The sequence below is a fragment of the Anopheles ziemanni genome (assembly GCF_943734765.1).
Source record: "Anopheles ziemanni chromosome X unlocalized genomic scaffold, idAnoZiCoDA_A2_x.2 X_unloc_1, whole genome shotgun sequence".
Lineage (NCBI taxonomy): Eukaryota > Metazoa > Arthropoda > Insecta > Diptera > Culicidae > Anopheles > Anopheles ziemanni.
In genome coordinates this window covers 886526-958614 of record NW_026689707.1, presented here as the reverse complement: position 1 = coordinate 958614, position 72089 = coordinate 886526, and the positions used below count along the sequence as shown (strand labels likewise).

At 42.6% G+C, this 72089-nt stretch overlaps 2 protein-coding genes across 2 annotated transcripts; both read right to left on the bottom strand.

Moving 5' to 3' along the window:
* Positions 1–14598: 14598 nt before the first annotated feature.
* LOC131291489 (nucleolar transcription factor 1-like) lies at positions 14599–15637 on the bottom strand. The gene is made up of 3 exons (XM_058320707.1): positions 15503–15637; positions 15338–15427; positions 14599–14724 (listed from the first exon to the last, which is right to left on the bottom strand). Exons 1-3 carry the CDS (start codon positions 15635–15637, stop codon positions 14599–14601), a joined length of 351 nt encoding a protein of 116 aa, XP_058176690.1.
* A 15177-nt stretch (positions 15638–30814) lies between these two features.
* Positions 30815–48250, bottom strand: LOC131291487 (uncharacterized). Its single transcript, XM_058320706.1, has 4 exons — positions 48187–48250; positions 47372–47753; positions 46768–47254; positions 30815–30985 (listed from the first exon to the last, which is right to left on the bottom strand). The coding sequence occupies exons 1-4, from the start codon at positions 48248–48250 to the stop codon at positions 30815–30817; spliced, it is 1104 nt and encodes a 367-aa protein (XP_058176689.1).
* Positions 48251–72089: the final 23839 nt, after the last annotated feature.

Below are 72089 nucleotides of genomic sequence, written 5' to 3'. Positions count from 1 at the left end.
CGTTTAAGCTGACAAAATAGCTGTCGTTTTACTGCAAAACAGGTGGTTGACGCATTTACATTTCTTCTTGCAGTGTTCCATTTAAGTACGCCGTTTTCACATCCAGAAGGCGAACCGCCAATTTTATGTCTACCAGCAACAGTGAGGAATGTTCTGGGCGTTGAGGTTACTGGAGCATACACATCAAAATAGTCAATCCCGAAACGTTGTGTATGCCCTTGTGCCACTACACGGGCCTTGCCTTTTACGATTTCATCTTGTTCGTTTCTTTTCATTCCGAACACCCATCTGGATCCAACAGATTCACGTCTCTTAGGAATTGGCCCCAGTTCCAATGTCCCAATCTTATGATGCTGTTAAAACCTAGTCTAACTTATAAAGCTTAGGATAATAAAGGCTAAGTCTAATTTATAATGCTAAGGTTTAACTATTTATTTTACAGACGAAAATCTTGAAAACTCGTATCTTAGCAGAGTATTAAAATTTATGTCGTCTTCCTCGGCGGTGGCACAATCCAAAGAGAAAGACTTTCTCCGTGGCACCGCCGAGGAAGGTTTCCTTACGCTTATTGTCGTCTCGCTCATTCTTGGGTCGGTCGGGTCAACGTTCCCCGATCGCTTATCAGCTTCGATCGAGAGCTATCAGCTGATCGATGAGTAATGGATAAACACATCGATCAGCTGACCGCTCTCGTTCTCCTTCCTCTCATGATGGGACGTTGACCCGACCGTACTCCTCGTGCCTCATCTCACTTCTCACACACTGCTGTTCGTTAATTTGGCAACAGATGCGATTGCATTTCGGAAGTCATGGCTTCACGCCATTCTTCCTTTTCCATAGTCTTTCCAATATCAGGTGGCTCCTCGCGTGCGCACGACGCTATACCTGCTGCGTACCCGAGAACAAAGTCTTCTAAGTTCGAAGGCGATCTTATTTCTCTTTTTCTTTCTGGACGTGGGTTTTCTTCCATTATTCTCGTTTCAGAGTCCAGAATTTCCTTCTCCTGTGATGCCTCTTCGGTTTCCTTATTACCAACGTTTGGCTTCTTTAGAAATTCTGCAGTCAATGGAACCTCTACACAACTTTTACGGGTAGATTTCCCCAGAAGGCAGCACTCACACACTAGTTTCATGCCACAATCGGCGATCTTTATCCCAGTGCTTAGCTGTTCTTTGTTGATCCTTTCAATTGCTGCCCAATCGCGGTGTCCCAAACGTCGATGCCACAGATGCTGACAATTAGTGTGATGTTGATCACTGGATGCTCTCGCTGATGCCTCAGCCAATCGTAGATAATACTGACCGTTGACTCGTAAACCGATTGCCACGATGGTTCCATTCGCATCGGTAATCTTGCACCCTTCGCGATCGAAAAGGACAATCATATTTTTCTTCGCCAAACGGTCCACTGAGATTAGGTTGACTTCTAAGCCGGGCACATATTTTAGGTCAGTGAAAGTAATGTGCCGGTCTTCTTTGTTACCATCAATTACGGTAATAAAAGCCTTTCCTTCACCTGGAACTCTTGTCTTTTCTCCATTTGCGAGTGTTATAAAACCTCCAGCAAATTCATTTAATTCTGTGAAAAGCTCTTTGTCATTGCACATGTGACCGCTGGCACCACTGTCGATGACCCAAACGTTGCTGTACCCGCCGTTGACAACAAACGCTGTTCCAGGAATATCGCTCAGTACAGTCTTTGCCTTGCCATTGCTTTTATTTTGTCTTTGTTTCGTTTTGCAATTTGCCATAAGGTGACCCTGCTTCTTGCAAAAATAACAGAGACGAGGAGGACGGTGTCGGTTATTTTCCACTGAAACATGTGCCTTTTCACCCCGATGGTTTGAAAAACATTGTCGTTCAATCCGGCGCTGGCTTTTATCCGCTATTTTTGACCGCACCAATTCCGCAGAAATGGCCTCGTCCGATAGACAATCGAGTGCTGTCACGAGCGTATCGTATGACGCGGTAAGACTTCTAAGAATCATACATATTTGTATGTCTGCGTCAAGAGTCATTCCGGCTGCGATCAAACGATCGAACAATTCGTCAATTTTGAACAAATGCTGTTCAACGTTTTCACGTTCTTCTAGGTTCAATGCGCAAAGTTTCTTTAGCAATGAAACTTTTACCGATCGCGTGTTCTTCTCATGATGTCTCTTGAGAGCATTGAAGACGTCATGGGCTGTTACTTGATCTCTTACTAAGGGGAGCTGGCTGTCTTCCAGGCATAGGATAATATTCGCCTTAGCGTGTCTGTTGCTGGACTTCCAAGCACCATTCTTTTCATCCGCAGCTGTCGGTTCCTTTTCCACAACCTCCCAAAGGTCTTCACGCTGCAACAAATTTTCTATCCGCACTTTCCAAGTGTTCCAGTTCGTCCCTTTGAGTTTCTGGAAAAAGATCTTGTTGTCCACCATTTTGTTATTTGTTCTCCAAGGCGTAACTGCTTTGCCTTTATTCGGAAGCGCAACCGAATTTTCTTCGTTTACTTGTTTTCTTTACACACGTACACGACTCTAACTGGTCACAAGACTGTATAGTAAAAAACACAAGTTAGCCTCTATCTGGGCCCATAGCCTGTTGGCTGAGCTTGAATAAATGAGTGTACTACACACGAGGGTTCCGTTCTACCTGACGGTCAAAGCTCAACTAAAGTTCGTTTTATTCAAATAATCATGCTGTCAATCGAAGTAGTCAAATATAGTTTATATACACATTGATTGTCAGCAGCGCTGACAATTGGACGTCGATGCAAGCTCTAACACCCTTGGGCATCGATGCAAACTCCAACAGAAACTCCCACAGAAGGTTTCCGACAGCCGCAGCTCATCCTCATCATCTACCTTCGACAAGCAGCAAGTAAATCCAAAATCTATCAACTTTACGGTATCGTTCGCATCCAACACGATGTTCTCAGGCTTTATATCACGATGAGCGATACCGCATTAATGCAAATACTCGATAGCACCAACGAGCTGACCGAAGTAGGCTTGTGCTTTCCTTTCCGGAACGCACTTCTCTTTCTTTATCTGTCATATTATTACTCTTTCGGATACCACTTGTTTAACACGTCTTGACCAGCCGGCTTTCTGTATGCGAGTGTGTCACTTCTGACCACGCCGTTTTTATTTCCTGTCTCCTATCACTATGACTGGTAGCATCTGTCACTATATGATAAGTAACGTCTGTTATGGCGCGACCCAGGTGTTTATCTGACTAGTATCTTGCTCGTTTAAAGGCAGGCGTGAAATAGTATCTGCATTGGCATTATCGGCGGCCTTTCTGAACCGAATTTTGTAGTCAAACCCTTGTAAGTACGTAGCGAAGTATTGCATTCGTAGGCCTGACATTACTGGTATGCCTTTATGCTCTATGTATTTTGGTAATTACCTGATTATCTGTCACGAGCGTAAACTGCCTTCCGTATAAGTATTGGAAAAATTTCTTTACCGTGAAGATGATCGCACATGCCTCCTTGTCAACATGCATGTACTTTTGTTGAACTTTGTTAAGCGTCTGAGACGCAAACTGGAGAGGCCTTTCTGTACCGTCCGGATATTCGTGGCTCAAAACGGCACCAACTCCATATGGAGAAGCATCTGTAGCTAACAAGAGAGGAAGTTCTGGTGAATAATGTACCAAGCATCCGTTAAATTGGATATTTTTTTTCTTTTTGGAACGTTCTATCTTGTTCCTTCTTCCATTTGAATGGTACGTCCTTCTTAAGCAGGTTGTTGAGAGGGTAGAGAATGGTACACTGCTCACTGTCCAGGTTATCTTATTTGAAGTACAGGCTTTCCAGGGAAAGACGGGTAATTGTACCTGAAATCGGATTCATCTGAAGTCCCTTGATTGTTATTGTATCTCCACAATGGAACAAATGCCCATTAAATGTCAACGAAGTATCATTCCCGTTCACCATTACCAACGGTTCACCAGTGTTGCGTTTCGGTGATGGTTCGCTTCTAGAAATCTCCATCAAGTCCTGCTCAATCTGTTCCAGCTCGAGAAGGTACACCAGTTGCGGAGTTGACTCTTTCTTCGATTCTGATTTGTTCTCCTCCTTTGTAGCATGTCGCACGATTGCGGAGCGTACGGTCTACAAATGACGAACTCCGGGCTGGCGAATGCGAAACTCCCACAGAAGGTTTCCGACAGCCGCAGCTCATCCTCATCATCTACCTTCGACAAGCAGCAAGTAAATCCAAAATCTATCAACTTTACGGTATCGTTCGCATCCAACACGATGTTCTCAGGCTTTATGTCACCTGAAAACCGGCTCAACGGGGACAATAGCGGTGATGTCTCCCCTAACACATGATTTTGCTGAAAAAGCATTTTATTTTCTCGCTCTCGATGGTATGTTGTTGGGCTCCGCATATCGTTCCCAAAACTGTTTTGTTTTGCGAGATTGGTTTGATGCAGCCTGAGCTACGCTTGATTTTGCGTTCCATATTATGCTTTGCTGGGTTTATGAGATGCAGTTTATCATGCACGAAGTGTGGGTGAAACGTGGATTCAAACTACAAAATAAGTAAGGAGTGCCAGCGAAATTGAAATTAAAGAGTGCGAGCAGCAAAAATGGGGAAAATGTAGCCAAAACTCAAATAACTTGAACATGAGTGTTATGGTTTTAATAGTTTTTTATTTGCATGCATTTATTATAATTGAATGAGCTATATCTACATTTGCATGCATTAATTTATTATATTGCATGCATTACTTAAAACTGAACAAGGTTTTCCATTTTTATAGTTAAAAGAATTATTCATGACGACGACGAATTATCCGGTTTTCTTCTTTTAGGACGGCTAGTGCGTTGATCAATATGGCCAAAAAGGGATGCATCGTCCAGCGCCGTCGACTCCGCAATCGGCAAGTCGTCGAAATCATCGGTGCTGCATCTGGCCTGGTCTTCGTCCGCTGCTTCCGTTTCCGGTAGCACAGCCAGCATGTACCGATCCAGCTCCTCCCTCTCCGCTTGCATCTGTAAAGATAAAAATTTGTCAATATAGGCCAATTGATCAATGATGTACTTCAGCTGAGCGTCCTTATGTTTCTGTTCTATTGCTGTCTTGCGGGCTGTAGGTAGTCGGTGGAATTGGTTTCGTGCAATCCGGCGACACTTTGCTGCGGTGAATGGTGGTTTATGTTGGCCGTACTTCATGACAAAGAAGTCGCTCGTGACGAGTTGCACGTTGTGAGGCTTTCCATTTGCTTTGTCAATGGTTTTCTCCTCCTTGCTAAGCCGGTGGTGTTCCGCCCGCGATGCTTCAATAATGTATGGAAGTTTTGCGGCAGGGTCAGCGTACTTCCACAGCTGTTTCCGGTCGGCGCAAGACATATTTGAATGAATATCTTGTTTGGAGTAAATGATGTAGGGAGTAATGGTGCGGTTTGCTTTCTTTTGTGATAAATGTTGGGTTTCTGCTGCTGGGTTATGGAAGCTAAAAGTAAACAAAACAAAACAAATTTTTTAATCAATTAAAAACAAGTAACCTTTCGGTCGATTCTTTAAACTTACGAATATTGTTTCATCTGTTCATTGTAGTCTACTTTCGCCCAGGTTGCGAGCTGTTTGTAGACTGCTTTGCTCTCTGCGGAAAGCAGCTTGTACTTTTTGCCCGCTTTCCGAAGCAGCTCGGCCTGAAAACGAGAAGAGAATTGAAAAAAATGTTGCAACCATAATCCTTTAGCGACCACATGCACCGCAGCACTTACCCAAGTTAGTTCCGGATGCTACGATTTTAGCATCCGGAGGTTTGCTTTTATGAAAAGGTTGTATTCATTTGGTGGATGTTTCGGCTTCTCTGCCAAACACGCCTGAATCTCTTTCTTCTGCACAATGCAGAGCATTTCGTCCAGGGTCCGATGCTTATCAATTTTGTGTAGCAACAATTTTGTCGCCACCTCCGCTTCTTCGGCCGTGTGGTAGCCGACAGCGACGCAAGACCAATTTATTTTCTTAAGCCGGACGTCGGCTTTTTTGTCGTCATATATTTTTTACGTAGCTCTTTTTGCAGGTGGCGTAAGGATGTCTGCCAAACAACATCATGTACAGAACTACTCCCGATGTCCATGTAGGGAGTAATGGTGCGGTTTGCTTTATTTTGTGATAAATGTTGGGTTTCTGCTGCTGGGTTATGGAAGCTAAAAGTAAACAAAACAAAACAAATTTTTTAATCAATTAAAAACAAGTAACCTTTCGGTCGATTCTTTAAACTTACGAATATTGTTTCATCTGTTCATTGTAGTCTACTTTCGCCCAGGTTGCGAGCTGTTTGTAGACTGCTTTGCTCTCTGCGGAAAGCAGCTTGTACTTTTTGCCCGCTTTCCGAAGCAGCTCGGCCTGAAAACGAGAAGAGAATTGAAAAAAATGTTGCAACCATAATCCTTTAGCGACCACATGCACCGCAGCACTTACCCAAGTTAGTTCCGGATGCTACGATTTTAGCATCCGGAGGTTTGCTTTTATGAAAAGGTTGTTTTCATTTGGTGGATGTTTCGGCTTCTCTGGCAAACACGCCTGAATCCCTTTCTTCTGCACAATGCAGAGCATTTCGTCCAGGGTCCGATGCTTATCAATTTTGTGTAGCAACAATTTTGTCGCCACCTCCGCTTCTTCGGCCGTGTGGTAGCCGACAGCGACGCAAGACCAATTTATTTTCTTAAGCCGGACGTCGGCTTTTTTGTCGTCATATATTTTTTACGTAGCTCTTTTTGCAGGTGGCGTAAGGATGTCTGCCAAACAACATCATGTACAGAACTACTCCCGATGTCCATGTAGGGAGTAATGGTGCGGTTTGCTTTCTTTTGTGATAAATGTTGGGTTTCTGCTGCTGGGTTATGGAAGCTAAAAGTAAACAAAACAAAACAAATTTTTTAATCAATTAAAAACAAGTAACCTTTCGGTCGATTCTTTAAACTTACGAATATTGTTTCATCTGTTCATTGTAGTCTACTTTCGCCCAGGTTGCGAGCTGTTTGTAGACTGCTTTGCTCGCTGCGGAAAGCAGCTTGTAATTTTTGCCCGCTTTCCGAAGCAGCTCGGCCTGAAAACGAGAAGAGAATTGAAAAAAATGTTGCAACCATAATCCTTTAGCGACCACATGCACCGCAGCACTTACCCAAGTTAGTTCCGGATGCTACGATTTTAGCATCCGGAGGTTTGCTTTTATGAAAAGGTTGTATTCATTTGGTGGATGTTTCGGCTTCTCTGCCAAACACGCCTGAATCCCTTTCTTCTGCACAATGCAGAGCATTTCGTCCAGGGTCCGATGCTTATCAATTTTGTGTAGCAACAATTTTGTCGCCACCTCCGCTTCTTCGGCCGTGTGGTTGCCGACAGCGACGCAAGACCAATTTATTTTCTTAAGCCGGACGTCGGCTTTTTTGTCGTCATATATTTTTTACGTAGCTCTTTTTGCAGGTGGCGTAAGGATGTCTGCCAAACAACATCATGCAGAGAACTACTCCCGATGTCCATAAGTCGCACGATTGCGGAGCGTACGGTCTACAAATGACGAGTTCCGGGCTGGCGAATGCGAAACTCCCACAGAAGGTTTCCGACAGCCGCAGCTCATCCTCATCATCTACCTTCGACAAGCAGCAAGTAAATCCAAAATCTATCAACTTTACGGTATCGTTCGCATCCAACACGATGTTCTCAGGCTTTATATCAACTGAAAACCGGCTCAACGGGGACAATATCGGTGATGTCTCCCCTAACACATGATTTTGCTAAACGAGCATCGGATTTTCTCGCTCTCGATGGTATGTTGTTGGGCTTCGCATAACGATTCCAAAACTGTTTTGTTTTGCGAGATTGGTTTGATGCAGCCTGAGCTACGCTTGATTTTAAGTTTTTTACGGTACTGAAAACCGGCTCAACGGGGACAATATCGGTGATGTCTCCCCTAACACATGATTTTGCTGAAAAAGCATCGGATTTTCTCGTTCTCGATGGTATGTTGTTGGGCTCCGCATAACGTTTCCAAAACTGTTTTGTTTTGCGAGATTGGTTTGATGTAGCCTGAGCATAGCTTGGTTTTGTGTTTTTTACGGTACTGAAAACCTTCTCAACGGGGCCAACATCGGTGGTGTCTGCCCTCATCTATGATTTTTTGAAATAAGCATCTACGTATCTCGCTAAGTGATGTATCATGTTGGGCTCCGCATAACGTTTCCAAAACTGTTTTGTTTTGCGAGATTGGTTTGATGCAGCCTGAGCTACGCTTGATTTTGCGTTCCATATTATGCTTTGCTGGGTTTATGAGATGCAGTTTATCATGCACGAAGTGTGGGTGAAACGTGGATTCAAACTACAAAATAAGTAAGGAGTGCCAGCGAAATTGAAATTAAAGAGTGCGAGCAGCAAAAATGGGGAAAATGTAGCCAAAACTCAAATAACTTGAACATGAGTGTTATGGTTTTAATAGTTTTTTATTTGCATGCATTTATTATAATTGAATGAGCTATATCTACATTTGCATGCATTAATTTATTATATTGCATGCATTACTTAAAACTGAACAAGGTTTTCCATTTTTATAGTTAAAAGAATTATTCATGACGACGACGAATTATCCGGTTTTCTTCTTTTAGGACGGCTAGTGCGTTGATCAATATGGCCAAAAAGGGATGCATCGTCCAGCGCCGTCGACTCCGCAATCGGCAAGTCGTCGAAATCATCGGTGCTGCATCTGGCCTGGTCTTCGTCCGCTGCTTCCGTTTTCGGTAGCACAGCCAGCATGTACCGATCCAGCTCCTCCCTCTCCGCTTGCATCTGTAAAGATAAAAATTTGTCAATATAGGCCAGTTGATCAATGATGTACTTCAGCTGAGCGTCCTTATGTTTCTGTTCTATTGCTGTCTTGCGGGCTGTAGGTAGTCGGTGGAATTTGTTTCGTGCAATCCGGCGACACTTTGCTGCGTTAAATGGTGGTTTATGCTGGCCGGACTTCATGACAAAGAAGTCGCTCGTGACGAGTGGCACGATGTGAGGCTTTCCATTTGCCTTGTCAATGGTTTTCTCCTCCTTGCTAAGCCGGTGGTGTTCCGCCCGCGATGCTTCAATAATGTATGGAAGTTTTGCGGCAGGGTCAGCGTACTTCCACAGTTGTTTCCGGTCGGCGCAAGACATATTTGAATGAATATCTTGTTTGGAGTAAATGATGTAGGGAGTAATGGTGCGGTTTGCTTTCTTTTGTGATAAATGTTGGGTTTCTGCTGCTGGGTTATGGAAGCTAAAAGTAAACAAAACAAAACAAATTTTTTAATCAATTAAAAACAAGTAACCTTTCGGTCGATTCTTTAAACTTACGAATATTGTTTCATCTGTTCATTGTAGTCTACTTTCGCCCAGGTTGCGAGCTGTTTGTAGACTGCTTTGCTCTCTGCGGAAAGCAGCTTGTACTTTTTGCCCGCTTTCCGAAGCAGCTCGGCCTGAAAACGAGAAGAGAATTGAAAAAAATGTTGCAACCATAATCCTTTAGCGACCACATGCACCGCAGCACTTACCCAAGTTAGTTCCGGATGCTGCGATTTTAGCATCCGGAGGTTTGCTTTTATGAAAAGGTTGTATTCATTTGGTGGATGTTTCGGCTTCTCTGCCAAACACGCCTGAATCCCTTTCTTCTGCACAATGCAGAGCATTTCGTCCAGGGTCCGATGCTTATCAATTTTGTGTAGCAACAATTTTGTTGCCACCTCCGCTTCTTCGGCCGTGTGGTAGCCGACAGCGACGCAGGACCAATTTATTTTCTTAAGCCGGACGTCGGCTTTTTTGTCGTCATATATTTTTTACGTAGCTCTTTTTGCAGGTGGCGTAAGGATGTCTGCCAAACAACATCATGTACAGAACTACTCCCGATGTCCATGTAGGGAGTAATGGTGCGGTTTGCTTTCTTTTGTGATAAATGTTGGGTTTCTGCTGCTGGGTTATGGAAGCTAAAAGTAAACAAAACAAAACAAATTTTTTAATCAATTAAAAACAAGTAACCTTTCGGTCGATTCTTTAAACATACGAATATTGTTTCATCTGTTCATTGCTACACAAGTAGCAACAATTTTGTCGCCACCTCCGCTTCTTCGGCCGTGTGGTAGCCGACAGCGACGCAGGACCAATTTATTTTCTTAAGCCGGACGTCGGCTTTTTTGTCGTCATATATTTTTTACGTAGCTCTTTTTGCAGGTGGCGTAAGGATGTCTGCCAAACAACATCATGTACAGAACTACTCCCGATGTCCATGTAGGGAGTAATGGTGCGGTTTGCTTTCTTTTGTGATAAATGTTGGGTTTCTGCTGCTGGGTTATGGAAGCTAAAAGTAAACAAAACAAAACAATTTTTTTAATCAATTAAAAACAAGTAACCTTTCGGTCGATTCTTTAAACATACGAATATTGTTTCATCTGTTCATTATAGTCTACTTTCGCCCAGGTTGCGAGCTGTTTGTAGACTGCTTTGCTCTCTGCGGAAAGCAGCTTGTACTTTTCGCCCGCTTTCCGAAGCAGCTCGGCCTGAAAACGAGAAGAGAATCGAAAAAAATGTTGCAACCATAATCCTTTAGCGACCACATGCACCGCAGCACTTACCCAAGTTAGTTCCGGATGCTACGATTTTAGCATCCGGAGGTTTGCTTTTATGAAAAGGTTGTATTCATTTGGTGGATGTTTCGGCTTCTCTGCCAAACACGCCTGAATCCCTTTCTTCTGCACAATGCAGAGCATTTCGTCCAGGGTCCGATGCTTATCAATTTTGTGTAGCAACAATTTTGTTGCCACCTCCGCTTCTCCGGCCGTGTGGTTGCCGACAGCGACGCAAAACCAATTTATTTTCTTAAGCCGGACGTCGGCTTTTTTGTCGTCATATATTTTTTACGTAGCTCTTTTTGCAGGTGGCGTAAGGATGTCTGCCAAACAACATCATGTACAGAACTACTCCCGATGTCCATGTAGGGAGTAATAGTGCGGTTTGCTTTCTTTTGTGATAAATGTTGGGTTTCTGCTGCTAGGTTATGGAAGCTAAAAGTAAACAAAACAAAACAAATTTTTTAATCAATTAAAAACAAGTAACCTTTCGGTCGATTCTTTAAACATACGAATATTGTTTCATCTGTTCATTGTAGTCTACTTTCGCCCAGGTTGCGAGCTGTTTGTAGACTGCTTTGCTCTCTGCGGAAAGCAGCTTGTACTTTTTGCCCGCTTTCCGAAGCAGCTCGGCCTGAAAACGAGAAGAGAATTGAAAAAAATGTTGCAACCATAATCCTTTAGCGACCACATGCACCGCAGCACTTACCCAAGTTAGTTCCGCATGCTACGATTTTAGCATCCGGAGGTTTGCTTTTATGAAAAGGTTGTATTCATTTGGTGGATGTTTCGGCTTCTCTGCCAAACACGCCTGAATCTCTTTCTTCTGCACAATGCAGAGCATTTCGTCCAGGGTCCGATGCTTATCAATTTTGTGTAGCAACAATTTTGTCGCCACCTCCGCTTCTTCGGCCGTGTGGTAGCCGACAGCGACGCAAGACCAATTTAATTCTTAAGCCGGACGTCGGCTTTTTTGTCGTCATATATTTTTTACGTAGCTCTTTTTGCAGGTGGCGTAAGGATGTCTGCCAAACAACATCATGTACAGAACTACTCCCGATGTAGGGAGTAATGGTGCGGTTTGCTTTCTTTTGTATTAAATGTTGGGTTTCTGCTGCTAGGTTATGGAAGCTAAAAGCAAACAAAACAAAACAAATTTTTTAATCAATTAAAAACAAGTAACCTTTCGGTCGATTCTTTAAACTTACGAATATTGTTTCATCTGTTCATTATAGTCTACTTTCGCCCAGGTTGCGAGCTGTTTGTAGACTGCTTTGCTCTCTGCGGAAAGCAGCTTGTACTTTTCGCCCGCTTTCCGAAGCAGCTCGGCCTGAAAACGAGAAGAGAATTGAAAAAAATGTTGCAACCATCATCCTTTAGCGACCACATGCACCGCAGCACTTACCCAAGTTAGTTCCGGATGCTGCGATTTTAGCATCCGGAGGTTTGCTTTTATGAAAAGGTTGTATTCATTTGGTGGATGTTTCGGCTTCTCTGCCAAACACGCCTGAATCCCTTTCTTCTGCACAATGCAGAGCATTTCGTCCAGGGTCCGATGCTTATCAATTTTGTGTAGCAACAATTTTGTCGCCACCTCCGCTTCTTCGGCCGTGTGGTAGCCGACAGCGACGCAAGACCAATTTATTTTCTTAAGCCGGACGTCGGCTTTTTTGTCGTCATATATTTTTTACGTAGCTCTTTTTGCAGGTGGCGTAAGGATGTCTGCCAAACAACATCATGTACAGAACTACTCCCGATGTCCATGTAGGGAGTAATGGTGCGGTTTGCTTTATTTTGTGATAAATGTTGGGTTTCTGCTGCTGGGTTATGGAAGCTAAAAGTAAACAAAACAAAACAAATTTTTTAATCAATTAAAAACAAGTAACCTTTCGGTCGATTCTTTAAACTTACGAATATTGTTTCATCTGTTCATTGTAGTCTACTTTCGCCCAGGTTGCGAGCTGTTTGTAGACTGCTTTGCTCTCTGCGGAAAGCAGCTTGTACTTTTTGCCCGCTTTCCGAAGCAGCTCGGCCTGAAAACGAGAAGAGAATTGAAAAAAATGTTGCAACCATAATCCTTTAGCGACCACATGCACCGCAGCACTTACCCAAGTTAGTTCCGCATGCTACGATTTTAGCATCCGGAGGTTTGCTTTTATGAAAAGGTTGTATTCATTTGGTGGATGTTTCGGCTTCTCTGCCAAACACGCCTGAATCCCTTTCTTCTGCACAATGCAGAGCATTTCGTCCAGGGTCCGATGCTTATCAATTTTGTGTAGCAACAATTTTGTTGCCACCTCCGCTTCTCCGGCCGTGTGGTTGCCGACAGCGACGCAAAACCAATTTATTTTCTTAAGCCGGACGTCGGCTTTTTTGTCGTCATATATTTTTTACGTAGCTCTTTTTGCAGGTGGCGTAAGGATGTCTGCCAAACAACATCATGTACAGAACTACTCCCGATGTCCATGTAGGGAGTAATAGTGCGGTTTGCTTTCTTTTGTGATAAATGTTGGGTTTCTGCTGCTAGGTTATGGAAGCTAAAAGTAAACAAAACAAAACAAATTTTTTAATCAATTAAAAACAAGTAACCTTTCGGTCGATTCTTTAAACATACGAATATTGTTTCATCTGTTCATTGTAGTCTACTTTCGCCCAGGTTGCGAGCTGTTTGTAGACTGCTTTGCTCTCTGCGGAAAGCAGCTTGTACTTTTTGCCCGCTTTCCGAAGCAGCTCGGCCTGAAAACGAGAAGAGAATTGAAAAAAATGTTGCAACCATAATCCTTTAGCGACCACATGCACCGCAGCACTTACCCAAGTTAGTTCCGCATGCTACGATTTTAGCATCCGGAGGTTTGCTTTTATGAAAAGGTTGTATTCATTTGGTGGATGTTTCGGCTTCTCTGCCAAACACGCCTGAATCTCTTTCTTCTGCACAATGCAGAGCATTTCGTCCAGGGTCCGATGCTTATCAATTTTGTGTAGCAACAATTTTGTCGCCACCTCCGCTTCTTCGGCCGTGTGGTAGCCGACAGCGACGCAAGACCAATTTAATTCTTAAGCCGGACGTCGGCTTTTTTGTCGTCATATATTTTTTACGTAGCTCTTTTTGCAGGTGGCGTAAGGATGTCTGCCAAACAACATCATGTACAGAACTACTCCCGATGTAGGGAGTAATGGTGCGGTTTGCTTTCTTTTGTATTAAATGTTGGGTTTCTGCTGCTAGGTTATGGAAGCTAAAAGCAAACAAAACAAAACAAATTTTTTAATCAATTAAAAACAAGTAACCTTTCGGTCGATTCTTTAAACTTACGAATATTGTTTCATCTGTTCATTATAGTCTACTTTCGCCCAGGTTGCGAGCTGTTTGTAGACTGCTTTGCTCTCTGCGGAAAGCAGCTTGTACTTTTCGCCCGCTTTCCGAAGCAGCTCGGCCTGAAAACGAGAAGAGAATTGAAAAAAATGTTGCAACCATCATCCTTTAGCGACCACATGCACCGCAGCACTTACCCAAGTTAGTTCCGGATGCTGCGATTTTAGCATCCGGAGGTTTGCTTTTATGAAAAGGTTGTATTCATTTGGTGGATGTTTCGGCTTCTCTGCCAAACACGCCTGAATCCCTTTCTTCTGCACAATGCAGAGCATTTCGTCCAGGGTCCGATGCTTATCAATTTTGTGTAGCAACAATTTTGTCGCCACCTCCGCTTCTTCGGCCGTGTGGTAGCCGACAGCGACGCAAGACCAATTTATTTTCTTAAGCCGGACGTCGGCTTTTTTGTCGTCATATATTTTTTACGTAGCTCTTTTTGCAGGTGGCGTAAGGATGTCTGCCAAACAACATCATGTACAGAACTACTCCCGATGTCCATGTAGGGAGTAATGGTGCGGTTTGCTTTATTTTGTGATAAATGTTGGGTTTCTGCTGCTGGGTTATGGAAGCTAAAAGTAAACAAAACAAAACAAATTTTTTAATCAATTAAAAACAAGTAACCTTTCGGTCGATTCTTTAAACTTACGAATATTGTTTCATCTGTTCATTGTAGTCTACTTTCGCCCAGGTTGCGAGCTGTTTGTAGACTGCTTTGCTCTCTGCGGAAAGCAGCTTGTACTTTTTGCCCGCTTTCCGAAGCAGCTCGGCCTGAAAACGAGAAGAGAATTGAAAAAAATGTTGCAACCATAATCCTTTAGCGACCACATGCACCGCAGCACTTACCCAAGTTAGTTCCGGATGCTACGATTTTAGCATCCGGAGGTTTGCTTTTATGAAAAGGTTGTTTTCATTTGGTGGATGTTTCGGCTTCTCTGGCAAACACGCCTGAATCCCTTTCTTCTGCACAATGCAGAGCATTTCGTCCAGGGTCCGATGCTTATCAATTTTGTGTAGCAACAATTTTGTCGCCACCTCCGCTTCTTCGGCCGTGTGGTAGCCGACAGCGACGCAAGACCAATTTATTTTCTTAAGCCGGACGTCGGCTTTTTTGTCGTCATATATTTTTTACGTAGCTCTTTTTGCAGGTGGCGTAAGGATGTCTGCCAAACAACATCATGTACAGAACTACTCCCGATGTCCATGTAGGGAGTAATGGTGCGGTTTGCTTTCTTTTGTGATAAATGTTGGGTTTCTGCTGCTGGGTTATGGAAGCTAAAAGTAAACAAAACAAAACAAATTTTTTAATCAATTAAAAACAAGTAACCTTTCGGTCGATTCTTTAAACTTACGAATATTGTTTCATCTGTTCATTGTAGTCTACTTTCGCCCAGGTTGCGAGCTGTTTGTAGACTGCTTTGCTCTCTGCGGAAAGCAGCTTGTACTTTTTGCCCGCTTTCCGAAGCAGCTCGGCCTGAAAACGAGAAGAGAATTGAAAAAAATGTTGCAACCATAATCCTTTAGCGACCACATGCACCGCAGCACTTACCCAAGTTAGTTCCGGATGCTGCGATTTTAGCATCCGGAGGTTTGCTTTTATGAAAAGGTTGTATTCATTTGGTGGATGTTTCGGCTTCTCTGCCAAACACGCCTGAATCTCTTTCTTCTGCACAATGCAGAGCATTTCGTCCAGGGTCCGATGCTTATCAATTTTGTGTAGCAACAATTTTGTCGCCACCTCCGCTTCTTCGGCCGTGTGGTAGCCGACAGCGACGCAAGACCAATTTATTTTCTTAAGCCGGACGTCGGCTTTTTTGTCGTCATATATTTTTTACGTAGCTCTTTTTGCAGGTGGCGTAAGGATGTCTGCCAAACAACATCATGTACAGAACTACTCCCGATGTCCATGTAGGGAGTAATGGTGCGGTTTGCTTTCTTTTGTGATAAATGTTGGGTTTCTGCTGCTGGGTTATGGAAGCTAAAAGTAAACAAAACAAAACAAATTTTTCAATCAATTAAAAACAAGTAACCTTTCGGTCGATTCTTTAAACTTACGAATATTGTTTCATCTGTTCATTATAGTCTACTTTCGCCCAGGTTGCGAGCTGTTTGTAGACTGCTTTGCTCTCTGCGGAAAGCAGCTTGTACTTTTTGCCCGCTTTCCGAAGCAGCTCGGCCTGAAAACGAGAAGAGAATTGAAAAAAATGTTGCAACCATAATCCTTTAGCGACCACATGCACCGCAGCACTTACCCAAGTTAGTTCCGGATGCTACGATTTTAGCATCCGGAGGTTTGCTTTTATGAAAAGGTTGTATTCATTTGGTGGATGTTTCGGCTTCTCTGCCAAACACGCCTGAATCTCTTTCTTCTGCACAATGCAGAGCATTTCGTCCAGGGTCCGATGCTTATCAATTTTGTGTAGCAACAATTTTGTCGCCACCTCCGCTTCTTCGGCCGTGTGGTAGCCGACAGCGACGCAAGACCAATTTATTTTCTTAAGCCGGACGTCGGCTTTTTTGTCGTCATATATTTTTTACGTAGCTCTTTTTGCAGGTGGCGTAAGGATGTCTGCCAAACAACATCATGTACAGAACTACTCCCGATGTCCATGTAGGGAGTAATGGTGCGGTTTGCTTTCTTTTGTGATAAATGTTGGGTTTCTGCTGCTGGGTTATGGAAGCTAAAAGTAAACAAAACAAAACAAATTTTTTAATCAATTAAAAACAAGTAACCTTTCGGTCGATTCTTTAAACTTACGAATAATGTTTCATCTGTTCATTGTAGTCTACTTTCGCCCAGGTTGCGAGCTGTTTGTAGACTGCTTTGCTCGCTGCGGAAAGCAGCTTGTAATTTTTGCCCGCTTTCCGAAGCAGCTCGGCCTGAAAACGAGAAGAGAATTGAAAAAAATGTTGCAACCATAATCCTTTAGCGACCACATGCACCGCAGCACTTACCCAAGTTAGCTCCGGATGCTACGATTTTAGCATCCGGAGGTTTGCTTTTATGAAAAGGTTGTATTCATTTGGTGGATGTTTCGGCTTCTCTGCCAAACACGCCTGAATCCCTTTCTTCTGCACAATGCAGAGCATTTCGTCCAGGGTCCGATGCTTATCAATTTTGTGTAGCAACAATTTTGTCGCCACCTCCGCTTCTTCGGCCGTGTGGTTGCCGACAGCGACGCAAGACCAATTTATTTTCTTAAGCCGGACGTCGGCTTTTTTGTCGTCATATATTTTTTACGTAGCTCTTTTTGCAGGTGGCGTAAGGATGTCTGCCAAACAACATCATGCAGAGAACTACTCCCGATGTCCATAAGTCGCACGATTGCGGAGCGTACGGTCTACAAATGACGAGTTCCGGGCTGGCGAATGCGAAACTCCCACAGAAGGTTTCCGACAGCCGCAGCTCATCCTCATCATCTACCTTCGACAAGCAGCAAGTAAATCCAAAATCTATCAACTTTACGGTATCGTTCGCATCCAACACGATGTTCTCAGGCTTTATATCAACTGAAAACCGGCTCAACGGGGACAATATCGGTGATGTCTCCCCTAACACATGATTTTGCTGAAAAAGCATCGGATTTTCTCGTTCTCGATGGTATGTTGTTGGGCTCCGCATAACGTTTCCAAAACTGTTTTGTTTTGCGAGATTGGTTTGATGTAGCCTGAGCATAGCTTGGTTTTGTGTTTTTTACGGTACTGAAAACCTTCTCAACGGGGCCAACATCGGTGGTGTCTGCCCTCATCTATGATTTTTTGAAATAAGCATCTACGTATCTCGCTAAGTGATGTATCATGTTGGGCTCCGCATAACGTTTCCAAAACTGTTTTGTTTTGCGAGATTGGTTTGATGCAGCCTGAGCTACGCTTGATTTTGCGTTCCATATTATGCTTTGCTGGGTTTATGAGATGCAGTTTATCATGCACGAAGTGTGGGTGAAACGTGGATTCAAACTACAAAATAAGTAAGGAGTGCCAGCGAAATTGAAATTAAAGAGTGCGAGCAGCAAAAATGGGGAAAATGTAGCCAAAACTCAAATAACTTGAACATGAGTGTTATGGTTTTAATAGTTTTTTATTTGCATGCATTTATTATAATTGAATGAGCTATATCTACATTTGCATGCATTAATTTATTATATTGCATGCATTACTTAAAACTGAACAAGGTTTTCCATTTTTATAGTTAAAAGAATTATTCATGACGACGACGAATTATCCGGTTTTCTTCTTTTAGGACGGCTAGTGCGTTGATCAATATGGCCAAAAAGGGATGCATCGTCCAGCGCCGTCGACTCCGCAATCGGCAAGTCGTCGAAATCATCGGTGCTGCATCTGGCCTGGTCTTCGTCCGCTGCTTCCGTTTTCGGTAGCACAGCCAGCATGTACCGATCCAGCTCCTCCCTCTCCGCTTGCATCTGTAAAGATAAAAATTTGTCAATATAGGCCAGTTGATCAATGATGTACTTCAGCTGAGCGTCCTTATGTTTCTGTTCTATTGCTGTCTTGCGGGCTGTAGGTAGTCGGTGGAATTTGTTTCGTGCAATCCGGCGACACTTTGCTGCGTTGAATGGTGGTTTATGCTGGCCGGACTTCATGACAAAGAAGTCGCTCGTGACGAGTGGCACGATGTGAGGCTTTCCATTTGCCTTGTCAATGGTTTTCTCCTCCTTGCTAAGCCGGTGGTGTTCCGCCCGCGATGCTTCAATAATGTATGGAAGTTTTGCGGCAGGGTCAGCGTACTTCCACAGTTGTTTCCGGTCGGCGCAAGACATATTTGAATGAATATCTTGTTTGGAGTAAATGATGTAGGGAGTAATGGTGCGGTTTGCTTTCTTTTGTGATAAATGTTGGGTTTCTGCTGCTGGGTTATGGAAGCTAAAAGTAAACAAAACAAAACAAATTTTTTAATCAATTAAAAACAAGTAACCTTTCGGTCGATTCTTTAAACTTACGAATATTGTTTCATCTGTTCATTGTAGTCTACTTTCGCCCAGGTTGCGAGCTGTTTGTAGACTGCTTTGCTCTCTGCGGAAAGCAGCTTGTACTTTTTGCCCGCTTTCCGAAGCAGCTCGGCCTGAAAACGAGAAGAGAATTGAAAAAAATGTTGCAACCATAATCCTTTAGCGACCACATGCACCGCAGCACTTACCCAAGTTAGTTCCGGATGCTGCGATTTTAGCATCCGGAGGTTTGCTTTTATGAAAAGGTTGTATTCATTTGGTGGATGTTTCGGCTTCTCTGCCAAACACGCCTGAATCCCTTTCTTCTGCACAATGCAGAGCATTTCGTCCAGGGTCCGATGCTTATCAATTTTGTGTAGCAACAATTTTGTTGCCACCTCCGCTTCTTCGGCCGTGTGGTTGCCGACAGCGACGCAAGACCAATTTATTTTCTTAAGCCGGACGTCGGCTTTTTTGTCGTCATATATTTTTTACGTAGCTCTTTTTGCAGGTGGCGTAAGGATGTCTGCCAAACAACATCATGTAGAGAACTACTCCCGATGTCCATAAGTCGCACGATTGCGGAGCGTACGGTCTACAAATGACGAACTCCGGGCTGGCGAATGCGAAACTCCCACAGAAGGTTTCCGACAGCCGCAGCTCATCCTCATCATCTACCTTCGACAAGCAGCAAGTAAATCCAAAATCTATCAACTTTACGGTATCGTTCGCATCCAACACGATGTTCTCAGGCTTTATATCAACTGAAAACCGGCTCAACGGGGACAATATCGGTGATGTCTCCCCTAACACATGATTTTGCTGAAAAAGCATCGGATTTTCTCGCTCTCGATGGTATGTTTTTATTATTATTATTATTTTATTTAAAATTGTTTGCCATGTAGGCTGTACAAAGTCCGTTACTTAAGCTTAACAGAGAGAACATGAGAACAGGGTGAGGAAATGAGGAAATGAGTTCAACTAAGAGATAGAGGAAATATGATAAGGAATTAGGAAACGGTGGACAAGAGACGAGAACGAAAACTAACGGAGGATATGTTGTGGTCAAACAGGTGACCAACGGCGTTGAAGTCAGACAGCGCCCGCAGCCAAGGGTCGTTCTGAGCAAACAGAGACCGGCTAGTTGGGATATGGAGTGGAGGGCGGACACGCAGCCTATGGGCTGCGAATCTCCGACGCCATGCGGCTGATGAGTCCCAGCAACTTGTTAGCGCGTTCGATGACTGAGTCCAGGTGTGTCCTGAAAGTCAGGCGATCGTCCAGCCAAACCCCAAGGTCCCTGACAACAGTCACGCGAGGCAGTGGCAAGCCGCTGAGACGGTAGTGGTGCAACAGTTTGTCGGAAGAACGACCAAACGAGATTACACAACACTTATCCACGCAAAGAACGAGACCATTCGCCGCACACCCGGCCGAGAAAGCATCCGCAAAGTTTTGCAGGACGAGAGGATCGTTCGACGAGGACACAGGAAGGTAAAACTTGACATCATCGGCGTACATCAGACAACCCTCCGGGGGGAGGATGCGAACGCAGTCCGAGATGAAAAGCGAGAAGAGAAGGGGACTCAGGACGCTCCCCTGAGGTACACCGGATTGGCCGATGAGCGGATCGGAGAGGGACCCCTCAACCCTGACCCTGTATGTCCGATCCGTAAGGAAGGACTGGAGCCAGTGCAGAAACGCCCCTCCGAAACCCATCCGCTCGAGTTTGGCCAAGAGTAGCTGGTGAGGTAAGCAGTCAAAGGCTGCCTTAAAGTCAGTGTAGACAACATCGACCTGCCCACCAGCCACTATATTCGGGTACAGAGTGAGTAGTAAGGACATTAAGTTGGTTACGGTGGGGCGTTTGGACATGAACCCATACTGAGAGGATGGGATAATGGTGTATACAAGAGGAGATATGGCAGAGTGGATGATAGATTCGAGGACTTTTGAGACTGCACAAAGGAGGGAAATGCCTCGATAGTTGGAAGTGGATGTGAGACTTCCCTTCTTATGTACCGGGACCAGCCAAGCAGACGCCCACAAGGCGGGGAAGCTCCCATCCCTGAGCGATCGAGCGAACAACCGAGCAAGGACAGGGGCGAACGACTCCTTGGCCTGGATCAGCACAGAGGAAGGAATGCCATCGGGACCAGGGGAGTAGGAGCATTTCAGCTGGTTGAGTGCAGCGGTCACAGATGATACGTCAATGGCTACGGAATTGATGCTGACTACATCGCGCGGGACATTCTCAGTTTCGCGCGGTAGATGATTCGGGCGATGACTTCTTCATTGGCTGCAGCGGTTGAAAGGCATACTGCTCAGCACCACGCCAGAATGCCGAGATAGCCATCCGGCACAGCACTGCACCAAAATTCCCGGAAAGGTGATCCGGGAGCTGACTTCGAGATCACTATCCGCAAACGCAGCTGTTATTCCTTAATTCCACCTAGTATAGCTTTATTCCACATAAATAACTGCTCCGATCACGACAAGAGCACTAAATCACACATCCAACATTGAAAGTCCATGCACAATCGCCAATGTTTTTGACGAATATGGCTGGATGGGATACTTGGATAGGTTGTGTTTTCTTATTTTTTACCGTTTACAGTAGGTTTTCGTTTCAAATATTCACCACAATTGGTTTTTCACTACTTATATATGACCCAAAACAAAAAAAAAACTAGCAACAAAACGATTTTCCAATAACATTCTTAACGCAATCTTAAGGATTCCCCCACAAGGCTACGTTAAGTCTATATGGTTTTAATACGCATTGTCATTGATTGGTTTTACGAGAAGGTTTTAAGGACTTTACAGCGTATTCACAGACTCTTCAAGACTACTAAGATTTTAGACTTAATGATCGGTTTTGTAGCTATGCTCAAAAGGCTTTAAGGATGTTAAAATTATTAAAACTATTTTGCCTGCTGAGAAATCTCTATAAAATCAATTGGACTTTGTTTTATTTATTTATTTATTTATTTCGTTTAGTGTTTGTCTGGCATAGGCAGCCCTGACAACTTAAAAGTATCTTAAAAATAATTCACAATTTTCACTTGATACAACATAGAGACACATTAGACTTACGACCTAAAAGCGCACGCAGACACATCGGATCTGTGAAGTCAGCGGTTTGTCGCTGAATGAAGCATTCTGTTTGCCTTTTCGAGAATGACTTCATAATGCTCACGAAATGTCAAACGGGAGTCAAGAGAAGTTCCAAGGTCGATAATTACTGTGCAACGAGCCACCGTGTGTCCAATCAGAGTATATGTGTGCTGTATTGGATGTTTAATGCGATGATACGTGATAACCCGACATTTACATTCAATTAAACTCATGAGGTTATTGGAGCACCATACGGTGAACTCGTCGAGAAAGAGTTGGAGCCCTTCGCAATCACGCGTCGAGTTGATGGCACTATAGATTTTTGTATCATCTGCATACATCAGGTGAGGTACGTTACTGAGGACGGATGACAGATCGTTAATAAATAAGATGAACAGTAATGGACCTAGATTACTTCCCTGCGGCACGCCTGACGTACTAGTGAACGGAGAGGAAAGTACATTTTCTATCTTGACTCTATAGAGCCTGCCAGTTATATAGGATTCATTCCATGCGACCATGCCGGGATCAAATCCAATTTCTCGCAGCTTCGCTAGTAGCATAGGGTGACTTAATTTATCGAAGGCCGCGCTAAAGTCGGTGTAGATCGCATCCAGTTGTTTCTTATCTTTCATCGAAATTAAGCATTCCTCAACAAACTGTACCAGATTGGTGGTTACTGACCTTCGTGGCATAAACCCATGCTGAGAGAGTGATATAATATTGTTGCATCGATACATTACGGAGTTGTGGACAATTTTTTCAAGAATTTTTGCACAGGTGCATAGCGAAGTAATACCTCTATAGTTATCAACCTCCGTTTTGATGCCCTTTTTGAAGACAGGAGTCATGAACGAAGATTTCCACGCAGTCGGAAATACATGCAACTGGAGTGACAGCCGGAATATACTCAACAGAGGTCCAGCAAGTACTTTGGAACATTTCTTAATGACTATGGAAGGGATACCGTCCGGTCCTGGTATGAATGAGCTCTTGATATCTGCGATGGCCGCTATAATTAACTCTGTCGTTAGATTTATGTCATTGATATGAAAGCTCGTAACGTCATTTTGTACATATAGCTGGGATGAGTAAATCGCATCGCTGAGCCAGCTTTCAGTGATTGCAATCGCATTGTAGTCGCAGGCACTCGTTGCAACGAAGAAACCGTTTAATTTTGTCCGTAGGCCGCCGGTGTTTTGATAATAGATCGAAAACTGAGTTCGCAGTGTATCAGGAGGAATACATGTGTGTATGTTCTTTGGAAGAAGTGCCTGATGTTGGGCCATGGTTTAATTGGTTAGTTCCGGCAGCGGCTGTGTAACGTTGTTGTTTACGGGAATGTTTTGATCGTTTCGCGGGGATATCATCGTCGGGTATACAACTTCCGTAAACTCCCTGAAGAGAAGGATACGGGTGTAGCGGGCCGGGTTTCAGAGGGAGTCGTCGTTTATTCTCTGTGCTCAACTGACTGATTTGGCGGTGCGCTCTAAGGTCCATCGAGACCTTGGATCACACCGCCCAACTTAAGGCTAGTTCGGTTGGGCTCACTCCCTCCCGTGCCCAACCGTCTTACTCTAACAGGCCACAGGGCAATGCGCGCGTGGAACTCGACACCGATCAACGGTGATCGATGGGCTGCGCTGTTGCTATTGCCCGGTTCCCCGCGTACACTGACCCGTGGCCGAAATGCGAGCGATGCAAGATTGCATCGCTTCACGGGGCCAAGTCCCAGGTGAGAGCGCAAGTGTCAGCGAGCTTTTCGGAACCCAGACCTTGAACGAAAGCAAGCGACGAGTCATGGGGTCCGTATCCTTACTTAGGAGGCAACGCGCTATCACGTCGTCGGTCCCAAGGTGACGTTTCACCATGTCAACCACTTGGTGGACCTTGACCTGCGGTGCAATCCGTGACAAATATAGTGTTGCTTTGGGGACGGGCTCCTGTATGGGCACCAGGCCAACCGATTCGATGGACGGTGATTTTGTGCCAATTTGACTATTTGGTGGTCGTGCAATATTCCGGGCGGTAATGTAGTTTTCCTTATTGGTGATGCGCGTCAAATGAGGGGCATCACGGTTAACATCATCACGAGTTACATCGGCAAACAGACGTCTAGATAGAGAACCTTGCCGGTGTCGACGATCACTAACGGGTGTCCTAGAGGCTGTGTTGTTGAGTGCCGCAAAACCAGCGCGCAGCTCCTTTGTCAATGGGTCGACGATTATGCTTTTCATTGAGTCAACGGCGATGGCGAGGGCGGCTTGAAACCCAACTTGGAGTCCCGTTTCTTTAAGTTTCATGCTCCTTGGGTTCGAGATCACTGCATTGCAGCTGTTGCAGCCGACTCTAAGTGGAAACGGGACTCGAACACGGGTTTACCAAGAGCGAAGCCGTAGTCTTGCCGAGGAACCATAGCACAAGTTAGAAATAGCGAGGAAATATCGCTACTTGAATGGCAAACGTAGATTTTGAAGAAAAATTTTATTTCGTACCATAAAAGATTTTCCCAATCTGGATTCGAACACCAAACCTCTGATGAAAGGCTCGAGCACCACTACCAGTACACCAGTTGTACGAGTGGATAGCATAGGGAAAATATAGGTATATATGGCTATGTGAATAAATTGAACTATCAAGCTTTTAATTTAATAATGGTTATGATAATTTGAAATTTATGTATCAAAATATGATCGGATTTGAAAAAGTACATTAAATATCTAAAAAAAATTATGGAAAAAAAAATTCGCAACCGTCAACAAAAAAGTTTTTCTCAGCCTAGATTCGAACTCCGATCCTCCGGAACAGCACCCACGCACTTAGCCCCCTAGACTATTGATGAAAGAAAATTTCCGCGTGATATCACAGCTACTAATATGTATGTAGGCAAACTGAATGTGGCATACAAAATGAACCAAGGATAAAAACTTCAGTCACATTTTTCCTCCCCGAGCTTCGCTGGAGCTTCGAGCTAGTTGTTTATATTTAGCGATCTCCCGTAGAATATGCTCCGGAACGGAAGAAAAGCCGTGATGAAAAGTGGCCTCGCAGTAGCAACAAGTGACAAGGGGCCGACGTCCATCGCGCACGAAAAACAAACGGAGGCCATTCCCAAATGCGCGGGAGCATAGTAAAATTGTTCAGGAAAAAACTATTGACCAGTAGCGTAAATTGTAGGCACTTCACAAGTTTTAGTTTTCCACGGAGGTTATATTGCCGTGATTAACCAATAAATAGACGAAAGGACAGTTTAACACCGTGAAAATACGAAAAAAAAGCCTTTACGGAGAGCCGCTACGCGTAGGTTAACAACCAACTGTCAACTTTGTACACCCATGTTAAAACATGGATAAACTTGTTAAAGTCTATTAGGTCTTGGAAATGTTACTTGGGATCTCATTCAGCTGTGGACCTGTCCAGCATGAACATCCCCATCACTGAAGAAATCGTTGCTAAGGATATACGTCGTATTAAATTTTCATATGTTCCCGGACTGGATGGAATCCCTTCATCAGTGATTATTAACTGTGCGAGCGCCATCACTGCTCCTGTGTCGTCGCTCTTCAACCTGTCGCTTAGCTGAAGTCAGTTTCCCAGCGCATGGAAATATTCGTGGATGACACCCATTTTCAAAAAGGGTAACATTGGTCAGGTCGAAAACTACCGTGGTGAAACGTACCGAGTAGCCAAGCAGAATGGCTTCCTACCGATTTCCTTAAACTTTAACTGTTGAAAACGAAGAGGACTTCAAACGGCGGAGCAACGGACTGACGACGTGAGGACCTGTAGATAAAAGTCGACAAATTTCGGATTCTACTGTTCCCTGGCACTTCCAGGTCAAAACTGCTTTTTTTAATTTATTTAAGAGATTTTGCGCCTTTAAGGTAAAAACTGCGAGCTTTTATTATAATGCTCTGGTTCCTTATATACTATTTGGCTAACCCCGCTGTGCCGATACCCTTCTTCCATCTCCCGTTTATCAACCCTCCAGGCTTCGCCCAAACCTAACTGATGTGCACAACCGTCCACCGCAGCACTTCCCACGTTTCGAAAGGAAACCAGCTACCGCAGCGTTTCCATCATTTTGTTTGCATTGATCGCCGATCAGAACATGTCGCGACAGGAATTATCTTGTCCAGTTGTTTCCCTAGGCTAAGCGACGTACTCATTAAAATATATTTCTTTAATGTGTTGTGTGTTTCGCGGACTACGTTTTATTTATTGAACTGGTGTTTTAACGTGGACCGTGATTGTGAATAAAGAAAAAAAATCGTTCGTCTAGCCGAAAACGCCGAAGGATGGAGACTTACGACATGAATCCCTCGGAAGCCTTCGAAGAAGCCGAGCTGCGCCGATTATCGCAAAATCGCGCAAATGTTCCTGGCCCAACGATCCAGCCAGGCGTCCCACGGCAGCCAACATACGGATTGCAGGACTTTCCGGGGACAGGGACGCCACGAGGAAGCGTCGGTTCAACGACCGACATTTGGTCAGCCGCCATCGCAGTCATCAGCGGCGCTATCGCAGTCATCAGCGCCGCCATCGCATTCGTTTGTACCGCCATCGCTGCACTCCAGCGCATCACCAGAAAGCGCAGCGATGCTACAAATGCTGAGCGTGCTCCAGTAACAAATGGCCCAACAGCAGCAGCTAATCAACGAGTTTTTCAAGCAGGGAACGCTCAATCAGAGTACCGCGCCTTCCGTCGTCCAACCAGAGCAAATCATTGACTATCTTTCTCATACCATTTCAGAGTTCCGGTATGAGAAAGAAATTGGAATCACTTTCAAGAACTGGTACTCGCGCTACACCGATCTCTTTCAGAAGGACGCTGCAAGGATCGACGACCCTGCCAAAGTTCGGTTGCTATTAAGAAAGCACGCACGACCGGTACCTTTCGTTCATAATGCCCAGTCGTCCGTCAGATTTCTCATTGGAGGACACCGTGGTAAAGCTGACGGCGCTTTTCGACACAGAGGAATCACTGCTCAGCCGAAGATTCAAATGCTTGCAACTAACTAAAAAACCAACCGAGGATCACCTCAGCTACGCATGCCGCATCAACAAAGCGTGCGTAGTGTTTGAGCTCGGCAAGCTTAACGAAGACGATTTCAAAACACTACTATTCGTCTGTGGCCTGAAGGACGAAGCCGATTCTGATTTACGGCCACGCCTTTTGGCCCGCACCGAGGATCGAGTGTGCACAACTCTGCAGCAAGTGTCCACAGAATGCCACCGGCTTGCAAACCTGAAAAAGGACAGCGCCATGATAGAGGCCCCCGCATCGGAGCGCGTGTTAGCAGTCAACACTAGAGGGGATCGCCAAAGACGACAACATTCTACCGACACAGCTGTTCCTAACAATCCTTGTTGGCTGTGCGGAGGCCGTCATTGGATGCGAGAATGTGCTTATCGTACACACCGATGCGAAACGTGTTCGAGTATTGGGCATAAAGAGGGCCATTGCGAAACAGCAGCTTGATGCAGATCAAAAAACCGTTTCACCCGGCGCAGGAGAACGCAAATACTATCTTTAAACGTCCACAATGTTCAACAACGGCGCAAATGTGTGCCAGTTTTGATAAACCGCTCGCCAGTCCGATTGCAGCTTGACACCGCATCGGATATCACCGTGATCGATCGGAAAACCTGGCAGCGTATCGGCGATCCTGAACTAGCATCTTCTTCGATAATAGCTCACACAGCATCGGGTGCTAACCTGGCACTGGACGGGAGTTTTATGGGTAATGTTAGCGCGGCCGACCAAACCAAGCAGGTTCAGATTTTTGTTACTCCAGCACGCCTGCTTCTTCTAGGGCTTGATCTAATCGACGCATTTTCGTTGTGGTCAACTCCCATTGTTCAATTCTGCTTCCAGCTGAAGAAATCGAACGACGCGCAGCAATCATGGCAAGAGAGGTTCCCCCAAGTATTCCAAGGTACTGGTTTATGTACAAAAGCGAGTGTCTCGTTTACACTCAAGGATAATTATCATCCGGTATTCCGGCCCAAGCGTCCAGTAGCTTACGCGGTACGAGAAGCAGTTGACCGGGAACTAGACCGGTTGGAAACGCTAGGTGTCATCACACCAGTAAAAGCGTCTGATTGAGCTGCGCCAGTTGTCATAGTAAAAAGGCCAATGGCTCTTTGCGCTTATGTGGAGACTATTCCACTGGACTAAACGATGCTCTAGAACCAAATGAATACCCGCTACCGCCACCGGATGATAAATTTGCAAAACTGGCTAACTCCACAGTCTTTAGCAAAATCGACTTGTCCGACGAGTTCCTCCAAGTTGAAATCGAGCCTCAGTTCCTTCCGTTGCTGACCATAAACACGCATCGCGGTCTCTATCATTACAACCGCCTCCCTCCAGGTATAAAGATAGCTCCAGCAGCATTTCAAATGGTTATGGATAAAATGCTAGCCGGGCATGACAACGTGTCAGGTTATCTCGACGATATTATTGTGGGTGGATCTACGGAAGCAGAGCACGACGAGTTACTCGCAAACGTGCTTGCCAGGATTCAAGAGTATGGGTTCACCATTCGGGTCGATAAATGTGCATTTAAAATGCAACAGATAACATACCTTATCGATTGCCGCGGACTGCATCCAGATTCAACAAACATCGCGGTGATAAAGAATCTTCCGGAGCCGACGGACGTTACCGGTGTGCGGTCGTTCTTAGGGGCGATTAATTTTTATGGCCGATTTATTCCCAACATACGTAATCTGCGATACCCCCTGGGCACGCTTCTGAAGGAAAACACTCCATTCCAGTGGACTTCTCCTTGCATCGGACTTACAACTCGCCCACTATGATCCGCATCTCAAAATAGTGGTTTCGGCAGATGCATCGTCAATCAGTCTCGGGGCAACCATCAGCCATGTATACCCCAACGGTTTCAGAAGAGTTATCCAACATGCCTCACGTGCCCTCACTAAAACAGAGCAACGATACAGCCAAATTGACAGGGAAGGCTTGGCCATTATATTTGCTGTTAAAAAGTTTCACAAAATGATTTTTGGTTGGCACTTCACCCTGCAGACGGATCATCGCCTGCTTCTACACATCTTCGGTTCAAAGAAAGGCATACCGACATTCACGGCAAACCGTATTCAGCGTTTCGCGCTCACCTTGCTAGCATACGACTTTGACATCGAGTATGTTCGCACCGAAGATTTCGGAAATGCCAATTTGCTATCGCGTGTGATAAGTATACACACCAAGCCTGATGAAGATCAAATAATTGCCAGCTTAGAAGCGGACGTCAAATCATTAGTAGTGAGTGCGTTGCAGACACTACCGGTTAGTTTCGCGGACCTAGCAAGAGAAACAAAGCGAGATCCATTATTACGATCCATTATTATTATTATCTGGCGTCTTCACGCCAGAAGGGAGGCGCTATCAATCGTGGACGAGTGCATTCTTTTCGGAGAGAGGGTGGTGATCCCTCAAACGCTGCAGCAGCGATGCCTCTGTTCTATGTACACCTACAGCATAAATGACAGCAACTTTCATGCAAGAGAAACTTTCAGTCGTCTTCATTTCAGTGGACTGAAAGTTTCCGAACGCATCACGCGTTTACACGACTCACAACAAATTAACGCTAACTGTCAACTGTCAAAGTTGGAGGGATAAACAAACAACTCTGTAGTCTTGAGCAGGTGATCAAACTGTACAGTAGTGCAATAACGTTTGAAGAATAAAGTGGTGTAAAATGGATAATTCTATTCAATTAGAGTTAGCGATCATGCGAGTGAACCTAAATAGGTTAAGAATTCTAATTGAGGAGCAGCGTCGTACAACACGTCACCGTTTCCGGCGAATGTGGATGCGAAAACTGTTTTTAAACAGAAATTTAAATCTCCTGTTTGACATACAGGAAGAAGTGGAAACAACTAGGAATTTTTTGAGAATGTGTGGTGAAGATTTCGAATATCTATTAGCAGCAGTAACACCGTATATTAAAAAGCAAGATACCAACATGAGAGAAGCAATAAGCCCTCGGGTAAGGCTGTCGATTGCATTGCGTTTCTTGGCTACAGGTGACTCATATACTAGTTTGCAGTACACATTCAGAGTATGTATTTTTAAATGATTTGCTTCAAACTACATATTCTATTATTTTACGCATGTCACTCTTTTGAAGGTTTCTCCATCGTCTATTTCGCATATTGTACCAGAAGTGTGTGGGGCAATCATATTAGTACTCCGTGAAGGAAAATATGTAAAGGTAAATTAATCTTATAAATCTTTAAATAAATCAAGTATCACTCAATTCAACTATTTCACGTATATTTTATAATTCATTAATTCAACATTCACTCTGTTATCAAACTAAACTTAAAAAACTATGAATGGTTTTTTTCGCCTTTGGATTCCAAAACCAAGGCCTGCTATTAATCTTCTGTCTTTTCCCTCTTGCTAATAAATTCCCTAATAGTTTCATTTAATTCTTTAAAATCACTGTCCGAACAGGTTTCCAAAACCCACATATTTTTTGGATAGCTTCTGTTCGAGCAGTGGTCTGATACTGTGCACATAATTCGAATATTTTTCCACATAGTTCCGCATTACGTTGCTTATTTTGTAGCAACACTTCTGCTACCATTTTACCAACTCCATCATACCCGTGCCATTCATTGACTAAATTCGTAACGGTTGCCAAAGAATCGTCCAACGCCTCCAAGGCATCTGCTACACGATAGTTAAGGCCGCGCTTCCTTTTGACCGCCGACTTGCCGGATGTTGTTGGTGGTACGGCATTAACGTCGGCTTCTTGGCCACTCGTTTACGATTGCGTGATCGGACGGACAGGTGCGGATATGCCGGACGGACCAGGTGCCTCAACAATGTCCTGCTGAACAGGTGAAATATCCACTGTAACTTCGGGTTCTACGGATGCAAAATCGTCAAAATTGTCATCGTTAAACACCTCGATGATGGAATCATCTGCTTGAAGCTGCAAAAAAAAAAATTAAAATTAAACATAATATTAACATCAAAAATAAACCATACATAAAATATCATTAAGTAGTTCATCCATGTTTTTAATGGAAAATTCCATTTTATATTGATTTTTTTTATTTTCAGCTTCCTGCCAACGCTGAGGAATGGTTAAACATTTCAAAAGAATTCGAAGAACGATGGAATTTTCCTCACGTGATAGGTGCAATGGATGGAAAACACGTTCTAATCAAAGCTCCAAACAACAGTGGATCGGAGTATTTTAATTACAAGGGAACATTTAGCATCGTACTGTTAGGAATTGTAGATGCAAATTACAACTTCATTTATGCTGATGTGGGGTGCCAAGGCAAAATTTCAGATGGTGGTGTGTTGGCTAACACCGAAATAAAAAAAAAGTTTGAGAACCACGAGTTGCACATACCAGGCCCTGAAGTACTGCGTGTACCTTACAGCATAAAAGTCCCATACATGCTGTTGGCAGATCAAGCATTTGCTATGAACGAATGGTGCATTAGGACTTTTCCTAATAATACAACCCCTGGAACACCAGAACGACATTTCAACTTCCGCCATTCACAAGCTAGGCGAATCGTTGAGAATGTGTTTGGAATAATGTCTAGCGTGTTTCGTGTGCTTAGATCAACTATGGAGTTAAATCCTGAAGTTGCGGAGAAAGTGGTATTAGCAGCAGTTTATCTTCATAATTTTTTAAGAAAACGAAACTCATGCGATTCCTATACACCAGCCGAAATTTTCGATCGTCAGCATGACGAAAATACTCTAATCCCTGGATCATGGCAAAATAATGTACCAAGTGAGTCAATGCTGGATTTACAAATAACGCCACGCAATATATCTAGAAACATGCACAACATCAGACAACACATTGCGCACGACCTATTTATGAATAACCTGTTACGATAGGCAATAGCACCGCACATAATCCGATGGTTATTTCAAATGCTAAGGTATTTGTTGCCTTGTACTTAAAATCTACTAAATATCGAGAACAATAAAAATATTACCGTGCTCACCGTTCGTCGTGCCTGATTTACTTGCTCCAAAAAGTTCATTGGTATATATCCATACCAAGACGGCAGCTCTACGTCGCTTGCACCTTGAAAATAAAAACATTTTGTCCTGAATATTGATGTTTGAGTTGATTTCTTTTCTAGTAAGGAAACTTACTTGATCCCGTCACACATCTCGCTCTGTATGCCTTCCTGTTGTCGTAGTATTGGATGGTTAGATTCCTCCACTTCTTTTTTGTTGTTTCCACCGGTACTCCGATCTCTTCGGCCACTGCCATCCAACTATCTTGCTTCAAAATTTTGTTTTTGAACGACTTATCCCTCTCCATCCATAAGCAGGGCCGATTTTGCACGGCACTGATTAGCCGGAGCGATGTTTCCTGATCTTTAATAGACTACAAATTGATCAAAAATGGAATGGAATTATGTAGCAAACATTTCTTTATCCACACAAAACTGGTTATATAGCTCATACATACATTTTTTGAGCGCACTTTATGATCCATCACTTAAACTTTCTGCACTGTACTGAACTCACAAACTGTACTTGAACTAGCGCAGCAACGACATGTACGAGCACTGAAACCATAACTGTCAATAAAATTCGAGAACCACGATTCTGCGCAAGGTGTATAAATTAGAAGGTGAAGTCGTCCAGTGTAAAATGACATTTCATGACTTGACATAACACTTCTGGGGTATTCATATGGGTTTTGAGGAGGTGTATCGGAAAAGGATTGGGCTTTTGACATAACTTGAGGTTGATTGCATGGATTTGATCGTTTTTTTTTTGTCGTGTTTGTCGTGTTTGTCTTGTTCGATAGCTCACAGAGCGCTGCCTTAATCGAACTTGATTTCGTCAATGTGTTTCGATCGATATATTTTTCTTTCATTTGGCGTTCATAATTTATGAGTTCATCAAAAAAAAAAAACAAAGATGCAAGACAACGATTTTTTTTTAAAAGTGGGCGTTTTCATTGATTGCTTTAATTTTTAACGATCATTCTAAAAGTTTGTTTACCATTGACATCTTTCAGAGCTGTCAGTTGCACGAGCTGCCAAGAAACTTTCATTGCTGTGAAAGAAATTTATGGACCGGCTACGTTAAGTGAAATTTTAGTTGCGCAACCAAGGTGTATAAATTAGAAGGTGAAGTCGTCCAGTGTAAAATGACATTTCATGACTTGACATAACATTTCTGGGGTATTCATATGGGTTTTGAGGGGGGGGTATCGGAAAAAGATTGGGCTTTTGACATAACGCTTCTCAAATATGGCACCCCTTCCAAAGCGACATAAAGTCACCTTCTATATTTATACACCTTGTTGCGCAACTCAAATTGTTTGTTTATTTCGCGTTTAGACGTGTTAAGTTGGGTTTCACATGAGTGAAATGAGTGTTTGACAGTTGCTGTTAAGTGAAAGTTGCAATCATTTAAAAGGCGTTTAAGACTCGACCAATATCGAACCGTCGCTTCTGAAATTTTTCACACATTTAGTTTAAGTACTGCAGATGTTGTTGAAGGTTTGTTTGATCACTATTTTTTGATAAAATCATCTAAATTTTACAATTTAAACTCAGTTTTACTAACACAAACAAAACAAGCATGTAAACAAATGCCAAGGTGTATCCACCATAGTTACACTAAGGTTTATACATCGCGGGGAAATTGATAAAGTATCAAACATTTTAAATATGTCGTTATTGTAACTATAAAATTCAAACAAAATTCTCTCAAGTATTAGGTAAAACCATAATTCTTTTCTCAATTTCTTCTGCACCGCGTAACGCCGGGGCGTCAAGCTAGTACAACATATAACGACGGCTCCCTATCATCCACAATCCAATGGGCAGGCAGAAAGGTTCGTCGATACTTTTAAACGAGCCATTCTGAAAATCTCAGCAGACGGTACCACACTTCAAGAAGCATTAGATATCTTCTTACTCGCCTACCGAAGCACACCCCAACTGGCGAATTTTGTCTCGTTATCATATCGTTACCATCTCGTTTGTTAATTTTCGATCTCCATAACGAGACAAAGTGTTGCACCAAAAAAGGGGTGGGGATGCAACATTCAATCGGTTGTTTTGTGGTGGTGTTAGTGTCACACAGAGGTTACGAATGTGTGCGTGCTATTTCACCATAATGGCACGCACACTACTATATATTCCATTTCGGATGTCAAATGAGACGGAGAAGACGGTGTTGTGTTCTGCTCGAGCTGCCAACGCGGAAATTTTTATTTTTCGTCGAATTCCTCCGCTTCTTCAACATTCTGCTCTCCCAAGGGCGGCTTCTTCCTCCGCCCAGGTGGCAGCGGGAACTCAAAATTCCATGTCACGTCTACGTCTCTCCCGTCTCCACCCGTTTCCACCCCTCATTGGCCCACACTTTTTAAACGAAATGCAACACCGTTGATACACGCAGCAGGCCATCCTACTCCCACCTTCGACCCCGGATTTTCGTACTCGCTCTTTTGGGACTTAGTCAATTTTTCAAACAGTTTTCAGTTTTGCAAAACATAAAGAAATAACGTCGATTTGATCAATGACCTAGTTGGTCATTCAAACTTAGTTGGTTCAATTTCAAACTTATTATACAACTAATCAGATTAAACGTACTTAAAAAGCATGTCCATAATGCACTTGAAATGATTTCAGCACATTTTACAACGGAAATAAACATAGAAAAGAGATTATGCGTTCGATTCCATCATTTTCAATATGATTTACGTCCATGTATTTGAAAATAACAATGAAAATCAACACTTCAACCAGATTTTCAATCACTCCATGCCAAGCCAAACAGTCTTCATTATTATGGGATTTGGTTGTTCCATGGACAAAATTATTGCGGGTGGACAAATTATTTTTGTCACCGATTTTTCATGCCATTGTTGAATAGGCGAAACCTCAACCACGTACAAAAAACCATTATCAAATTTAAAAAATTTTAGGGCAGATAAATTTTCGTCACACGCGTTTTTTGTTCAACGATCACACTTATTTTTGACCACCATAGTCTCAAACCCAAGCTCACAGTCAAGCTGTCAGGGGAGCGTTCAGTGATGGCAGCCGCCGGGACCGCTTGGTACGCGTCGAATGCAGTGATAATAAAGTGCGTAAAATAGTGATGTTTTCAGTGTTATTTAGTGAACTTTACAGATAAGACTGAAGATATTGTGTATGTGTTTCGTCTACGGCTCATATTCAGCCCAAAAATGGAAGTTGTAGTGTTGTTTACATCGCTACTCATCCGCATGGAGAGGTACTGCTGCTGCTGGCGTCCGATCCGATCTCGCAGAATTCATCGATGGAAAACAAAACAAGATGAGTATTTCATCACTTATTGCCTATAAACACCAATAATAACTGATTTCCTCTCTATTTTCATTTCTAGAGCATCTTCCGTCGGAAGTTTGTTTTGGATCCCGATCCCGCTGCTCGCATGTGCATCAGAAGATATGCTAGATATCGATATTCCCTAGTGTGCAAGTGTGGTGTGTAGTGTAGTGATGTTAAGTGAACTTTATCATTTAAAATAGTCTTAACCTTCAGATCTACAACCGCCTACCTGGGTAAGTTTTGCCCTTTTATTTTGCAATTACTTCGAATTGAACAGTTATATCGACTCGAAATTCCTGGAATGCCTCAAGCAACATGTTCCCTATCATTCTGCCGAAAATCGACTTTTTATTTTTATTCGAAGTATTTTTTTACACCATTTTTCTATTTATACCCCTTAAATGTACAACCGCCTACCCGGGTAAGTCATACGTTTTGTACGAGAGTTTATATTTTTCTGTACCAAGACAAACCACCAGTAGGTGAAAGGAGGTGCCCCTCGGGATTTTCTTTTTATATTTATATTGAAAACAATCCAAATTTATCTAAGACACACTATGAAAGACTGTTTTACTCCTCGAACTCCTCGAACAATTAGTAATGAGATAAACTCGAAGACGATGTACAAATATGCAAATTATGCTACATTTTGGACCACACAGCGACAACGAAAGCATTCTAGGTGAACTTTCATAATTTGCTACACAAAATAATAATTTATTAATTGCAAGAAAATCATGATGCAACGGGTTGAATTAAATACAAAAGAAACTGTTATCGTTTGAAACAAAACGATCGAATTTATGTATATGAGCTAAGTTTTAAAATGTTAAGGCTTAAATATCAGTTGTAACAATGTATAATGAAGAATTTCTTCCAGATATGCCACTGAATTTACTGAGGAACATGAACATTTCCGAAACGTAAAATTTAATAGAAAAATATTTCTACATCTTTGAAATTTCAATTTATAAGGAAAAATGTTGAAGGCATTTTTTTTCACCAGAAACTTAAGAAGTATAAACAAACACAATAACTTATTGAAAATGTATGGTTTACAGAGTTGGCGATTGTAGATCTATGGGATAAAATATATTTGAATGAAAAAATTACTTACTTATCGAATTTTTAATATTACTTTTTGAATGGGATGTGTTAGAAAACATTCTTAAGTATCATTACTGAAAATTTCAACTCACTACGGCATCTAGAACAAAAGATATTAGCTTTGAAGCACAGCAAAATGCAAACCCCCATACAAAACAAACGCCTACCCGGGTAGGCGGTCGTATGTTAACGTAGGTATTTTTGGTCGTAGACCTGAAGGTTAAGCAGTGTCGTTAATCTATGATAATCCTAAATAAATATATATTGATAAAAATATTTCGGAACTGGTGGACTTATGTTTGCATGATGACCATCACTATACAGGGTACTCGGGGGCCGCCATTACTGACCCATGCGCATGCGCAAAATCGCCCACGAGGGTATCTCAGACCCGCTGGTTGCGTGTCACAACCAGCGCCAAACCAGCGCCAAACCAGCGGGGTTTACAACATTTTTACGCGTCGCGTGACATTTTCTGCCTCCAGGGCGGTGTTATTTCTGTTGAACGAAACAAACCAATGAATAGAATTAGTGAATCGCTGTTATGGTTATGATTTTGCACTACCACTTTGTTTACTTACCGATTCTAAGATCCGGCCAACGCATTCGTGGACGATCGAACTCCTCATCCGTTTCCCGGACCAGATCGCACATGAGCTGACATTGTTCCCGACTTGTTGATGGATCCTATTAGTTTCCGTTTAGGCGCCATGAACATTGAAAATTCAACACACTTTTGGTTTACACCAGGGATGTCAAACATACGGCCCGCGGGCCACATGCGGCCCGCAAGAACATTGGGTGCGGCCCGCGACCCCTTTGAAACATTACATCGAAAGTTTGGATCCTTGAGTATTGGCTTATAGCAAATACCAAAATATTTAATGTAATTTTTTTCACGAACTGCGAATTGCAAGAGAACTGGACGAATGTCAATTTAAACAATTTTAATAAGAAAGTGATGTGCAACTTTGCAGCAAAGGTTTTACACAGATTTTTCTAGGCAAGTGGATAAATAGTGTTTATAGAAAACAAACGTGATGAACTACAAGACCATTCCAAACAAAATAACAAATGCGGAGCAATAAGTTAGCTATTGTAATTATATACCTTTACTTTTCTAAAATCATTAACAAAATACACAATAGTGTTGAACTGCAACATATATTTCAATAAACTTGATTTGAATTCGTTAAAATTTGGAAAACGATTAACCCTCTCTTTTACTCAAAATTTGTAATTTTTTTAAGTAGTAATATAATATGAAAAAATGTGAAAATGTAAAACATGATTGACTGTTAAGATAAAACCACATTGATAAGAACATATTTTCATCACTCCAATCAATTATATGGTTTGGCCCGCGAGCCTTTTTTGGGAGAAAATGCGGCCCGCGAACCTATTTTGGGAGGAAATGCGGCCCGCAAGGTGAAACGAGTTTGACATCACTGCTCTATGATAAACGCTACTCATTTCATCGAATTGCCGATCAATTGCAGTAGAAACATTTTCAAACATGTTTGTACTATCATTACAAATTAAAAAAAACGGCTAAAGATTATAAAACTAAAAACATCATATATAATAATTTTCCTTCCGAGGGTCGACCATGGCCCAACAAACACGCGCGCGAAAAGTAACCCTTATTCGAATGATGCCTGATTCAATGTCGCTACTAATTCAAAATCAGAAAAATGGGCCTGTTAAGCAAAACCGACCCTTCTGTGCGTTGTTGTTGGAATTTTGTGCTGTTAGTGTGTGTAAGAGTGAGATAAAGAAATAGGGAGAGGTAGAACGATAAAATGAGAGAGAAAGAGACATACAGTAAAGATAGAAGCTGACATAATGGGAAAAAGAGAGATAAAAATGGAATGTATGACAAGGCGAGGCATAGGGATAGGGATAGATATAGCCAGAGAGCCAGAGAGAGAGAGAGAGCGAGAGAGAGAGAGAGAGAGAGAGAGACAGAGAGAGAGAGAGAGAGAGAGAAGGAGATAAATAGACAGAGAGAGAGATAATGAGAGAGAGCGAGACAGTGTGAATGCGATGGTAGATGTGGTTGGCAAAGTGAGAAAGAGTAGATGGGAGATGGGAGATGGAAAATGGGAGATGGGAGATGGAAGATGGGAGATGGTTGATGGGCGGTTCATGGTGGTTGGTGAAAGGTTGGTCGTGGTTGGTGGGCAGTTGTTGGTGGTTGGTGGGCGGTTCGTGGCGGTTGGTGGGCGGTTCGTGGCGGTTGGTGGGCGGTTGGTGGTGGTTGGTGGGCGGTTGGTGGTGGTTGATGGTGGTGGGTGGATGGTCATCAGTGGAGGTAGATGGGTGGTGGGAGGAGGGAGGTAGGAAATGGGCGGTGGAAGGTGAGAGGGTAGAGTTGGGTAAGTAAGGGACATAGAGTGGTGAACAAAGAAAGAGAGGTATTGGGTGATAATGAGAGGGATGGGGAGAAAACGAGAATGAAAGAAAAAGAGAGTGAGAGTGAGAGGAGAGAGGGAGGGAGAGCGAGAATGCGAGCGGCATAGGACGATATGTCCGAGCTGTGCGGGCAGGTAGCTTTACCTTCCAAACGGGTGTATAATACTCGCGCGAATGTCAGTTTTGCTGTCATTTTTTTGTTTTGTTTCGTATCGACGCTCCTATTCGTGAGCCGATCCAAATGAAAGCGCATTCAGTGTTGATTTGAATGTTTAACTGTAACAAATTACAGAGAGGTAATGTGTTCACCGAAATCTTTTGAACAAACATTAAATATCATCACAAACAACTATTTTCCATCGGCTTGCAAGCAATACCAGTTGCGCAAATTTTTGCAAATCTATTTGTCACTCGACGACCGAAAACACATTTGCGCAGATTTTGACAGTTTATTGACTATCTGACATTTTACCGTTTGCAAAGGTTGCAGTACCCGGTTGCATGTGCTGTGTGGCACAGAAACTGGTACAATATGCTGTACCCACACAACACGAAGTCGTATAAAGTTGAATAAATTGAATCTCATATTAGTATATTTCGAATCGGAATCGCATTACGCATAGACAATGTACGAGCAATGTATATTCTTTGTTGCATATGATGCCGATTAAGAATGTAATACGATTTTCTTTATGCATACGTATATACGAACAATGTACGGCTGATGTATATCGTAAGTCGTATATGATGCCGACTTAGAAAACATACGACTAAAGATATACATTTTTAACAATGTACGGTTAGCGCCTCCACTTTTGTACGTTTAGGCATTATTTTAGCATCATTTACGATTCAATCATATTGCACAGAAGTACGATTATTTCAAGTTGATATTCGATTTACATGCATATGTGATGTGTGGGTAATTCGGTTCAAGTCCCTGTCTTCGAAAAACCTTCTACTAACCGAGCTGTTCGATAGACGCGTTTGGTTTTTTGGTTACATTTTGCGATATAACAGTGCTTTTGCATACATATCGATGGGGGCTTCAATTAAAGGGACACATCTTGCGCGTGAAGATCGGGCGCTGGTCGAACAGAGAGAGGGTCAGATTATTTCGTAATTTTTTATCCCGCAATTCGTATTTGTATTTGAACCCACTTATCGCTCGGCAATTGTCAACACAATATACCTTCTGCGGAAAGACCTAGAAACTGTAACGGGGACGGCATGGAACCAACAATGGGGCGGTAGGGGAGCCAGGGACTGCTGACGGGCCAGGTACCTGGCCTAAAAATCCTAGTTATAAATGTAAAGCAAACACATTTTTGCTGAAAAGCTGGTGATGATAGAAAATGATAATAAATCATCTTGATGCAGACGACCGCATAGTACGACGCGATGATAATTATTATGAGCTAATTATGTGTCCGGATTCACATTCTTCGCACAAGTAATACGGGTGGATTGCGTTGGGGCACGTTTCGCAACAAATGTTTGTACTATCATTACAAATTAAAAAAAAAAAACAGCTAAAGATTATAAAACTACAAAAATTATAAATGTTAAGTAAACAAATGTTTGCTGACAAAATGGTGATGATAGAAAATGATAATAAATAAAATATCTAGCATCTTGATGCAGACGACCGCATAATACGATGCGATGATAATTATTATGAGCTAATTATTTGTCAGGATTCACATTGTTCGCAAAAGTAATCCTGGTGGATTGCGTTGAAGCACGTTTCGCAACAAATTAAATCTCCTCCTTTGCAACACAAGAAACACCACCCTGCTGGCAGCGGTAACTCAAAATTCCGTGTCACGTCTACGTCTCTCCCGTCTCCACCCGTTTCCACCCCTCATTGGCCCACACTTTTCAAACGATGTGCAACATCGTCAACGGTCAATTGCTACAATCAGCAGGCCATCCTTCTCCCACCTTCGACCCCGAATTTTCGTACTCGCTCTTTTGGGACTTAGTCAATTTTTCAAACCTTTTTCATTTTTGCAAAACTTAAATAAATAACGTCGATTTGATTAATGATCAACAAATTTGTCAAATTCCAAAAGTATTTGTACTTTTGTACGTAACTATACAGAATAAAAAAGTTAAAAAGCATGTCCATAATACACTTCAAATGATTTCAGCACATTTTACAACGGATATAAACATAGAAAAGAGATTATGCGTTCTATTCCATCATTTTCAATATGATTTACGTCCATGTATTTGAAAATAACAATGAAAATCAAATTCACACTTCGACCAGATTTTCAATCACTCAATGCCAAGCGAAACCGCCTACATTATTGTGGGATTTGGTTGTCCTGTGGACAAAGTTTATTGCGGGTGGATAAATTATTTTTATCACCGATTTTTCATGCAATTGTTGAATAGGCGAAACCTCAACCATGTACAAAAAAATATTATCAAATTTAAAAAAGTTTAGGACAGATAAACTTTCGTCACACGCGATTTTTGTTCAACGATCACACTTATTTTTGGCCACCATAGTCTCAAACCCACGCTCACAGTCAAGCTGTCAAGGGAGCGTTCAGTGATGGCAGCCGCCGGGACCGGCTTGGAGTGCGTCGAGCGCAGTGAAAATAAAGTGGGTAAATTAGTGGTGTTTTCTGTGTTTTTTAGTGATCTTTATGGATAAGAGTGAAGAAATTGTGTGTGGGCTTGCTTTGCTGCTCATATTCAGCCCGAAAACGACATATTTAATCGATAGATAGTGTTGTTTACATCGCTACTCTTCCGCACGGAGAGGTACTGCTGCTGCTGGCGTCCGATCCGTTCTCGCAGAATTCGATCGATAAAAAACAAAAAAAGATGAGTATTCCATCATTGATTGTGTATAAACATCAATAGTAATTTCCTATCTATTTTCATTTCTAGAGCATCTTTCGTCGGAAGCTTGTTTTGGATTCCGCTGCTCGGATGCGAATCCGAAGATATTCTCTAGTGTACAAGTGTTGTGTGTAGTGCAGTGATATGTAGTGAAATTTATGACTAAGAATAGTCTTAAGCGGTGTAGGTAATTAAAAATAAACCGAAATAAATATATATGTTGATAAAAATATTACGGAACTGGCGGACTTATGTTTGCATGATGACCATCACTATACAGGGTACTCGGGGGCCGCCATTTCTAATCCATGCGCATGCGCAAAATCGCTCACGAGGGTAACTCAGACCCGCGCAATTAGCTGTTACATTGCGCGCCAATTGCGCGCTAATTGCGCGGGGTATACAACATTTTTATGTCACGCGTGACATTTTCTGCCTCCTGGGCAATTCACATTGAGAGCTATCTGATCAAGGCTGTGTTTGGGACATATGAGCTGCTGCGTGGTAAGCATTTCCGACCCAGCCGAAATGCAGCGCCGATCCGGATGGTACGAAGACGAACACTTGATACATCGTACCAGAGCTGTTTTCTCGTTAGAGGCTTTTCCCCTTGGATCGTCGGCGACGCAGTTACTGACTATTAACGACTGCAAACTATGGAAAAAGGCGTAAACATGAAATGTGGTACTGGCGAACGCACAAGCTACCAGCACAGCGACACTTCGTTTCGTTTTTGGTTTCTTCCAACTCATCATTGCGCACAAAACAGCTTTGTTTCACAAGAACATCCTTCAACTCGCTACCCGAACAGTCGTTACAGTTAAAACGGCGCTCATCCACCATTGATTGCAGTTTCACTTGTTCCAATAGGTAGGCTGTTATACAATGCAAATGCATGTGACGGTTGCACTTCATACACTGGACCACGATTGGTGGGTGTTTACAAATGCAGCATACCGTCCTGTCCTTTGGCAGACCCTTGGAAATGGGTTTCGGGTCGATCTGGAAAATAAATTCTTCTTCCAACGTAGGTTTTTCTTTTGTAATCAGTACAACAACAGAATCTCCATGTTCATCATTGTGCTCTGGCATAAATCCATCAAGCATGTGGCATAAGTTACGCAAGACTACGCTGCGCTTTTTGATGATGAGCTCCGTCACTTTTGAGCGAGGTAAGTTTCCTTGCATATTGTTCAAGCATGAATGTCTTCTCATCAGTGCTTTGATCATCTAGCACCCAGCGGGCATTGTTGCGCATCATTAGCTTGCAACGCTACACATTTTGGCTAATCTTTAGCTAATCCTCGAAAAAGATTAGCCAAAGATTAGCCAAATATGAATGAACGTTTCGTGACGTCACAATGACGGTTCAGCATTGTGACGTCACTACAGCGGGTGTTCATTCGCCCCTCACCCCTTCCTCCTTTCTTTCATTCCCCACATTCGTTACGTCAATTCTTTCGACAATAATTTAACGACCGTGAAAATTTAAATTCAACGTTATTCTCGTTGAATAAATATTTATTTACATAAAAAGCCCATTTGTACAATGGCGGGCAAACAGTTCCGTTGTAAGCTGTAAAGAAACAAATTTGAAGAAAAGAATTAATATCAAATTATGAAAACAATTTGAACATAAATAACAGTAAAAACATACATTAGACCAAGTGTTGAAAACATCTCCCTTTACGCCGGTTATTGCACCACGGTGATCCCTGCAGCACTATGCTGGGTGTTTTCAGTGCTGTTTGAGGAAACGTGGAGTAAACTGCTGGAAAAAATAAAGATATAATATAAATATTAAGCATTTTTAAAATATGTATAGCAATGTGCAATTTTCACTGCACTGTTGATGATTAATACTTATGTACTAATAATTTCACAGTAACTGCGATTATTCATACTCACTTGTTAATATTTTCACTATAATTTTGATGATCCGGCCAGGCTGGTACGGGTTTGGAGAATCGTATAGCACGGATTGGAGCTTACGTTTACCACCATTTTTTGTGCACGGGTCCCGTGTAGTCCAAGTACCTGTCGAACTTACTTACCTTATTTACCCACTTAGAACGTAATTAACATTATTTATTACCTCACTTTCTGCACTTTTCACTCCTATCCAGATCGATTGTTTTCGATCAATTGTAAAATGTAAACAACGTGGAGCTGTCAATAACGTCGATCGTTCTATAACAGTGTTTACATGGAGGAAATATGGTTGTGCCCCTTCAAATTTGTTTTTTGTAGTTTTACTGGTTAAATAGAAGAATCTTGAAATTAAAACATGAAATTAAGTTGGTGACGTAAAAATAGTCATATATTTTTTAACTATGGGGCGACAATGGATTGAAAGTGAGCTATAAAACACATAGAGTTTCATTCAATATAGTCTACGTTAGCAAGTCGAAATCAAAATAAACAATTTCGGAACGGCAACGAAAGCTCTGTACTCTAGAGCGTGCAAGCGGGAAAATTCTTAAGAAATTCAAAGCATTGTATGCTAGTTTCAGTGGCTGAAAATTCTATCAGGTGAAAAATACTAAACAAACATACAATTTCACTCACTGTTTTAAAAAGTTGGCAAGGTAAGTTAAATATACATTACTATAGCGGTTTTTACGACTAGTATATTTGATTTTTATAGAATTAAAGCATAATCATGGAGACACCCAGTGTTACGGCAAACAATCAATCGCTGCATTCTATTTCCGAGCGTGTGGATATGAACCTGCGGCAAACATTTATACTGACGAAAGTTGTCCGGGGGATGAAGGATGTGCTGGACCAACGGCCCCCACAGGTGGTAACACATCAGGAACCCCCGTTTACTCTGAAGGCAGTGGATAGCAAAGAAGAGCTGGACGAGTTGGAGTTCAAGCTTCGTAACGCTGAACATTTCCAAGATGTTCTGCAATGGGTGCAGACTCGTACAGTTAAAACGGAGGCAAAGCAGAGGATGCATGAGGGTATGCAGCTCCTATTTAACAAACAGTTTATGGTCAAATGCAGCTGGTCTGGCGGAGGACGTCCTGAAAAAAAAATTAGGTTTAGTATTTATCATAATATATTTCTACTTTTAAAAAAAATAGCGGAGAACGGTCATGATGGCCAAGTGCATGCATCCGCTGTAGAAGCCTTTGTAAGGTTAAAGTTAAAAAACGCAGCGAGCACGGCAAAAACAAAAGGGATTATAAAAGGTTCGGCCAACAAACCATACACTTACAAAAAAAACAGACCGTTCTTCCCTTAGTACGTAAGTTAATTTTAGCTTTAGTACATGAGTTAGTTTAGTTACTTTCTTTTCTATTTGGTGATAGGGCTTTGTTTATTTCTGGTTAGTTCTAAGTTTGTTTAATTTAGATTTATTGATAGGGTTTTAGTTTTAATTTATGAGAATAATACATGAATTGTTAATGATGTTGAATTGTTTTTTTTAATTACATTTGCTATGATGATGGAGATGATAATGGCCCACCGCTCACCCATGCAAAAGATTGAGAAACCCACACAGACGCTTAAGGATCCTCAAACTTATGCATACACTTCATGTTTTATTATTGAATGAAAATTCATTTTAAGATGATAATTTAAAATCGACGAGCATCATAGTCGAAGTCAAAAATGTATGTTGAATGAAAATTCATTTTAAATTATCATCACCAGCATCATAGTCGAAGTCAAAAATGTATGTTAAATACATGAATACGCGAAGGAACCTGAAACATTTCGTTATGTAGACCATGAGAACACAGACTCGCTAGAAAAGAGGCTTGAGTAGGGCGCAGGCGATCTATCTGTTTCAGCATGGAGCCCCGCGAGGCAGCATAGTGCTAAAGGATTCAAAATATCAACTAGCAATGCTCTATCAGTAGCCATAAAAGCGGTTAAAAAGGTCATTCCACGAACATTATCGAGCACGATGATCTCTTGTTGACGTGGAAGCAACCATGGAATCCATAAAACTATCTTCTCAACGGAGTGTATGAAGCAACGGGAAAAGGGCTATGGTATCAAGAGCAATAGTAACAGGAGGATCTATTGGTGGTCTTGAGAGAGATCGCTTCGGTAAATATATTGCTGATAGTTTACATTTTATGGATTCACACGGTACTTCCACCCTTCTTGACGGAGCATTTTCCTTTATTTTATAGATAAACAAATCGGCAGACGACAATTCTATTTGCGAATTGCCGTCTGCCCACTTTCCTTCGAAAAGCTCCGTCTTATGGTCAATCTGGATCCCAATCAAGATGAACGAAGACAAAGAACTTTTCTTTGCCTCCAAAAATTTGATGACGCTGCCCTGGTGGGTCAAAAACCATTGATCTCTAAATTCGGGCAGCAAGGTAAAATCGGCTGTTACGTGTAATCCAACCCGATTTACCATCAACATTGGATAGTTTGGAGCACTATAACTGGCAGCCGTCTGGATAGAATCTCTGGCTTGCACCCTGGCTGCCACTTGCTCCACACACTTCGTGCCCGATTTAATACAGCGTTTGATAAACTGCAAGTGGTTTTCAAAACAATAAGCCGAAAAATTTTCAAGTTGTCCAAATTTTAAAACTTCTCCATACACGTGCTGGAGATTATGAACATTACTTGTCAAGTGGTAACGACCATATATCGTGCCGAACTCCTTTACAAACTTTTCTAGGAGCTTTTTCGCAAGCGGCCAATGTCGCTGATGTGCCGTGGATGCAAAACAGGTCACACCGCAGAAGTAGAGCAAGAAATGATTGAAAGCCTGTTCGTTCATGCAATCTTTCAAGACCACAACACTAATGTAATGCAGGAAGGACCGATATTCGGTTCCCTTCCAATTGCGGACTTCATTGAGGTGCCTCATGGGGCGATGCACCTCAGAAGGAAGCCGTGTATTTTCCATAAACTTAGACACAGCTTCCTTCTGGGGGTCTGACCATCGACCAAGGGTTGCAAATTTGCCATCCAGCATCCCTCGAAGAATTTTTCTGGTCACCCCCAAATCAATTAAATGGAGCCGATCGCCAACAACGACGTCTTCTATTAAATGGAAATTATTTATATCTTCTAGTGGTGTCCGCCAACTCTTATGATGGTCCTTGTCTACCTTAGCTCGAAAGCCCGCGTCCGTGCGCGGTGCAGAGTTCACGGAGTCAAAAATGACTTTATTCTCCGGTTTGATGTATTCCCCAACACAGGAACACTTTAAGCATCCATGCTTACCAGTATAACTGGTGACAGCTTTTAGATACGCCCGCGCCGGAGAATCGGCAACAATGGCGCGAAGTTTAAAATGCACCTGCTTGTCACCGAACTGCAAGCCTCTTTGCTGGAGATCGTTCACCTCCAACACTAGCGGCCGAAGATATTGTTCGATGTTCTCCGGCTTTGCTTGTCCCCCAAAAACACCGACAAGCATTACCGGAGCATCTACCAATTCTTCCACCTTTATAAGTATTGGCCACAGTTGTGTGTTTGAACTTTTAAAAAGGGGAAGCCCATCGATCGACACTTGTATGGAAAGAAGGTCATCTTTGGGTATGACATCTTTAAAATATTTTTTTAGGACCGTCTCTACCCCCTGATACCAAAATCGTCCTCCCAAGATCGATTTTACTTTTACCACGACTGGAGAGGATGATTTGGTAAGTGTCCGTGCATCTTTAGGAAGTTGCAATTTATAATCCTTCCTCAAGATCGCCAGAAGTTTTCCTAGAGACGAACGTGATACGAGTTCCAAGATTGCCCACCGTCTCAACGCCTCATGTCGGCTATAGCTATCTACATATCTAGCCAACCTAGTGCAATCCACTCTGATGTCATCATCATCATCATCAGATCCGTCAATAGATGTGTCCTCATGGCTCGAAATTGTTTCAGGTTCCTCCGTGGGTAAAATTAAGCTTCCACTACCAATAACCTCCACCCTGTTTTCAAAACTTATCTGGCGGTTGGCTTCAACAATGCCGCTCGTAGATGCCGCTTGTAAAAAAGCATCTTCATCTCGGGTTATACCTAAAACAGTTGAAGTATAGAATGAAATATTACATAACCCAACCCAGCTGCCCGGAGGCTTTAAAACAATATATTACAATTTAATCATTTTTTCTTTTACTTACCAACTCCTAGATCAGGCCATTTTATTTCAGACGCACTCATTCGTTGCCATTCAGTCCATTCTATTTCAGTGTCGTCCATTCGAGGTCGATGGCTAGGACCGCTAGAAACTTCATCACCGTTCTTTCTTTTGCTTGACGAAGCTCTACCTAATTCCATCGCTTCCTCTTCAGGAGTTATATCTAAAACAATATTACTAATTATTAAAACTGCATCCAGATCCCGATCGTATATTTATACGTAACCAGCAGCAAGAGTACACCACATATGCTATTACCCGACACATTACCAATGTTTCGGTAATATAATTTGTATTTTCACTTTCACTTACCAACGCCTAGATCTGCCCACGGTATAGCACTTGATCCACTTTGCTTGAATGCCTCCCACTCCATTTCTATTTCACGATCCATCACTTCAAATCACAACGATTAACAGCAAACAATTTAAAAAAACAATCGACACTGCTCAAGATTGGACACTGCTCAAGAAAAGCGATAAATCCTTATCAAAACAAAGTTGACACATCAAAACAAGCCATCCACGCGGATTTCATAAAAAAAAAAAATACTGCTCGGTTGATAAGAAAACAAAGCAAGAACTTCATGACCCACCGTTCTTGCGGTTTTTTTAGCGTTGAGTTTGATCAAGGCATATGAGAAAGAAGGTGTGTGAGAAGGAAGAACTTCATGACCCACCGTTCATGACCCACCGAAACGTTCTTGCGGTTTTTTTTATCGTTGGTTTTGATCAAGGCATACGAGAAGGAAGGTGTATGAGAAGGAAGGCGTATGAGAACTGTACGTGCAATGGGCAAACGAAGTGGAGTGATGACGTCATGACGTTGCGCTACTCGACGCTGTAGTGCACAATTGTGGACTCCAGCGGGGGTGCATTGAGGAAAATTCATTTTTTGAGTGAATTTTTAGAGAATGTTGTGCAACAATGCCCGCTGGGCAGGAATGTGCTCCCCAAATTCACAATCACTTTGATCAACAGCTCTATGTAATGTTTGGAATCATCACTAAAAAGGGTTCCTTTCTCTTCACTTTCATGCACCGATGCATTGGACGGTCCGGCTATACTATTCTGTATCGAGGAGATTTGCTGCAGTTTCATTCTTTTTCTTGTATGTTCTGTTACAATCGGAATTACATCGCATGACGGACTTTCGGCAGTGGGGGGAGCGTGTCCTCTTGTTGTGTTTTCTTTGTCCTTTTATAACTCCAATAGTGTGTATTTATCTGGTTCAAAACTATTGAGTCTCTATGTCATAGAGAATACCAATGTAGATATCTTGAGACTGGTAAAGCTATTTGACTTTTCCGATACTGAGCTCGAGCGAGTGTAATGGCCACATAAAGACGTGTGTTAACCTTTTGTAAGGGACAGCGTCGATAGTTACCATCGCTTTCGGTCCTTTCAATCCAGATAGCCTCAATAGTTTTGAACCAGATAAGTACACACTATATTCAGTATTTAATCATCTTGGTTTTGAGCATCTGTTTTGATCGTTTTGATCGTTTTGATGGGACCTTGTCTAAACGGACTTTGGGCAAGTGTGTTGAAATTCCGCTGGTAAATATATGTCTAATTGTTCTACATTACGCTACCTAGTTATATGACGACCGTGGTATTCATTGCGCGTCAGTACTAGTCAGGACTTGCAGTCGGCTAGCTATTTTATGTATTAATCTGTTTTGTTCTTTTAGTGCAATTTCATTAGTTCGTTTATCTTGCTTGTATGGACAATTGTGAACATGGGAAGGCTGTAAAAGCAGCGCTGAAGGGAGCTTTGCGGAATAACTGGAAGGTAGCATCACAGCAGGCAGAGGAATTTAACGCTATTGACATTGAGATGCGCCTGGAAAAGTTTTACTGATCAGTTGAACTGGAAAGAGTCCGTTTGGCATCGATTGGAGTTATAAAAGGACAAGGAAAACACAACAAGAGGACACGCTCCCCCCACTGCCGAAAGTCCGTCATGCGATGTAATTCCGATTGTAACAGAACATACAAGAAAAAGAATGAAACTGCAGCAAATCTCCACGATACAGAATAGTATAGCCGGACCGTCCAATGCATCGGTGCATGAAAGTGAAGAGAAAGGAACCCTTTTTAGTGATGATTCCAAACATTACATAGAGCTGTTGATCAAAGTGATTGTGAATTTAGGGAGCACATTCCTGCTAGATGATCAAAGCACTGATGAGAAGACATTCATGCTTGAACAATATGCAAGGAAACTTACCTCGCTCAAAAGTGACGGAGCTCATCATCAAAAAGCGCAGCGTAGTCTTGCGTAGATTAACTCAAATGCGTAACTTATGCCACATGCTTGATGGATTTATGCCAGAGCACAATGATGAACATGGAGATTCTGTTGTTGTACTGATTACAAAAGAAAAACCTACGTTGGAAGAAGAATTTATTTTCCAGATCGACCCGAAATCCATTACCAAGGGTCTGCCAAAGGGCAGGGCGGTATGCTGCATTTGTAAACACCCACCAATCGTGGTCCAGTGTATGAAGTGCAACCGTCACATGCATTTGCATTGTATAACAGCCTACCTATTGGAACAAGTGAAACTGCAATCAATGGTGGATGAGCGCCGTTTTAACTGTATCGACTGTTCGGGTAGCGAGTTGAAGGATGTTCTTGTGAAACAAAGCTGTTTTGTGCGCAATGATGAGTTGGAAGAAACCAAAAACGAAACGAAGTGTCGCTGTGCTGGTAGCTTGTGCGTTCGCCAGTACCACATTTCATGTTTACGCCTTTTTCCATAGTTTGCAGTCGTTAATAGTCAGTAACTGCGTCGCCGACGATCCAAGGGGAAAAGCCTCTAACGAGAAAACAGCTCTGGTACGATGTATCAAGTGTTCGTCTTCGTACCATCCGGATCGGCGCTGCATTTCGGCTGGGTCGGAAATGCTTACCACGCAGCAGCTCATATGTCCCAAACACAGCCTTGATCAGATAGCTCTCAATGTGAATTGCCCAGGAGGCAGAAAATGTCACGCGTGACATAAAAATGTTGTATACCCCGCGCAATTAGCGCGCAATTGGCGCGCAATGTAACAGCTAATTGCGCGGGTCTGAGTTACCCTCGTGAGCGATTTTGCGCATGCGCATGGATTAGAAATGGCGGCCCCCGAGTACCCTGTATAGTGATGGTCATCATGCAAACATAAGTCCGCCAGTTCCGTAATATTTTTATCAACATATATATTTATTTCGGTTTATTTTTAATTACCTACACCGCTTAAGACTATTCTTAGTCATAAATTTCACTACATATCACTGCACTACACACAACACTTGTACACTAGAGAATATCTTCGGATTCGCATCCGAGCAGCGGAATCCAAAACAAGCTTCCGACGAAAGATGCTCTAGAAATGAAAATAGATAGGAAATTACTATTGATGTTTATACACAATCAATGATGGAATATTCATCTTTTTTTGTTTTTTATCGATCGAATTCTGCGAGAACGGATCGGACGCCAGCAGCAGCAGTACCTCTCCGTGCGGAAGAGTAGCGATGTAAACAACACTATCTATCGATTAAATATGTCGTTTTCGGGCTGAATATGAGCAGCAAAGCAAGCCCACACACAATTTCTTCACTCTTATCCATAAAGATCACTAAAAAACACAGAAAACACCACTAATTTACCCACTTTATTTTCACTGCGCTCGACGCACTCCAAGCCGGTCCCGGCGGCTGCCATCACTGAACGCTCCCTTGACAGCTTGACTGTGAGCGTGGGTTTGAGACTATGGTGGCCAAAAATAAGTGTGATCGTTGAACAAAAATCGCGTGTGACGAAAGTTTATCTGTCCTAAATTTTTTTAAATTTGATAATATTTTTTTGTACATGGTTGAGGTTTCGCCTATTCAACAATTGCATGAAAAATCGGTGATAAAAATAATTTATCCACCCGCAATAAACTTTGTCCACAGGACAACCAAATCCCACAATAATGTAGGCGGTTTCGCTTGGCATTGAGTGATTGAAAATCTGGTCGAAGTGTGAATTTGATTTTCATTGTTATTTTCAAACTAGGATTTTTAGGCCAGGTACCTGGCCCGTCAGCAGTCCCTGGCTCCCCTACCGCCCCATTGTTGGTTCCATGCCGTCCCCGTTACAGTTTCTAGGTCTTTCCGCAGAAGGTATATTGTGTTGACAATTGCCGAGCGATAAGTGGGTTCAAATACAAATACGAATTGCGGGATAAAAAATTACGAAATAATCTGACCCTCTCTCTGTTCGACCAGCGCCCGATCTTCACGCGCAAGATGTGTCCCTTTAATTGAAGCCCCCATCGATATGTATGCAAAAGCACTGTTATATCGCAAAATGTAACCAAAAAACCAAACGCGTCTATCGAACAGCTCGGTTAGTAGAAGGTTTTTCGAAGACAGGGACTTGAACCGAATTACCCACACATCACATATGCATGTAAATCGAATATCAACTTGAAATAATCGTACTTCTGTGCAATATGATTGAATCGTAAATGATGCTAAAATAATGCCTAAACGTACAAAAGTGGAGGCGCTAACCGTACATTGTTAAAAATGTATATCTTTAGTCGTATGTTTTCTAAGTCGGCATCATATACGACTTACGATATACATCAGCCGTACATTGTTCGTATATACGTATGCATAAAGAAAATCGTATTACATTCTTAATCGGCATCATATGCAACAAAGAATATACATTGCTCGTACATTGTCTATGCGTAATGCGATTCCGATTCGAAATATACTAATATGAGATTCAATTTATTCAACTTTATACGACTTCGTGTTGTGTGGGTACAGCATATTGTACCAGTTTCTGTGCCACACAGCACATGCAACCGGGTACTGCAACCTTTGCAAACGGTAAAATGTCAGATAGTCAATAAACTGTCAAAATCTGCGCAAATGTGTTTTCGGTCGTCGAGTGACAAATAGATTTGCAAAAATTTGCGCAACTGGTATTGCTTGCAAGCCGATGGAAAATAGTTGTTTGTGATGATATTTAATGTTTGTTCAAAAGATTTCGGTGAACACATTACCTCTCTGTAATTTGTTACAGTTAAACATTCAAATCAACACTGAATGCGCTTTCATTTGGATCGGCTCACGAATAGGAGCGTCGATACGAAACAAAACAAAAAAATGACAGCAAAACTGACATTCGCGCGAGTATTATACACCCGTTTGGAAGGTAAAGCTACCTGCCCGCACAGCTCGGACATATCGTCCTATGCCGCTCGCATTCTCGCTCTCCCTCCCTCTCTCCTCTCACTCTCACTCTCTTTTTCTTTCATTCTCGTTTTCTCCCCATCCCTCTCATTATCACCCAATACCTCTCTTTCTTTGTTCACCACTCTATGTCCCTTACTTACCCAACTCTACCCTCTCACCTTCCACCGCCCATTTCCTACCTCCCTCCTCCCACCACCCATCTACCTCCACTGATGACCATCCACCCACCACCATCAACCACCACCAACCGCCCACCAACCACCACCAACCGCCCACCAACCGCCACGAACCGCCCACCAACCACCACGAACCGCCCACCAACCACCAACAACTGCCCACCAACCACGACCAACCTTTCACCAACCACCATGAACCGCCCATCAACCATCTCCCATCTTCCATCTCCCATCTCCCATTTTCCATCTCCCATCTCCCATCTACTCTTTCTCACTTTGCCAACCACATCTACCATCGCATTCACACTGTCTCGCTCTCTCTCATTATCTCTCTCTCTGTCTATTTATCTCCTTCTCTCTCTCTCTCTCTCTCTCTGTCTCTCTCTCTCTCTCTCTCTCTCTCGCTCTCTCTCTCTCTCTGGCTCTCTGGCTATATCTATCCCTATCCCTATGCCTCGCCTTGTCATACATTCCATTTTTATCTCTCTTTTTCCCATTATGTCAGCTTCTATCTTTACTGTATGTCTCTTTCTCTCTCATTTTATCGTTCTACCTCTCCCTATTTCTTTATCTCACTCTTACACACACTAACAGCACAAAATTCCAACAACAACGCACAGAAGGGTCGGTTTTGCTTAACAGGCCCATTTTTCTGATTTTGAATTAGTAGCGACATTGAATCAGGCATCATTCGAATAAGGGTTACTTTTCGCGCGCGTGTTTGTTGGGCCATGGTCGACCCTCGGAAGGAAAATTATTATATATGATACATGGACGTAAATCATATTGAAAATGATGGAATAGAACGCATAATCTCTTTTCTATGTTTATATCCGTTGTAAAATGTGCTGGAATCATTTGAAGTGTATTATGGACATGCTTTTTAACTTTTTTATTCTGTATAGTTACGTACAAAAGTACAAATACTTTTGGAATTTGACAAATTTGTTGATCATTAATCAAATCGACGTTATTTATTTAAGTTTTGCAAAAATGAAAAAGGTTTGAAAAATTGACTAAGTCCCAAAAGAGCGAGTACGAAAATTCGGGGTCGAAGGTGGGAGAAGGATGGCCTGCTGATTGTAGCAATTGACCGTTGACGATGTTGCACATCGTTTGAAAAGTGTGGGCCAATGAGGGGTGGAAACGGGTGGAGACGGGAGAGACGTAGACGTGACACGGAATTTTGAGTTACCGCTGCCAGCAGGGTGGTGTTTCTTGTGTTGCAAAGGAGGAGATTTAATTTGTGGCGAAACGTGCTTCAACGCAATCCACCAGGATTACTTTTGCGAACAATGTGAATCCGGACAAATAATTAGCTCATAATAATTATCATCGCATCGTATTATGCGGTCGTCTGCATCAAGATGCTAGATATTTTATTTATTATCATTTTCTATCATCACCATTTTGTCAGCAAACATTTGTTTGCTTAACATTTATAATTTTTGTAGTTTTATAATCTTTAGCTGTTTTTTTTTTAATTTGTAATGATAGTACAAACATTTGTTGCGTAACGTGCCCCAACGCAATCCACCCGCATTACTTTTGCGAAGAATGTGAATCCGGACACATAATTAGCTCATAATAATTATCATCGCGTCGTACTATGCGGTCGTCTGCATCAAGATGATTTATTATCATTTTCTATCATCACCAGCTTTTCAGCAAAACTGTGTTTGCTTTACATTTATAATGTTTTTAGTTTTATAATCTTTAGCCGTTTTTTTTAATTTGTAATGATAGTACAAACATGTTTGAAAATGTTTCTACTGCAATTGATCGGCAATTCGATGAAATGAGTAGCGTTTATCATAGAGCAGTGATGTCAAACTCGTTTCACCTTGCGGGCCGCATTTCCTCCCAAAATAGGTTCGCGGGCCGCATTTTCTCCCAAAATAGGCTCGCGGGCCAAACCATATAATTAATTGGAGTGATGAAAATATGTTCTTATCAATGTGGTTTTATCTTAACAGTCAATCATGTTTTACATTTTCACATTTTTTCATATTATATTACTACTTAAAAAAATTACAAATTTTGAGTAAAAGCGAGGGTTAATCGTTTTCCAAATTTTAACGAATTCAAATCAAGTTTATTGAAATATATGTTGCAGTTCAACACTATTGTGTATTTTATTAATGATTTTAGAAAAGTAAAGGTATATAATTACAATAGCTAACTTATTGCTCCGCATTTGTTATTTTGTTTGGAATGGTCTTGTAGTTCATCACGTTTGTTTTCTATAAACACTATTTATCCACTTGCCTAGAAAAATCTGTGTAAAACCTTTGCTGCAAAGTTGTACATCACTTTCTTATTAAAATTGTTTAAATTGACATTCGTCCAGTTCTCTTGCAATTCGCAGTTCGTGAAAAAAATTACATTAAATATTTTGGTATTTGCTATAAGCCAATACTCAAGGATCCAAACTTTCGATGTAATGTTTCAAAGGGGTCGCGGGCCGCATGTGGCCCGCGGGCCGTATGTTTGACATCCCTGCTCTACATGATTGACCGACATAAAGTGCACCAACACACATTCGGGTTGCTGTGCAGTGTGGGAATGCTACACGATCGGCTCCGCTATTGTAATGTGTCAGACTGAAAGGGCAGATGTGACTTCTCCCCTAGCACACCGGTTCATCATTAGAACGAGAAGGAAGACAAAGTGTGCAAGAGAAAGCTGACAGTTCTGGATTCGCGGGGGTAGGAATCTGTGGGAACGGGGCAATGTTGCATGTTGCCGTCAGTTGGGACCGAACTCTGTTTCTGTCTGAATTGTCCAAATCGCCAGCGGAAAAGATGCTAGGTAGGTCGATACGTACCTCGTTGGATTTGCTACGTCCGGCACCAGCATTCCAACGATCCTACAACGGTGCCTACTACCGGACATAACAGAGAGTTCAAGCCGTCGGACCAAATTTACGCTAAGCGCTATTCGCGAAATGGATGGAGTTGGGTCGCAGGTACTATCATTGAGCGACTTGGAGCGGTTCTCTACAAGGTCAAGACCTTTGACCAAAAGATCATGAAGAGTCACGTGAATCAGCTACGCGAACGACACACACCATCTCAACGAGGCACAGCGGGTCCTCATCAGCGACGTTTACCTTTAGCGGTTTTGTTGGACTCGTGGCACCTGGCAACGTCGCAGAAACCGTCAGCGCCTCAGGCGCAAACGCCAGCCGTACTTACCGTGGATCCAGGATTCACTTCGGTACTACCGCAGCTGATGTCGACGGAAGAAACTTAACCATGCGCATTATCATCAGCATCCGGCACGCACGCGCCGATTCCTCAAATTTCTAAGCCCCCAGCACAGGCACTACGCCGGTCTTCTAGGCAACGAAAACAGCCCGGTAGGTTCGACCTGTATCGTCGTTTCTAAAGGGGGGGAGATGTTATACGCACGTACGCAGCCAGCCACTGCGCTCTCCGAGAAACGTCGGGTTTCATCGGTTGACGCGCAGTGAGATGCGAGATGGTTGATCGTGCCTTCCAGGCACGCCAGATCAAAACAAGATAGATCGTGCGATAAGGTTATTCATGTCTCGACCACCGAGGTCAACACTTGTACTATCGGAATAAAGCAAGTGTAAGCCATCTCCAACCTTTGGGTTTTTACTTAACTCGCATCCCCCCGTTGAAAGAACATAAAAGATAGTGTTGCCAAGTCAACGAGCAGCAGTGTGTGAGTTAGAGAAGTGAGATGAGGAACGAGGAGTACGGTCGGATCAACGTCCCTTCATGAGAGGAAGGAGAACGAGAGCGGTCAGCTGATCGATGAGTTTATCCATTACTCATCGATCAGCTGATAGCTCTCGATCGAAGCTGATAAGCTATCGAGGCACGTTGACCCGCCCGATGCTAAGTAGGATAAAGATGGAAGATGAGAGAAAGGAAGTCTTCCTCGGCGGAGCGTGGAGATAGCCTTTCTTTTGGAACTGTGCCACCGCCGAGGAAGGACGACATAAACTTTAATACAACCTAGAAATTTTATTCAATATTTACGTCCAAATAAAGGGTTAAATATCTTAGCATCAAAGCAATAAGACTTAGAGTTTTAACATCTTAAAGTTTATTTCCTTGATTGCGGGTGCAGGCTTAGAAAAGGCAAACGGCTAGAATTGTCAGTAAGAAGTTGACAGTTGACAGTGGACTGTCATAGCACTCGGTTGTGTCGTTTGTCTGCGAGCTTATCATTAAGTTTTTTCGTTGATTTTTCTGCTGATTTTAGTCTGAACTTGTTGAGAATTATGCGACATCCAACCCGGATGATATAAACTTAAGAACTATGTTGTTTGACATAAGCTGAACCTGTCAGTCGCGTCAAGCCAGTTACACTCACCACACATGTCGAAAGAATAAACTCTGCGTTAAATCAAAAGTCTATAGGTTATGGGCCCAGATAAGCAACGAGAATTGGCCGTTCACGGTATCCCGCAGTTCGCCGGAACCGGCTTCGACACATGGAAATTCCGGGTTCAGATCCATCTGGAAGCCTGGAAGGTGTGGGACGCGGTGGTGAAGGATGGGCCAGCAGACGACAAAGAGGCGGTGAAATTCCAAGAAATGGACGCCAAAGCAAAAGCTATACTGCACTATGGAGCGAAAAGAGCAAATTGCCGGGATAAAAATCGTATTCAAATGTTTTGCAATTTTTTCATTGTAATATCGTGTAATCTTTATTTTTATAAATCTCAGTTTCAAAGTCCCGTGATGAGATGAGGCAATAAACCCTATAATTTTACAGTGCACGTGAAGCATGCTTTTTACAACCTGACTCTAAGTGGAAATGGGACTCGAACACGGGTTTACCAAGAGCGAAGCCGTAGTCTTGCCGAGGAACCATAGCACAAGTTAGAAATAGTGAGGAAATATCGCTACTTGAATGGCAAACGCAGATTTTGAAGAAAAATTTTATTTCGTACTATAAAAGAATTTCGCATTCGGGATTCGAACACCAAACCTCTGATTCAAGGCTCGAGCACCACTACCAGTACACCAGTTGAACGAGTGGATAGCTTAGGGAAAATACAGGTATATATGGCTATGTGAATAAATTGAACCACCAAGCTGTTAATTTAAAAATGGTTATGATAATTTGAAATCTATGTAACAAAATATGATCAGATTTGAAAAAGTACATTAAATATTTAAAAAAATCATGAAAAAAATTTTTTACAACTGTCAACAAAAAAGTTTTTCCTAGCCTAGATTCGAACTCCGATCCTCCGGAACAACACTCATGCACTTTGCCCCCTAGACTATTGATGAAAGAAAACTTCCGCGTGATATCACAGATACTGATATGTCTGTAGGCAATCTGAATGTAGCATAGAAAATGGACCAAGAATAAAAACTTTAGTCACGTTTTTCCTCCCCGAGCTTCGCCGGGGCTTCGAGCTAGTACTAATATATAACACGAAATTATGGTGTTTCTGGACAATCCCGCCAGGTGGCGCTGCATATTTTTGTATTTTTCTATGGGTCAATCTTTTTTTTATATTAACTTACAGATTTTTTTTGCTTGATATAAAAAAAATTAAATTTACTACAAACTTTCATTCAAAATATTGTCATCTGAAAAATAATTGATATTTAAAGCATCTAACGCGGACATAACGTCTCCTAACGAAGAGCTACTATCTGAATATTCTGAACTTATAATGGTACAAATGTGTATAATGTTACAAATGGTACAAGTTCTTGGTTTTGAATTGGCAAGGGACTAGTACTATTTGAGGAGCTGTAATCTACGAAAAAGGGTTATAAAGGCCAGAGATATTGTTAAAATGTATGGATCGGATGATTGTAATGCTCTCATAAAAATGTCTTTAATATTGAATTCTCGTTACATTTTACGGACGTGTTCTCGTCTATCCCTTCTTTATATTTTATTTCTACCTTCTGCTGCTTCCTCTCTATAGGATCCGAATGGTGCTGGGGCATTTACAATGTTTTCACCTACATGCGCAAGAACTTTATGGACAGTGGAAGGCATTTTGTACCAATTGTAATGATGTATGTAAAACATGTATGTGTCTTTGCAATATAGACTAATAGTTTTTGGATTTAAAGGCTGTGAACAGTTGATGACTATTAAAATATTTCGAAACCTTTCTATAAGTTCTGTTTCTATTTGCAAAATATCGCTCAATTTTTCTATGTTTGAAAAAGCCCGACGACAAACATTTCTCGTCGTACTATTTCTACCCATTTACCTTGGTTCATCTACTTTAACACGTTGACTGCCATGGCTATCATTTTTGATAGCCAGTGATGTTTCCTGGGGGGCCATGGCTATCATTTTTGATAGCCACCTACCATGATTTTTGAAGTACTATATCTTTGAAATGACAACTCTTACCTACAAATCCTTTGGTAGTTACATAGTTTCATCTTCTGTCTAGCTTAATATGTAGTTGGTTTTAAAATAACTATGGTATGAAAAATGTTACAAGCTGTTTTAGTGGAAGGTTTTTGTTTATAGAATCACATGTGAATCGCTTTGTCTCTTTCGCTAAATGTCATTGCGTGTCTATTGGGTGAATGAGACGGATGCAGTCGCGCTGCTAATAAGTAAGCCGTTTATTGGAGAAATCTTGAGGCGCTATATATTTAATAATTACGCCAATAGAAATAAACAATAAGGTGTTAAAGGCAAAACACCAGAAAAATATCAATTGCCGAGCTGTGTGTGTGTGCTTCGAGCACCTATGCACTTCCCAGCAGACCATGGCTATCAAAAATGATAGCCAGCGATATTGTATGAAGAAAAAGTTGGCCTGCAGGTAAACACTACCAAAATAAGCTTGGCAGTCAACGTGTTAACACTAAATTTCTTGTACATCTTTTCCAGTATAATTTTTTTTTCGATCATTGTATATGTTTTTTATAATTTTTAGTAACCTTTCGTTTTTTGTGTACGAAATGTGAGGCAAGCATTCGAAAAATCTCATCCAACAGTGCAGTGTAGTGGTATAAAAGTCATAAGATAAATTCTCAGGATTTGAAATAAATCCATTTTATAAGTGCTCTACATTGTTTATTTCTGTTGGTTTTGCACCATATATACAACATGTTTGCGTATACATAGTGTCGGTTAAATATGCCAAAATTTTTCCATCAATTCAAATCATGTAAAATGAATAATTTTCAGTCCCATAAATTGTTTCATTTAGCTGAATTGTATAAGGAACTAACGTGGTTATTTGGCTTTTGATATCATCTACTGTTTGTATAACATTTTCGTTTGGAATCTTTCGCAAACTTGATCACAATTGGCCTTCAGCACCAATACTTTCGGGCATCAGGTTTATCCAGATGATTTCTGAATTGTCACTAATGAACGAAAAACGGATAGGAGTTAATGCCGATACTAGTAAATCACTGTCTGATGCAGTATTTTCTCCGGAACCATGAAACAGTGGATTGTAAATGCTGTGTCCACTAGATCCGTCAATGCCCCACGAGCACAATAATACGACGTGGACGGTGTCGCAAGATTTCTGCTTTTTGTATTTCAATTATTCTACACGCAGTGTGATTCACCAACTCTTGAAGATTAACTTCAACTTTTACAGGTAAGGGTACAAACAGAATAAAGTGTTAGAGTGTAGGGTACATTATTCCGAAGAATTTTGGGTATAAAAAGATGGGTTTGTGAGCTGTAGACCAAGTAAAAGCGACCTGATACATTCCAAGCAAACCAAACCACATTTCACTCTTTGCCATTGACTTGGCTTGTCTTTCCCCTTTTACGTGATGTTCAACCTCTACCCTGCTTCACATTTTTACGATACGATCATCGACTTATACTTCATTGAATGAGAATTTCATATATTTCTTACCACACATGATGCAGCATATGGCATGATGGAGACGCCTAGTAGATGATAAACTATAAGCTTCACATATAAAGTACAGAATAACGTAAAGATGCGCGCGTATGCGCAAAAAAAAACTATCATTTATTGTTACAAAACATTCTAGACTATAAGTGGGTATGCATCATATTACAATCTTTCAAAATCCTTAGCGATGGCGTAAGGTTAAAAACAGAAAATTGAAAAATGTTCCAGGAGTTTTCCGAAACAATGCTTAATATTTTGTGACATTCAATTTCAATTTACTTAAACTGTCAACAATTTTAAAGCATGATAATATACCTTTCCAAAACTGTGCTTGAAATTCGATTCCGACCATTATTATAGGAGTTACAGACCTTCAAAGTTGATGGATTTTTTCCAATTTTTCATGCAATATTTTCACAAATCTTGACTTTGACGGGCTGTTTCTCAGAACCTGGAAGAACAGGGGCTCTAGTTTTTGGGTCATTTCTTAGTTTCATCTTGTAGTTTAAGAAAACATATCTCATTTTTCTGAAATCCAAAAATGAATTTTTTATTTTTATCCCGGCTTCGCTCCATCGTGTACTGGTAAGCCTAATATCGGATGAATATCTAGGCTGCATTCGAGAGAAGTCTACGGTAAAAGAAATGTGGAAGGCTCTCGAAGACACATTCGAGAAAAAGTCGGCAGGAAAGCAAACAGTTATCAGAAGGCAGCTTGCACGGCTCCTGCTTAAGGAAGGGACATCATTGCGTACCCACCTTATGACATTCGAGGACCTCATTCGACAGCTTCGATTGGCTGAGGAAAGTCGTTCGAAAGTCGAGGAAAGTGACGTTTGCTCAGCTCTTGACTTGACCCTTCCGGAATCTTACGATCCCCTAATAACCGCTCTTGACAATCTACCGGAAGCCGAATTAACATACGAGCTGATGAAAGTCCGGTTGTTAAGCGATGAGTCGAAGCGGTTGGATCGAATGTATAGCTATGAAGAAAAGCCTACTGCGTTTGCTGGAGAACATCGTAAGAAGTACGAAATCAAAAAAAAAATTCCAGGAAAATGTCATGGCTGTGGCAAACGTGGTCACATGAAGAAAGACTGTCGTAACGAGACGAATGCCAACATTGCAAATGGATCAAGATCGGTCGTGTTCACAGCGGATGATGTCAGATGTAAGAAGCTATCAGATGAAGGATCGGAAAAGCTCGAGTTTATTCTTGACTCAGGAGCCAGTGATCACATGGTAAATTCGAAGCAATATTTTGCATCTGTGGAACCACTGCAGCAACCGGTGTACATCAGCATAGCAAATAATGAAGAAACGCTCGTGGCAAAGGAAGTAGGTGTCATCAATGGAATGAGCAATCATGGAACAATGATGAGCGCAACAGATGTCCTGTATGTTCCATCTTTAAGGAAAAATCTAATGTCTGTGAACAAGTTAACTAAGGCAGGCGTAGATGTGCAATTCAAAGAAAAGCAAGTTACCTTTAAGATAAATGGAGAAACGATCGCCATAGCGTATCAGCGAGAAAACCTCTATGTTTTAGAGATGGAGATGCAGCATGCCAATGCAAACACAGCTGAAGTAGAGTGTGCTGATCTCTGGCATCGTCGACTTGGTTACATCAGTGAAAGTAGCATGACCACTCTGGTGCGTGAGAATCTGGCCCTTGGTGTGAAATTCAAACCTAAGAAGCTGAAGTTTAGTGACGTATGTGTTCTTGGTACACATTGCCGTGAGCCGTTCAATGGTACGAGAGACAGAGCATCCCGACCGTTGGAACGTATTCACTCCGACGTATGTGGACCTATCGACCCTCCGTCGTGGAAAGGCCACCGTTATTCAGTTAAATTCAACGAACAATGCTTCGCGTGGAACAAAGAAACACCAAATGCAGAAAAAGCTGGTTATATCGATAACTCACGAGCAAGAGGGGGAAAGTGAAAATGTAGTCAAAAAGGAAGAAGAACAGGAATGCTACGAGGATGCCATTGATGTAAGAGAAGAAAAAGATGAGCAACCTGCCGCCGAAAAATGTCCTGAATGAAATGCCATGTCAAGTGGGAGAGTTTCAATCGACGCATGAAGATGCAGCGGATGCAGATGATTTCGCGCATCTAGATCGGGACTTTTCCGGTGACGACCAGTCCTTGAGGCGCAGCAAACGAGAGCGCTGTCTTCCAAGTAAGTTCCTTGACTACTTTACAGGGTTCAGTGCCAGTGCTGTTGGCTTTCCCTTCTTCGCAGACGTTCCCGAAACGTATAAAAACATTGGTGCTCGTGAGGATAGTGATATATGGTTCCAGGCTGTGAATGGCGAACATCAAAGACAAAGTGGGTGTTTCAACTTAAGAAAGACGAGACTAGGCGTCAGGTCAGGTGTAAGGCGCGACTGGTAGGGTTTGCAAAGGGTTTCTGCAGCGTCCGGAAATCGAATATGAGGACACGCTTGCCCCAGTTGCGAAGTTGTCTACAGTTCGAGTGGTTGGTGGTAGCCGTTGCCGTCAACGATGAATTCCACATACATCAGATGGACGTGAAAACAGCTTTCCTACATGAGATACCTGAAAGGAACAACTGCCATGGGACTCCATTATAAGAAACACACTGATACAGGACCTCTTGTTGGATATGTGAATGTTGACTGGGCAGCCGATTTGGAGGATCGTAAATCGGTTACGGGATTTATGTTCAAAGTATACGACTCTACAGTTTCTTGGACAAGTCGGAAGCAAGCTACAGTCTCAATGTCGTCTAACCAGCAACAAGCCGATATTTTTACAAAAGCATTGGATGTCATCCCGTTCCAATGGCTTAGAAGTATGATTGGGGTCGCCAATTGAGAGGGGGTGTTGAGAATTATGGGACATCCAACCCGGATGCTATAAACTTAAGAACTATGTTGTTTGAACCTGTCAGTCGTGTCAAGCCAGTTACACTCACCACACGTGTCGAAAGAATAAACTCTGCGTTTAATCAAAAGTCTATAGAACTGTTCGTTAACGGTTTTCGATTTTCGATTGGACCAAGTTTGGTGGCGCTACGTTGCTCACGTTACTCGAGTCAGTGCCTGTTGCTTATTGTAGTCTGCTTGTTCCCGTTGAAGCCCGCTTTTTCAACCACTGAAATGGAGGAGATTTGCTTTTCTTGTGCTAAGCAGTTGGACGTGGGTGACGAGAGGATTAATTGCGCGTATTGCGAGGCATCATTTCATCACAGCTCCTCCAAGCTTCCGCAGCAATTAGTAACGGCTGTGGGAATGTATGCGGATCTACACTGTAGCTGCATCGGTTGCACTAACGTGCTGAAGAACCCACGTAGTAAAGCAGTTAAGGAGATGGGCCTCCAAGTGGGCTTTCAGGCGTCCCTTCAGTCGGCGTTGTCATCAATTAAGACTTTAGTCGTCGAACCGCTGACCAGTGAGATTCGAACCGGTTTGGAGGCTCTTAAACCCTCCTCGCCCTATAGCACTCGCTCAGCATTTCCAGTGGGTAAACGCCGTCGCATCATAGATGATTTGGAGTCATCCATAAACATCAACAATAATGGCGCTCCCAACCCAATGGCGCTCCCAATGGCAAACGAACGCAACATATGCAACGGTCGCTAGAGTTCCTCCTCATTCACTAGTGGGAATTAAAGGAATCACAGGATCCGATCGTGATTCCTCCTCACTTCCCGCAGCGACGCGGACCACCTACAATCTGAAGACCGTGAACCAACGATCCAGATCGGGAAGCGATCATCAGTTGGTATCCAGCATCCAAACGCGATAGTTAGATATTAACCCGCACATATTTGTTATTTTGTTATTTATTCAATTAAGATTGTCCACCATAAAGGTTTAACAATGGTTTATCTTACTAACTAACATCTTAAAAATAGAGGTATCAAGGAAGAGAAGGGAAAATGAAGGGGAGAGAGTGGTTAGGACGGGGAGGAACGCAAATGGGATCTGAGAGATGAAAGGGAGGAAAAGTCAAACCACTCAAAACGCTCATTGAAGCGACGGATGGAGGCCACAAGTGGGTCCTCCTGGCCATGACGCGTACGACGAGTAGGCACAGCAAGAAGAGGGCGGGGACGGAGGATGCGTAGATGTGAATCTGGGACAGTAGGGAGGCGCAGTCAACCTCGCCTAACAATAAACCCGCAACGAACAAAGTCTGCGCGTTATTGCGCCTGGACTCGAGGGTCTCAATACCCAGAAGCTGACACCGAGTCTGGTAGTCTGCGCTAGGGGCCGAGTGGTCAAGACAGCGGTACAGAGCAAACCTAGTAAAGGAACGCTGGACACCCTCAAGCCTCGCTATCCAGCCTGAACCGGAGGGACACCAGACCACACTGCCATACTCTAGGATGGAGCGGACCAGGCTAAAATATGGAGCCTTCAAACACATGGGGTCTGAGAAATCGGCTGCGTATTTGCGAAGAAGACCGAGGGTTCTATAGGCCTTGGCTATGATTGACTCGAGGTGATTCTTAAAAAGAAGACCTGAGTCGAGGATCACTCCAAGGTCACAAATGGTATCAACGCGAGCGACAGGTGTGCCTGCGAGAGAGTAGGAAAATTGGATAGGATTACGGGAGCGTGTAAAGGAGATAGTGGAACACTTGGGGAGGCAAAGGGTACGAAAATTAGCAGAGCACCAACCCACGAGGAGGTTCAGGAGGGATTGTAACAGTAAGCAATCAGAGGGATTGTGAATGGGAAGCAAGATTTTAAGATCATCAGCGAACAGGAGGTAAGACGATTGTGGGAGTACAAAACTGATATCATTAACATAAATGAGGAAGAGGAGGGGGCTAAGAACACTCCCCTGCGGGACACCGTAAGGACAAGAAAAAGGATCGGAAAAGCAATGTTTCACTTTAACCCGACAGAAGCGAGGAGAAAGAAAAGAGGAGAACCAAGCCGTGATCATCTCGGAGAAGCCCAGTTTGAGGAGCTTAGCCATAAGTAGACTGTGGCATACTCTGTCAAAAGCAGCCTTAAAGTCAGTGAAGACCGCGTCCACTTGGCAGCCCTTGTCGAGGTTGGCATTGACAGTAGAAACAAAATCAACGAGGTTAGTCGTGGTGGATCTACCAGGAGTGAAACCGTGTTGTTGTTCGCTTAAAGCAGAGCGTACATAAAACAGTAACGACGGATTAATCACAGGTTCGAATACCTTGCTACAGGCGCAGAGCAGAGAGACACCGCGGTAATTTTTTACTGACGATTTGTCCCCTTTTTTGTGGATGGGGCAAATCCAAGAAGTTTTCCAGGCATGGGGGAAAACCCCGCTGGATATCGAGCACTCAAAAAGAGAGCTAAGAACGGGCGCCAAAATCGAGTGGCAATGTTTGAGAACACAGGCCGGGATACCATCCGGGCCCGGCGAATATGACATCTTGAGTCTACGGATGGCTCGTTCAACCCGATCAACTCCCACCGGGAACGATGTGACATATAGAGCGCTGCTATGGGTGGTCGATAAGCCCAGCGCCAAGTCAGCCTGGTCAGTGACCGGTGTGGCGGACACCTCCTTAAAGTGGTCCGAGAAAAGGGACGCGATACCAACAGGATCGTCCGCAGATATGTCATCGCGGAACATGCGAGACGGGAGTGAGTTCGAGTTTCGGCGAGAGTTGACAAAACGCCAAAAAGAACGCGGATTGGAACGGAAACGGGATTGGAGATGAATTATATAGCCCTTATACCGAGCACGATTATAGCCACGGTGCGCCGAGGAAACGTATTTAAACAAGCGCTTGGAATACGGCGAGCGGTGTAGCTGATAAATACGTAGATAGTGGCGCTTGTCCGAGCCCAGAGAGCGCAGAGTGTGGTCAGACCAGGGAGGGGAAGGACGGGGTTTAAGGAAAGGAGTGCAAGACGAAATTGCCTGAACAAGTACGGCATTGAAACCCTGCACCCCTTCGTCGATCGTTGTACAGGAAAAAACAAAAGACCAATCGACGCGGGAGAGGATATCGTTCAGCTTTTGAAAGTTAGTTTTTGCAAAATTAAGGAGCCTGGGAGTAATACTCCTGGGTCGACTAGAAACACTAGGTTGCGAGGTGTTAGTAAAATTAACTGCTAAATCAAACGGCGGGTGGTGCGGGTCAACGGGCAGAAGAGGTTCGACGGCTGGAAAAACGCGGCAGGCGGCGATGGCAGCAGAGTTCGCCAGCACAAGGTCCAGTTGGCGATCATTCACGTTGCGAATCCCACTCAGCTGGTGAAGATCGTGCAAGTGCAGTAGATCGATGAGGCTGGGAGCGGCAGGTGAGGCGGCGCACGGAGTGAAGTACAGTACCGGTGAGTTGTCGATCAACGGGAGGTTGGTGTAGGCGGGTGTCCAGGAAACGAGCGGCTGGTTAAAATCACCGATGATGATGAGCGGTACGTCTCGGGATGGTCTACTCGAAACAGCGCCAATACACTCCGATCGCCCTGCGATCATTGTTGAGGTAGGGCGGGATGTAGACGGTCCCGATAACGATGTGTTGTCCGCTGATATACACGTCGATCCACACAGCTTCCAGAGAGGGGTAATTAGACCGAAGCTCGTGCGAGGGAAGCCGATGAGAGCACGCGATCAGCACTCCTCCACCTCGTGTGCGTGTTGAGTTTACGTTATTACGATCACATCGGTACACCGCGTAACGGTCAAGATCGAAGAATAGGCTGGAGGGCAATGAGGGGTCAAGCCAGGTTTCAGTGAGGAGCACGATATCGAAGTCACACTCCGACATCGCCAGTCGAAAATCGGAGCTCTTCGTGCGCAGGCCCCTGACATTCTGATAGAACAAGGAGCAACGTTGTGAGCGGGGGTCGGGGACAATCGATCGGGTTAATATTTGGTGTCGCTGGTCGGTAATCTGCTATCGTGTTGGAATAGTGACGGGAGTGGTTGGTGAGTTAGTCCTGCAGGCTGGTAGTGGAACTCTCGGATCGTGCCCAGAAGTGCCCTCCCCCAAGCCAGAACGATCCTCAGAGGCGGACAATACACCATGGATTGTGTTTCTTCGATTGATGAACTCCTTGAAGACTGTACCCACCGGCCACGTGGTAGGTGACAGAGCTTTCAGTTTATGCTCCAGCGACATCCCGACCTTGAACGAGATGAAGGTCAGAGTGCTGAGCTCCTTGTTTTGAGGCACAAGTTTGACAACCGTGGCATCATCAATGCCCATTTGTTCAGTGACAAATGCTTGCATCTCCGAAACAGTGGTCATTGGACGGCAATGCGAAATATAGAGCCAGAATTTCGGCGTTTCTGGCGGTAGTATTATCGCGGCATGAGATGCCTTGGTGTTTGGAAGTGCAGTGCCCGTGAGAAAAGTTGATGCTGGTTCCACAGCAGGTGGGGACGGGGGGGAACGGTCCATCAGTCGTCGCTTCGGTGGATTAATATTCAGAGTAGTGATGGCGGTTGAAGCGGTGGGTGTGTGTGTTGAGTGAACCCGTGGTGCGGGCCGTACTGGTGGGCTGAGTGCGTTTTTCAACGCAGCCTCAATCGAAGATGTGGCTGCGTCCAGACGTGCTCGGGATGAATCCAACTCGGCTATCAGTTGCGAGCGAAGGTCCGCTAGGGCAGCAGAGAGTTGTTGAACTGCCAGCTCTCTCCCATTTCGACGGGTCTCCGTGCAACTGCTGCACTGCCACAGAAGTTGCGATCCTTCTCGCGAGAGTTCTTTGAGGATGGCGCCACTCACACCCATACAGGATCGATGGGTCCATCGCTTGCAGAAGCCGTCGCAAGCGTAGATCGGATCCTCCAGGGACGAAGGGCGGGCACAGGCAAGGCAAAGGGTAGCCATCGCAAATCGGGTTCAATAAACGCAGCAAACCGAAAACACTTCGAGGCGCACGTAAACAAATCTCAAAAATTGTAGGCAGACCGACGGGAAAAGTGTTGAAATTCGCGGAATAACGTTCGAGCAACCTACAGCGGTTATCACAGTGCACGATGGAGCGAAGCCGGGATAAAAATCAAAAATTCATTTTTGGATTTCAGAAAAAAGAGACATGTTTTCTTAAACTACAAGATGAAACTAAGAAATGACCCAAAAACTAGAGCCTCTGCTCTTCCAGGTTCTGAGAAACAGCCTCTCAAAGTCAAGATTTGTGAAAATATTGCGTGAAAAATTGAAAAAAATCCATCAACTTTGAAGGTCTGTAACTCCTATAATAATGGTCGGAATCGGATTCCAAGCACAGTTTTGGAAAGGTTTATTATCAAGCTTTAAAATTATTGACAGTTTAAGCTAATTGAAATTGAATGTCACAAAATATTAAGCATTGTTTCGCAAAACTCCCGGAAAATTTGTCAATTTTCTGTTTTTAACCTTATGCCATCGCTAAGGATTGCGAAAGATTGTAATATGATGCATACCCACTTATAGCCTAGAATGTTTTGTAACAATAAATGATAGTTTTTTTGCGCATACGCGCGCATCTTTACGTTATTCTGTACTTTAGATGTGAAGCTTATAGTTTATCAGCTACTAGGCGCCTCCATCATGCCATATGCAGCATCATGTGTGGTAAGAAATATGAATTCTCATTCAATGCATTCAAATTTGAAATTCTCATTCAATGAAAAATGTGAAGCAGGGTAGTGATTGAACATCACATAAAAGGGGAAAGACAAGCCAAGTCACTGGCAAAGAATGAAACTTGGTTTGGTTTGCTTTGAATGTATCAGGTCGCTTTTACTTGTTCTACAGCTCACAAACCCATTTTTTTATACCCAAAATTCCTCGGAATAATGTACCCTACACTAAAATAATAAATAATAATAAATGTACCCTACACTAACACTTTGTTCTGTTTGTACCCTTACCTGTAAAAGCCGTGAATTTTGGGTAGATATACCTGTCACTCTTTTTCTACCCTAATGGTAAAACGCCGCTAATTGTGGGTGGATAACTCATAGAAGTGAACACAAATATTTGATAATATTTGCTTTTGAAAACAATATACCCTAACCATACCTAAGGTAGATGTTAAAATTTTGACCTTCGAACGGCATACCATAGCGGTATGCATTTGAAAAGATACATATATAACATACGTTCGTTTATAAAAACATCATTCAAGCTTTACCTTGAACAGCATAAACACCAATTGTCAGAAAGCTCCTTGGAGAACGAACAACGTTTTTTTAGTTTTCAAGTAAATAATCTATCTGAGATTGATTTAATAATTTCACGATGGGTTCCTTTATAATCAATGATATCATAAACGTTTTGAAAAACAATGCTTCTTGCAAGGAAAACATTGGGTATGCTTTACAGTTCATTGAAAGTAAAGTAAGCATCAAACCGTGTGATAAATTGAAAGTGACTAATAAGTTGATGATACTGGAAAAAAGTTTCAAGGCTAGATTGAAGAAATGTGCTAGAAACTCGAAGAATTTTCAAAAGGATTCGAAAATCTGGTTGAACAAACCATTTGACATTAGTGCCTATACGGAAAACAAAAGTCGTGGACGGCCAAAAAAAGAGTTTAATGATCTCTGCGTGAGGAATAAACGTCGAAGTGTGGCCAAAGAGACAGATATCAACGGCAATCTCGAAAAGGAATTATACTCAGTGAGGTTGTTAGCTTTTAAAGAAAAGCAGTTAAGGCTGATGAGTATGATAGACATGTTTTTGAAAAATCCTTCAAGTGTTATGCCAATTACAACCAAAAGTGATGTTTTAGTATCTGCCGAAGAAGCGTTGGCATGTTTTATAGACAATAGTTTCTCAAAATCCCAGTATAATGATTTGCATAAAGTATCAAAAAAAGTTTTTCCGTCATATTACCAAATCAACAAACTTAAAAAAACCTGCGCACCAAGTGAAGATTTTATTTCTATTAGTGAAACAAAAGCTGAAGTTAATCTACAAGAGTTGGTTAATCACACTGCGTGTAGAATAATTGAAATACAAAAGGCAGAAATCTTGCGACACCTTTCATCTTCTTTGTGTGATTCACTAAGCGTCGTATTATTGTGCTCGTGGGGCATTGACGGATCTAGTGGACACAGCATTTACAATCAACCGCTTCATGGTTCCGGAGAAAATACTGCATCAGACAGTGATTTATTAGTATCGGCATTAACGCCTATCCGTCTTTCGTTCATCAGTGACGATTCAGATATCATCTGGATAAACTTGATGCCTCAAAGTGTTAGGTTTTGCAGGCCAATTGTGATCGAGTTTGCGAAAGAGTCAAAAGAAAAAGTTTTACAAACAGTAGACGAAATCAAAAGCCAAATAACCAGGTTAGTTCCTTATACAATTCAGCTAAATGAAACAAGTTATGTGACGGTAAACTATTCATTTTACATGAGTTTAATTGATGGAAAAATTTTGGCATATTTAACCGACACTCTATCTATGCAAACATGTTGTATATGTGGTGCAAAACCAACCGAAATGAACAGTGTAGAGCACTTAGAAAATGGATTTATTCCAACTCCTGAGAATTTATCTTATGGAATATCTCCACTGCACTGTTGGATCAGATTTTTCGAATGCTTGCTTCACATTTCGTACAGAATTGAATTTAAAAAATAGAAGGTTACTAAAAATTTTAAAAGCATGTACAATGATCGAAAAAAAATTGTATTGGAAAAGATGTACAAGGAATTTGGTGTAAAAGTAGATGAACCAAGGCAAATGGGTGGAAATAGTACGACGGGAAATGTTTGTCGTCGGGCTTTTTCAAACATAGAAAAATTGAGCGATATTTTGCAAATAGAAACAGAACTCATAGAAAGGTTTCGAAATATTTTAATAGCCATCAACTGTTCACAGCCTTTAAATCCAAAAACTATTAGTCTATATTGCAAAGATACATACAAGTTTTACATACATCATTACAATTGGTACAAAATGCCTTCCACTGTCCATAAAGTTCTTGCGCATGTAGGTGAAATCATTGTAAATGC

Bases quoted from the DNA above. Each gene is read 5' to 3' on its own strand.
- LOC131291487 (XM_058320706.1), bottom strand. From the start codon at position 48,250: ATGGAGTGGGAGGCATTCAAGCAAAGTGGATCAAGTGCTATACCGTGG. The intron at 47,255-47,371 runs TCCAGTCGTGGT...CCTTCTTTCCAT, and splicing joins ACACTTACCAAATCATCCTC to ACAAGTGTCGATCGATGGGC. The intron at 30,986-46,767 runs GTTGGCGATCGG...TTTTTTTTGCAG, and splicing joins ATTTAATAGAAGACGTCGTT to CTTCAAGCAGATGATTCCAT.
- LOC131291489 (XM_058320707.1), bottom strand. From the start codon at position 15,637: ATGCTCTGCATTGTGCAGAAGAAAGAGATTCAGGCGTGTTTGGCAGAG. The intron at 15,428-15,502 runs GTAAGTGCTGCG...TCTCGTTTTCAG, and splicing joins AGCATCCGGAACTAACTTGG to GCCGAGCTGCTTCGGAAAGC. The intron at 14,725-15,337 runs GTAGACTACAAT...TCTCGTTTTCAG, and splicing joins AGCTCGCAACCTGGGCGAAA to GCCGAGCTGCTTCGGAAAGC.